This window comes from Pleurodeles waltl, chromosome 11 (genome assembly GCF_031143425.1).
Source record: "Pleurodeles waltl isolate 20211129_DDA chromosome 11, aPleWal1.hap1.20221129, whole genome shotgun sequence".
Taxonomy (NCBI): Eukaryota; Metazoa; Chordata; class Amphibia; order Caudata; family Salamandridae; genus Pleurodeles; species Pleurodeles waltl.
Genome location: NC_090450.1, coordinates 135,366,382 through 135,438,470, shown reverse-complemented (window position 1 = coordinate 135,438,470; position 72,089 = coordinate 135,366,382). Strand labels below are relative to the sequence as shown.

Genomic DNA, 72,089 nt, shown 5'->3' with positions numbered 1-72,089 from the left:
AGCATGATACTACACATAAATAAAAATACCATTGTAATACCAATGTGAATACGATAAAACATAAACTAGAAAGCAAAATAATAATCCCTAAATGTCTCCTGGCACAGCCCGTTAGGGTCTCTGCTCGCTCTTTAAAAGAAAACAGTGTTATTTCTTCTTGCTCTCCTCTGAATGTTCCTGTATCAAGGCAATGTTTGACACAGTGCTGGGGCCAGTCGAATGTATCCATGGTTTCCTGCCCTCCACTTTCACTGCAGTGGGGGTGCTGTGATTGACCAGATATGGCCCCTAGAACTTGTTGTCTTTCCATCGCCTCACAAAATTGCAAATGTACACTGTTGACCCACAGGAATTGGACTTATCTGCTGGGCTGCAGTGGTGCACTTCTAGTGTTGCATCACCTGATTAGAGAAGAACTTAGCAGACTTCAACAATTGAGACACATAACACCCCATCTCACCCCCCAAAAACCTCTGCTGTTTTATGAGCATCTGTCTTCTGCCTTGCTATTCTTAAGGGAGACAGCATAGGGAACCCTGTCACTATTTGATGCAGGGTTAAGTGATGATCACTTCCTGGCTGATTTCTTAGAGCATACAAGGCTAACGGAAGGCAGTGGAGACGATTCTTATGTAATGTAGCACACAATTTGCTTATTTTGTTTTTCAATAGGTTGTTGAGCGCTCCAATATACCATTACTTTGGGGATGATAGACAGATGACAATTTATGTTTTATCCCAAGGGAGGTGCAAATGTTCTGGAAAACAGCATTAACAAAATGAGTACCATTATCTGAACGGATCTCTTCTGTGATTCCCCATTTAGGTATTACTTCTCATATCAAAACATTAGCTGCTGCTTTGGCATCATTGTGTGCACTAGGACCTGCCTTGATCCACCTTGAGAAAGGACAGACTACAACTATCAGATATCTATAGTTGTTACATCTATCAATCATGTCAACAAAATCTAAATGTAGATGTTTAAATTGACCTGTTGGGTGGGGAATTGTTGATGTGATAACTTTTAACATGGGTCTTGGGCTATATTGTTGGCATACTGCACATTCAGCAATATACATAGTAATTATTTCAGATAGTTATGGGATAATCCAATCTGTCTGTAACGTAGCAAGAAGATATTCTTTAGTTGTGTATGCGGGGAGGTGCAATTGCTCTAGTGCTGTATATAACAAGGCTTGTGGCATCACAGGCTTCCCAGTACTTTCCTTCCCATAAATGAAATCTCTTGGTGATTGTATACATTCTCGATGTTCCCACAACTATCTCTCATGTGGTTGTGCCGGCTCCTGCAACCCAAGTAGATGTAACTGTACTGTCTCAGTGTACGGGGTGGTAATTCAGTATCATTCAGTTGCCTGTTCACCATTATTTCTAATGTGTGTTCTTCTACTTCTGTATAACTTGGAGATGTTGTAGCTGCTGCTTTAGCTGTCCAGTCTGCCAGAGCATTTCCTCTAGAGACAAGATCTTGCTTGTTTGTATGTGCCTTGGATGGTAGAGTTAGAGCATTTATCAGCTTTGCCAGTAAATCTCTATGCATTACAGGGGACCCGTCAGATTTGAGAAACCCTCTATTTTCCCATTTGCGTATGCTTGAATGTACAGTGGTTCTAAGATATGCTTAATCTGGAAAGATAGTGACTTCTAGCCCTTCAGGATATTGCAGCGCTTCAATAATAGCCACTAATTCTGCAGCTTGTGCTGAGAAATGAGAGGGTAACGGTATATTACTCACTATCTGTAAGGCATCAGACGATCCCTTCTGTTCGGCTCTTACAACTGCTGCTCCTGAATGTTTAATTCCTGTCTCCTGGTCTATGAAAGAATATCCATCCACAAAGAGCAATATTCTCCCAGGGATGGGGTCCTCTCCCACCTCCTTGCTCTCCTCTTCCGGCACATAATTGGCACAATCATGTACTTGTTCGTCGTCAGTAACTGGGTGTGCAAAGAATGTTGCTGGATTAACTGTGTGACATCTAACCACCTGCAAGGATGGTAATGAAAGTATTACTTCATAGCCAGATATTCTCTGAGTCATACGAGTGTTCTTACTTCATTGCAAAATAGCAAATAACGCATGCTCCACATACAGTATTGAAGGTAATCACATCACTACATTGGTGCTTTTCTGAACTGCAAATGTTGCTGTAGCCAGGGCTTGCTCACACTGATAGTGACCTTTTATGACAGGATTTAGCAGCACACTGTAGTAGGCAATGGGCTTATGTCCCATTGATGTATTTTGAGTCAGTACTGCGGTCATCATCATTCCATTGCAATGACAAAAGAGGTAGAATTATTTATTATAATAAGGTGTACCTAACACTGGAACATTCGTGATCACTTTCTTTAGCTCCAGCAACGCTGTCTCTCCTTCATCTGTCCAATTGTATTTTATTTGCAGTTGAGTAGGACTCCTTTGATGCAGTGAGAAGTGGTGCTGTCAACGTAGCATAATCAAATACCCACTGCCTCACATAATTACAGAGTCCTAAGAATTGCTGCATCTGTTTGGTATTATTAGGTTTAGGCATGTTTCTAATACTTTCTACTCTGTCAGGTGTCACTTTTCTCCCCTCTTTGGATATCAATTGTCCCAAATAATGGACCTCTGTTTGCACATATTGTAATTTATTTTTGTCAGCTTTGTATCCCTTGTCTGCAAGTGTGCAGAGGAGGCCAATGGTATTTTCTCTACATATGTCTTCAGTAGCGCTCCAAACCAAAAGTCGTCTGCATATTGTAAAAGCATACTCTTACATTGAATGATCGCTAGGTTCTTTTTAACTGTCCGATTAAAAATGCTTGCAGACTCGCAGAAACCTTGTGGGAGCCTCCTATAGCAGTATTGCGTATCTTTAAATACGAATGTGGTCAAATATTGGCTGTCTGAATGTAATGGAATGCTAAAGAACGCATTTTCAAATCAATTACAGAGAAGAAAAAAGCATCTTTGGGAATATTTGTCAATATAACTGATGGATCAGGTACCACTAGGCACTCTGGAATGACTATATCGTTCAGACAGCGCAAATCTTGATCATTCTCCAAGTTCCTCCCTTGGCCTTTTTTATAGGGAAAATCATCGTATTACATGGTGTTGATCTCTCATATGTCACTCCTTGCTCAAGTAACGCCTGAATTGTAGGTAAAATAGCTTCTTCCACTTCTTTAGACAAGGGGTACTGACGTATCCTGGGCAGTATGGCCCCAGGTTTCAATGTAATTTTCACAGGTTCAGCTCCTTTAATTAATCCCACGTCATGTGGCCCTTTCGTCCACAGTACTTCCGGTACTTTTGCCAAATTTCTCTCTCTCATTGAAGTGAATTGTGCATGTTTTGGCACTGTCCTGTATTGCAAATGCATTCTAATGGAAATATCCATCGCAAATGCAACTGTTTCAATCAAAGGGTGTTCACCAAACAATTCCTCATCTGAAATATCCCTTAATTTGACCTTGGGGTCAGTGAATACTATTGATGCCCACATTACCTGTCTCTTGTCAAATGCGATAAGCACTGTATATGTTGGTCTTATTTGAAGAACTGATATATCCAGTATTGTCTCTCGCTCTGACATTGTGTCCATCGGTTCGCAAGGTCTAAACAATAATTATTTCAGTAACTGTACTGTTTTCCCCTTCAGTGCTGGTGTGTGCGCTATCAGGGCATATATGCCCCACAAAAAAGCCTCTATATCAAATTGTACTGCTCTGACCTGTTGCCTTGATTCTTCCTGAGCTATGAGGGACAATATCCTGCCTGGTGTGACACCGGGTGTGTAACATACCATTGATCCATCTTCCAGGAATGAGATAGTCATATTCAATTTACTCATAAGGTCTCTCCCAAGAAGGTTGATGGGTGACTCCCGGGAATATAACAATGACCCTTCAATGTGTGCATCACCCACAGTCATGTTTACTGGATTAGTGAAAGGAACCTGTCTGACAGCCCCAGAGAACTCTTGTGTGTCCATTGAAGTGCACGAAAGTGGTAGTGTTTCTTCATTTATGCAAGATTTGGTAGCCCCAGTGTTGATTAAAAACTGATAGGGGTGACCTTCTATGGCTATCGTCACAGTGGGTTCCACTTCTGATCTGTGGGTTACTGATAGTATTGGACACATAGTTATTACCTGTGGGTTTTGTCGTTTGGGCTTTGTTAGGTGTCAGTGCCCTACTGGATACTTGGGGCAGTACGTACAAGGGGCTGCCTCCTTGCACTAATACACCTCCTACGTGTACCCACGCTTGTCCTCCTGTGGAGTTGCAACCACCTTGGGGCACATTTTGCAGCAGTGGCCCCGTGGTGCCACCCACTGAGCTGGAAAATTTGCGGGTACTCGTGTGGTCCCCATTGCATTTGCGGCGGCCTCTCTGCCTGTCTTTGCGAGGTGGGCCACCCCTGCATACGTGTGTCATTTCTCTTAGTTCTGCATTTCCTTACAAAATGACCCATCCTGCCTCAATAATAACATTGCTGACCCCTCGATTTCGTCTTTGTCTTCTCCCCTGCATTGCTCCTTGTTCTCCCAGTGGAACTCCTTGTCTTCTTCCCATATCTGCCCTCCTGGTGCCTGCCCTTGAACTGGTATTGCGACAGTTGCTGGTGGTACTGTCACAAGTGCTCCTTCCATGCTCGGTTTCTTAAGCTTCTGTTGCACCAGCTTAGCTGTAGCTCTCTCTACCTGCTCTTTTCTCTCTTTATCCTTTTCTTCTTTTCGTTTAAAATAATGTTTTATGTGAGCCTGTATTTCTGGCCATGGTTTGGCCTCAATTCCCACTACCCCGTCTAAGTTTGCTTGTATTTCGGTGGGAAAACCTCCTTTAACACATTGTAAAATAGAAGTGCATTTCCCAATTACATCCTACCTCCTGTATCCATTGTTCTTTCATTCTTGTAATGAACTCTGCAATGTCCTCAGTCAGCTTAATACTTTCTGCCATATGAGCTCCAATATCTGGGATGTCTGGATAAGTCCGCCGAAGCGCATCTCAAACATGCTGGCGGACATTGTTAAAGGAAGATCCGTCAAACTGCGTATTTGTCAATGTGACTTGATGAAGTTCTGCTCTTGCAAATATGGTATTTACCTCATCTCCTGCTGTAGAACTCAGAAAACTTTTAATGTCGCCCGCATCGAGATTCACTCCAGCAGTGTATTTTTCAAAACACCCCATCCATTTTCCTGCACCTTCAAACAGTGGGGCTAGTGATCTCTTTAAGTTCTCTTTGTCCATCTGTGGCCAGGGTACATATGTTTGTGTTTGCCCTCCCTTAAAAATTAAGGGCAGTTGAGTGATAGGTCGGGACCTGTTAACCTGCAACTTAACCTCGGGTCTGGTCTGTTACTGTGTATCACTTCAGTTGGTTCATCTTTGGCACACACCTCTCAGACTGCAAGGCACTCTTGCATGTATGGATAATCCAAACCCTTGGCACCCTGTCCCTGCCATATGCAATCCTCTGCTGTAGCTAGATCATAGGGTTAGAAGGACCTCTGTCGGGCCATGGTTTTCTCCCATCTTTTTCAGTCCATTCTGCCAATTCATCTGAAAAGGGATGGCAATAATACCTACCCTCTTCCCGTTCTATCATCTCTATGGGTGTCAGACTCAATTTGGTTGTCTTTAGAATGTACTTTCTCTTTGTCTCTCCTGAGTCTCACGCTATTATTTGCAGCCTTCGTATAGGGGGCAGTTGAAAGTTATACAGACTTCTGTTTTTTCCTGCTGCGCCCTCATTCGTATCAGACTCTTCGTCCCAATCCTCATCTGCCGCTTCAGCCCCTATTTCCCTTCCTGTCTCTTCTAGGTATTTGTCATATCGTGATGTTTCTGCTTGTTCTTCCCAATCCCTTTCATCCAGCATCCATTCCCCTGCTGCCTCTCTTAGTGTTTTCACAGACGTATCTCTCAACTTGAGAACAACCTGCCCAGTAGTCCGTTGCCCTCAAAAAGAGTTAAGGTTCTCAAATCTTTCTGCCCATTCTCTGGTGTACTGCAACCTAGGTATTGCTCCTTCTCTTCTTTTCCATTCATGCCCTGCCCGGGGGAGCTACCAGGATGAAGCCAGGTGTTTCCCCTGCCTCCTTCACATCTTTCCCACCCTCCTCAGATTCAACCCGTGCTGCATCCTGATATCCTGACGCTGACGGGATAGGGTAAAGACCATACGGTTAGGGTCCCTCGGGAGCCCCTTCTGGGGGTGTCTCTTGTGCTTGTGTCGCTGTCTTTTCTGACACTGTTGATTTTACATTTGTCTTCATAATACAGAAGACCTGCCATAATGACAGAATAGCCTCCCTCTTCTTTCTCTTTTTCTTCTGATATTTAGGTTTAATGTAATTCAATGTATGTTCAACTATGTCTTCATCAAATGTCTCTTCCTTTGGCCATGACTGAGCATGGTCTTTAGTATCTCTATGCCATTGCCAACAATATTTCTGTATTCTCTTTTTGTCTGACGGGAAAGTTTTTATCATATGTTCCATGGGAGCATCCATTTTCCCCCAGACATGCGTTTCCTAAATATCTATATACGCATTATCACTATCTACTCTTTATGCCCCCTCTCTGCTTTTCACTTCCCTGACTACTATGTATATATATATATCTCCTTACCAATGTCACTAATCTATACTTGATGAATAGGTGTTCTCATGGAGTGTTACCTGACTTGACATACATCATCGTAAGGCCGTACCGGTGAACATCAGCGATACTAATCGCTAACCTGTGTAGCACTTCTTCTATGTCAATGGCAGGTGTGGATGCATTTATAGGCTGCAAAGTAGATTGTTACCTGATGTAATATGGGTTATAACATTATCATGAATGAAAATTATTAGTAGTGGTGTCTGGGGACATGGCGTCCCTTCCATCATTTAAAACCCAGGAATTATACAAGTCTGTGGAAAATTGCATCAAGAAGGGCTTCTAATACAATGGATTCCTGCGTTATTACGTGGAACCAAGGAGTGTCCCATGGCCATGGGGCTTGGTCATGAACCCTTTTTAATTTTAGAACTATGTCAAGGGTGTCTGTTTCCTGCCACAGGGAATTATCACCTTTTATTAATTTCCACTAATCTTGATATTATCTATCTTTACTTCTGGGGTTTTATTTGCCCTAGTATCTCCCCACTTCCAGGATGTTTCAAGTTTCTCTATTGGGATATCAAAAAGATGGCAGAGATCTCGCACTCTCTCTTCCTCACTTATTTCAGATTTTATAACTGTTGGCAAGAGTTCTTGCCTTTTTTCTATAATTTGCCCATTATGGTTATGGCAAATCGCACTCTTTTTATCATTCTAAGTGCTCATAATTTACATCAAATACCTATTCATTTCTATTTGTACTTTTTCAGGTTTGCAACCAAGGGTCTGACTGTGCTCAGGGTAAAGTCAATTGACACCGACCATTCGGTCTTCCCCTTACCTAAACGTCAGACTCTCCACTGCTGCCTCAGCCTCGATTGCTCTCCTTTAAAGACGCCTTTCCGATATTCTAAATCAAGGAATCAGCAAACCAGGTATCTGACTTTTTCAGAGTGAGGCCTGCCGGCCCTGGTAAAATGACCATCTTCTGTCACGTCAGACAACGTATATAGCCTGCACATAAACAATCAATAATGGCAATTTGTTACGTCTATGTTTGCTGCAGAATGTAGCACACATAAAAGAAGCAAATTGTTATTATTTAATGATTGTTTATGTGCAGGAAGGGACAACTTCCTGCACACAAACAATCATTAATGGCTTTTGCTTTTTCTATGTGTGCTGCATAATTCAACACACATGGAAAAAGCAAAAAGGAGGAGAAATAAAAGCATTTCTGTGAATTGTGCCACTCTAATGCCAGCCCTGAGGTGGCATTAGTTTTTTTAACCCTGTCACAAAATTATGATTTCTCGTAAATCTGGAGCAGTGTCAATAGCAATTTTTGTTGCGTGGATACGCCCACAGCAACACACATTGCCGCCCCTCTGCTGCAGAAAAATAAATAATTGCTTAAAGTGATGCTTCTGTGGCGCTAGGGGCTTGTAAATAAGGCCCTATGTTCTTACTCCACTTAATTATGCATTCCTCTGTCCAGAAATATTGGCCTATACCAGCCTCACCCTGGCATTCTAAGTATATGGAAAAGGTCATGATGGAGCATCTGCGGACTTCATCATGATCACGGACTTCCCTGGTGACCAACAATCATGTTTTTGCAAATAGTGCAGAAATTAAACTGTACTGGTATGCTTAAAAAATCGTGTACTTGCTGCTGCTCTTAAGGATTGCCTGTTCTTTATCATTTCACTTAACCTGTCATTGCCAACTGACTTTTAGAGCCATACTCTCATTATCAAATGCTTTATGTCTGTGACCCTAGATTCTTATGATACTCTTACGCGGATTCCTATATTTTTATTGGGAAAGACCAATGTGCAAAGATCGAAAATGTAATCTTGTTCTTGCTTGCTGTTGGTTTGCGCATGATCTCTCTTTCTATTTTGCTGCTGCTCCTTTTCAATATCTTGATTATGTCACTATTGCCAATTATCAGAACCAAGGGTCTACCCTTTCATTCCTATGTTGATGAGACACAGACATATTGACAGTGTGACCCCTCCAGTGTAACTCCATCACATCTTCGACAGACTTACATGACATAGAGCCAAAACTATAGCCTTGTTCTTGGGTCTAAACATCTGCTCCCTTCTTTTGAATGACTTCCTTCAGCACTTAAGTGTTTGGTCTTTCCATCTCATTTGCCAATAAGAATAGTTATTTGAGCATGATGTAGGATTCCAGAGGCAGTTTTGGTTCCCAAATAATTTGGTAATGGATTGTGCCTTGTTTTGGTCATCACAAAAAGCTGTTACTCAGCGGTGCACTGATGGTCTTTCACAGGGTCAGCCTCAGAATATTCAGAACCTTTAGCCAGATGGCAACTGCACGTTAAAATGGTGTTCTATATCACTAGGGATATATCAGCTCCATTGGCTTCCAGTAGCAAAATGAGTGCTGTTCAAGGTCCACTGCATGACCTTTAAATTAATTAGCATCCCTATGCCTGCTTATGCAGGATTTTGCATCAATACACTCCTGATTATACTTTGTGATTTAGCAACCAGTGCCCTTAAGGTTTCACAAAGGTAAATTGCGCCTGGAAAGCAAAATGTAGAATTCCTTTCTAGGCTCCAAACTCTGGAATGCTCCTTCCTACTATCTGAGGCATCTTCTGGATAAGGAGTCTTTTAGGAAAACGCTTTGGGCCTTTTCTTTGAATACTTTTGTTGATTCCCTAACATTGTCAGCACTTGACTAAACTTTGTGCATATCTGTTTATTCAATATTCCCTGGTTGGGCAGCAAGTAAACTTGATTTGAAGTGCTGTGCCAGACTGATGATAATGATCATCATAATCATCATCGCCATCATAAACAACATGATCATCATCATATCTAAGAGCTATATAAATACAATTACAATAAATTTAGGAGCACAGTGACTAGGCTTTCAGAAAATGGCAAGATAATTTGTGGGCCATGGTCAGAATTCTTTACGGATTTTTTTAACTAATTAGAATAAGGTTTGATGCTGGTTTAGAGGCAGTCGTCGCTGAGTTTACAGTATTGATTAATTGGTGGCGGAGAGCACTTGCTTGCTACTGTGACAGCTATTTCATGTCCGTAAGTAGTGGTTTCACAATTATACATTTACGGTCACTATAATAAAAAATTATAACTGGAGGTTGGCACAGTAAGATCAGTGTAGGTACATTGTGCTCAACCTATCAGATCTGCAAAACTTAAGAATGAGCCGAAACATCGCTGAGGGACCAGGCTAATGCTCTCAAATCGAAGAAGCAATATACAACGGTAAACCTAAGGAAATCTTGGCTTGGCAGTGGGATCATTTCCACAGTTCTACTCCCTAACCTCAGTGTACACGTTATGAATCACTCGAGGGTTCTCATGGTAATGAGGTGGGATGCAAACGGGCTTTAAAATGCTATATATGGATGAAAAATACATATGTATTTTTCTGCCACGCTGAATTTCAACAAAAAGAGTTTTAGAAATAAAGATTTGTAAAATCTGAGTGATAGCTATACAGTCTAATGCCTAAGATTGTTTCACATTTGTAACCTGTTTTTTCACATTGTTGCCTTTAGCTTCAAAAGCTTGTTTATCACAGAATATGACTGAAAAGCTTTTTGGGAGGTATGGGATGGGGAACTCAAAAGAGTCTAAGGTTGAAATAAAACCGAAGTTGACATTTTTAGAAAAAATGATAGAGACCTGTCAAATAGATACTAGGCCTGGATGGAGTTCTACTCTGTGGAATTCCACAGAGTTGATTAAAAACTCTGTGGAATTTCGCGGAGGCAGAGTTCGTGGAGAGGGCCGTAGGCAGTGAAAGCTGCCATTTCAATCCTTGTTTATGCACCAGTGTGCACAAACAAGTGAAAAGAAAATTGAGATGACGAGGACTTACCTGGGTCCTCCAGGGGGTTCTCCTCTCCTCTTTACCTCAGCAGCGGCCTGGTGCTCTGCCTCCCTCTGCCCTCCGCTCCCGGGCCCCATAGTGCACGTTAGGCCAATAGCATCAACATTTTTTACAGCATTGTAGCGCTTTGCGGCCCTAGCGTCAAAAATGTTGACGCTAGTGCAGCAAAGTGCAAGGAGGCCCTTTGATTAAAATGGGTGTGTCACTTTAACACCTGCTTTGAGCAGGCATTAAAAATGATGACAAAAATGGTGCAGTGAAATCTTGAAGATTTCACTGCACCATTTATCCGGGCCTCCAAATGCCGGTACGCCCCCCTTGAATACATTATGTCTGACGCAGGCATAAAGTGGCGCAAAGGATCGCAAAGTGGCACAATGCATGCACTGCGCCACTATGTAAATATGGCGCTGCGAAAATTGCCTCCTTGAGCCACATTAGCGTAAAAAAATGTATGCTAGTGTGGCGCAAGGAGGTGATAGGGCCTTGTAAATGTGGCCCATTGTTTGGTTTATATTTTAAAAGAAGAGAAAAATAGTGCAAGAATCCCTTGTAATTTTTAATTAGCCTGCTCATATCTATTTGATTGCTGTTTTTGTTTTACATATTACTATATGCAGTTTTACCATCTAGTTAAAGATGGATAGGGAGTTTTTTAAACCTGGAAAATGTATTAAATAAAAACAATTGCCTTTTTTTAATTTGTCCTGGGTACTACTCTAACAGACACATTCATGTGAACAAGTAATCACCATCCAAAAAAATGAGTGACGTCAGCACAGCAGAAATGAAGCCCCAATAATACATTTTTGCCTGAAGCCTTCAAAACAAACTATTTGAATGTAGAACAGTATGAACTAGATTGAGTGTTCCAAAGCAGAAAGACAGGACATTGAAATCTAGTTCTGGGATATATTTAAGAGGTATTTATTGGGCGGTCGGTGGGTGATAAGTGAGCAAGTGATGAATGTGGCTTATCACTAGGACTGTCAGAAATCTAAATTATTGCAATGTAATTTGCGTATTTTCTGGAATTGTGTGCTATGGCTGTGAGAAATTACCAAAATTAAGGCATTACATCAACTCACGTACCTAAGTGGCATTCACAATATGGCCCATATTTATACTTTTTCAGCGCCGCTTTTGTGCTGCTTTTTTACGCAAAAACGGCGCAAACTCACAAAATACAATTGTATTTTGCAGGTTTGTGCCGCTTTTGCGTCAAGAAATGACGCAAAAGCGGCACTAAAAAAGTATAAATATGGGCCTAAAACTTTACCATGAATGAGCGACTCATAGTAAAAAATTGATAGGAATGCACGGTAATAACAGAACGCAAGGGACTGTTGTTTGCTTGGTTTTGCTTTTTATTCTTTTTTTTAAGCAAGAAATATGTCCTAATGCAAAAAACACTGCAAGGGTGCATCACACCCAAAACTATATAGCACAATTTGACAGATTTTAATTTCACGTAATAACGAAACATTTTTCAGTCTTTTGACAGAATTTTGTGTAAGTATGCAAAAGCAAAATACACAAATTTCATCCAACCCTACTTATCCCAACTTAGGCCAAGATTTACAAGAATCTAGTGCATCAGTACTGACAACACCAAGCGTGCGCTGTATTTACAATATGGCCCACCATGGGGCACGTTAGGCTAATATCAACAGTTTTAATGCTATTGTGGTGCTTTGCTGCACTAGTGCAGCAAAATGCAAAGAAGGCCCATTGATTTAAATGTGTGCATCCTTTTAACGCCTGCTTTGAGCAGGCGGTAAAAATGAGGCCAAAAATGGTGCAATGCTATCTTGTAGATTTCATTGCACCATTTTTGCAGACCTCCTAATGCCAGAACACCCCTCTTGCATACATTATGCCTGGTGTAGGCATAATGTAGTGCAAGGGGGGGCAAAGTGGCGCACTGCATGCATTGCACCACTTTGTAAATCTGGTGCGTTGGAAATTGCTTCGTTGAACCACATTAGCGTGAAAAATGATGCTGATATGGTGCAAGGTGTCGCTGTGGCCTTACAAATCTTGCCCTTTATTTCTTATCATTTCTGGGTAGTGTTACCATCAAGACCTCAACAAACAGTGAATAGCAAGGTTGTCTCTAGCCCTACTGGTAGTAAGGAAAACGGTGCCTTCTTACCCTCATTTGAGCAGCAAAGACTCTCATAGGGGGAGGGTAGGGGGCAAAGGCCCCATGAACCCCTGCACCTTTTCACTGCACCTTATACACTACTGATAGCTCTGCCGCTGGGCAGATCATATGGACTATGGAACATTTGGAGTGCTCCTTTCTGTCTGTGAAGGCACTTCTGCTCCATCACCCCTGAATAGGAGACAGCATGATGTCACCGGGCGAGGGCAGGGCAGTGGGTGGCTCTAATGGAAAGGGCTTGGATCCAATGTATTAGAGAATACATGAACTGCTGGGCAGAAAGAGCTTTTCAAACAGAATACAATAGCAACAGAGCTGTCAAGCCTGTTCTTTATCCTTTTTACCTAAAACATTTTCTTATTTACTAACTGAAATTGATTTGTATTTGTTTTAAATAACTGTGGGCTAAGGACTCAGTAGCCATAAATATTAGTGCAATTGTTGGTTTATAATGCATTACTGTTCCGATGTGTAGTGTTAGAGGATTCAAGGAGAAAAATGTACGGGCTTAGCCTGGGTGAAAATCCTTAAGGTAGAAATTTTTTGGTGTCAGAATGGACAGGAGTATTGGGAGGCACCTATCTAAATCCAAAATATCCCAGCATCCAGATACGCATCAGGAGTCAGCAGGGACGTATCTTTATATTTAAAACATGCAATGTATGCCAAAGGCCATCTCAGCCTACCATCGCCGCCTTCTCCAAGGAGACATCAACCCATACTTTGTTTATTTTCATGAAACGCGTGTTAACTGGGAAAGGAAAGGCGACATGTTCGAGCTCGTCTGTGTTTGCAGATCTGGGTGTTACACTCTGAACACAGCACCTGGGCCTCTCAAGGCCTGTGCATCTGTGTTATAGGAGAAAATAAGTGCAGTTGGTGGTTGAGTAGAAGTCTAATACTAAGCATAGCACCCAACAGTGGCTCAGTGTCTGCTGCCTGGTACTCCGTCCTCACAGGCACTGGGAGCGCTGTGTCTGCTGGGGCACAGCCCATCCTCTCATTAGCTGGTGGATTAGTGTCAATGATTTGATTGACAGTCACATTCTTGCATCCTGTGCAGTAGTGAGGCATTGTCAGTGCCTTGATCGACAGTTCCATTCTTGTATCCTACGCTGTAGAGAGATATTGTCAATGCCTTTATTGACAGTCCCATTCTTGCAGCCTGTGCAGTGGTGGGGCAGTGTCTGCTGACAACCCATCCTCTCATGTCCTCATGGATCCGTGCCTACTACTTGACTGTCCACCTCATAGGCAATGGTGGCTCGTGTTTTCTAACTGACGACGGATCCTCACATGCACTGATGGTTCAATTTTCACAAACATCAGTGGATGAGTGTCAACTTATATCCCCATCCTCAAACGCAGTGGTGGATTTAGTTCTGCTTGCACACACCAGCTCCCGCCATTCACGTGTATATAGGGGAATTTGTGTCTATTGCTTGATAACCCATCCTCAAACTTTGTAGTAAATAAATGTCTGCTGAACCACTGACTTCTAACAACCCCATCTGCTCACACTCCAGTGAAATAAGTTTACTGTCAACCCCATTCTAATGTGTACTGTTGGATCTGTGTCTGCTGTATAACATCTAGTCCTCACATTCACTGGTGGCCCAGTGTCTACTGCGAGCAATGAGTGACCTGCATCTGCTGGCCACCCCTCCATATACAAATCTATGTCTGTTGTCTGACAGCCTTCCTTGCATTAGTGGCTGAAAATCTATCCCCTGAGATCGACTCCTCATAGGCACTGGTGATCTCTGTCTGCGACTGACTACCCTCTTCACATGCACTGGTGGAAAAGTGTACCCTCACAAGAAGGTGTGCCTACCAGTGAGCCCCAGTCTAATATGCTCTAGTACAGTGGTTCCCGACCTGTTCTCCAGGAAACCAAGTGGTCCGCGACTACTTAGAAAATTAAATAATATTAACAGATTTGGTCCCCAGCTTTCAATAATGGCTCAGTGAGGGGTCCAGGGATTCCAGTAATGATAAAGTAGGGGTCCGCAGAAGTAAAAACGTAAGGGAACCACTGGTCTAGTGATCCGTCTCTGCTCTACTATCAGCCCAACCTCCGTGCATTGGTGAAATTGTGTTTTGCAAACTGCTCCTCCTCACATGAACGGCAGGATGTGTATTTTGACGGAACACCCTCACATGTACTGGTGCGTCTTTGATACCTGATAGCTCTTCCTTACATGCATTTGTAATTGTGTCACATGAAAGCCAGGCTTCACAGGTACTCCTGTCACCCCAGTATCACATACACTGGTTGCATCTGCTGCTAAAGCCATTCCGGCATGAAAAGATGGAACTGTCGCCTAATAGCCCTTCGCAACATGAAGGAATGGTTGATAGTAGGCCTGGGAAAAATTGTAATTACACAGGAGTTATGGGAGTCATTTTGGTAATTTCACATTACTCGTATGATGCAAAATTACCTAAAATTACATGATTACTCCTGTTCCTGTCATTTTGAGTAATTTGGCACAAAAACCATACCACAGGAGCACAGAAGCAACAAATGTAGGGAATGCAAGTGGCTTCTGCTGTTCGTGCTCTGTTGCATTTAGTGTCATTATCTTATTGCAAAATGCATACTTATGTCCAGTTTGAACACAATGGTGCATTTTGTGCTACGAATATAGCACTAAATGCTGGGTTAAGCTCCTCACGTGATTCAGCATAACATTGGGTAATTTTGCTGTAACTCCGAATAATTACTCTGCACCAAATGATGCTCACCCCTAGCTATAAGGCCCCAGTCAACGTTTTGTTATACCGACATAATCTTGTATAATTTCTGGTTGTTTGTTGTTCAGCCATTATGTTTTTTGTACGATTTTTGCACAAAGTGCTTACCAGTGTCCATTGTATTAAAATATAGCACTAAATATCAGATTTTCATTTACTGTAATTTTGCAAATTGTTTTCACAATGTTGAGGAATTACGTAACATATAAATTAAACACATTTTGCACTCCTTTTGTTGTGTCTTATGACAGTGTATCCTCAGGTACACTGCTCGGTCAGTGTTTCCTGCCTGACAGTCCAATATTTTAATGCACACCACCCATGGGTGATATCATCCCACACACACAGAAATGTGGAGTGTAGAGAGACCAAATAATACCAAGCAATGCTCAGTAGGGCAATTACACAGACCTTGCCTCTCTATTGATCTGTTTTTGATAAAAATCTGATATTGTGTCACTATTCATCAGAAAGGAATGTCTGAGCTCTGAAAGGTTGTTGTAACTCCTAGTTTCAAATACCAATTTCTGAATTCCAGGCTTAATGCTGTGCTCTTTACTAGCGCCTCCTTGCACCACATTTGCATAATTTTTTAACGCAAATGTGGCCCAATGAGCCCTAAAATGCACGCCATATTTACAAAGAGGCGCAATGTTTGCATTCCGTCACTTTGTAACCACTTGCACCACATTAAATGCAAGGCGGGTGTGCTGGCGCTCAGCGGGCTGTAAAAATGGTGCTAAGGAATCTATGAGATTCCTTTGTGCCATTTTTATCGGCATTTTTTAAAGAATTCTAAGTGCAGGTGTTAAACAGATGTTTCCATTGAATGCAATAGGCCTCTGGGTGCTTTGCAGGATTAATGTCATATTTGTTTACGCTTATCCTACAAAGTACCAGACTAGCATCAAAAACTATGATGCTAGTCACCCTAACTACTGCCATGATGCACCGTATTTTAAATACGGTGTACCAGGGTGGTGCTAGGGGGGTGCTAAGGGGTGTAAGAAAAGTGGCGCTGCGCTATGTGCAGCGCCGTGTCTCTCTAAACTCCACAGCAGAAGCCATGGATGACCCTGTGAAGGTCTGTAGTTTTCTATGCGACTATCTACTACACATAAGAGCCCCCCACTTACTACTTGCATTAACATGAAGCTGAAGACTTGGGTTTTTGTGTGGTCTGACTAAGCCGTGGGTGTACCTACACTTACACCAGCTTAGGGCCAGAATACCCTCCTGGGTGATTGTGTTCGCTACAGATTTGCATAACATAACACAGCTTAACCCCTTTTGTGCCGCGGATGTAATGGTTACGTCCTGCGGCACAGTGCTCATGTGCCGAGGACATAACCATTACGTCCTGGGCACTGAACTCAGAGGGAGCCCTAGCGCTCCCTCTGTGGGCTTCCCTCCCACCCCCCCAAGGCAGGGATGGAAGGGGAAGCCCTTCCCCTTCCCCTTCCACCCCCAACCCCCCCCGACTCCCCCACTGACGTCTGATGATGCGCACTGACCTCATCAGAGGCCACTTCCCCATCTTCTGATCATGTGATGGGGGCCTGAGAGGCTTCAAAGGGAAGGAAAGGAATTTCCGTCCCTTTGAAGTCTCTCAGAGCATTTCAAAAGCCAGGTTGTAAAGCAATCCGGCTTGTGTAATGCCCACTAGACACCAGGGATTTATTTATTATTTGAAATTGGCATAAGGGGTGCGACCCCTTAGGCAAGGGTCGCTCCCCAGGGGGGGCAATATTTTATTGCCCCCCCTGGGGGTAGATCGGCTTATTGTTAGGCCGATCTACCCCCAGGGGGGCAGAATCCACTAGGCGCCAGGGATCATTTTTTTTTTTTTTTTTTAGTTGGGGAGCGACCTCTTAGGCAAGAGTCGCTCCCTAGGGGGCAAAATATATTTAGGCCATTTCTTGGGGGCAGATTGGGCTATTTTTATGAGGCCAGTCTGCCCCCAAGGGGGCAGAAACCACTAGACACCAGGGAGTTTTTTTTTTAAGCCAAATTCACGAAGGGGAGCAACCCCTTAGGCAAGGGTCGCTCCCCGGGGGGGCAAATTTATTTTAGGCCATTTCAGCCCCCCTGGGGGCAGATTGGCCTATTGTTAGGCTGATCCACTAGGCGCCAGGGATCATTTTTTTGTGTGTTTTTTTTTGCTTTTTAGAGATGGGGAGCGACCCCATAGACAAGGGTCACTCCCCTGGGGGGCATATTGTATTTAGACCATTTCTGCCCCCGTGGGGGCAGATCGTCTGATTTTTGTAGGTCATTCTGCCCCCAAAGGGGACAGAAACCACTAGGCTCCAGGGATCATTTTTGTTAGTTTTCTTTTTTTTGTTTTGTTTTTTAGAGGTGGGGAGCAACCCCTTAGCCAAGGGTCGCTCCCCGGGGATGGGTGGGGGGCAGGAACAAATTTATTTTAGGCCATTTCTGCCCCCCGAGGGCAGATCGGCCTATTGTTATCAGGCCAATCTGCCTCCCCTCGCGCCAGGGATACTTTTTTTTCTTTTGTTTTCTTAGAGGTGGGGAGCGACCCCTTAGCCAAGGGTCGCTCCCCTGGGGGGCACATTGTATTTAGACCATTTCTGCCCCTCTTGGGGGCAGATCGGCTGATTTTTGTAGGTCTATCTGCCCACAAGGGGGGCAGAATCCACTAGGCGCCAGGGATCATTTTTTTTTTCTTTGGTTTTTTTTTGTTTTTTAGAGGTGGTGAGCGACCCCTTAGCCAAGGGTCACTCCTGGGGGGGGGGGGGGCAGGGGAGCAAATTTATTTTAGGCCATTTCTGCCCCCCCCCGAGGGCAGATCGGCCTATTGTTACTAGGCCAATCTGCACCCTCCCCCACCCCCTCCCCCCCCCCCCCCGGTGCCAGGGAAACATTTTTTTTATTTTTTGTTTTTTCGAGGTGGGGAGCGACCCCTTAGCCAAGGGTCGTTCCCCATGGGGGGCACATTGTATTTAGACAATTTCTGCCCCCCTTGGAGGCAGATCGGCTGATTTTTGTTCGGTCAATCGGACCACTAGGCACCGCAGATCTTTTTTTTTGTGCCAATGTCACACAAGAGGAGCGCCCCCTTAGCAAGGGTCGCACCCCGGAGGGAGTGGGGAGGTCAAGGGAAAATTTATTTTAGCCCATTTCTGCCCTCCCCCATGGGCAGATCGGCTTATTGTTACTAGGCCGATCTTCCCCTCGGGGGGGCTGAAGCCTCTAGGCCCCAGAGATTTAAAAAAATGTTTTTGGGGGGAGGGGTTTGTTTTGTTTTTTAGAGGTGGGGAGCGACCCCTTAGCCAAGGGTCGCTCCCCGGGGGAGGGTTGGGGGGCAGGGGGGCAAATTTATTTTAGGCCATGTCTGCCCCCCGGGGGCAGATCGGCCTATTGTTATTAGGCCGATCTGCCCCCAGGGGGGGCAGAAGCCTCTAGGCGCCAGGGATACATTTTCTTTTTCTTTTTTTTTTTTTTTTTTTTTAGAGGTGGGGAGTGACCCTTTAGGCAAGGGTCGCTCCTCGGGGGAGGGGGCAAATTTATTTTAGGCCTTTTCTACCCCCCCTGGGGGCATACCAGATAATTGTTATTATGCCGATCTGCCCCCAGGGTGGGCAGAAGCCTCTAGGTGCCAGGGTAAAAGAATTTGTTTTTTTTGTTTTTTTTGTTTTGTTTTTTAGAGGTAGGGAGCGACCCCTTAGGCAAGGGTCACTCCCCTGGGGGCCAAATTTTATTGAGACCGTTTCTGGCCCGCTTGGGGGCAGATCGGCCGATTTTTATTAGGCCAATCTGCCCCCATGGGGGCAGAAACCACTTAGGCACCAGGGATTGGTGTGTGTATATGCGTGTGTTTTCTTTAGGGGTACAGCCCCTTGGGTGAGGCTAGCTCCACATTACTGTCGGCCATATCTGCCCCCCTTGGGGGCAGATCGGCCTATTTGTGGAAGGCCTACCTGTCCCTAAGGGGGGCAGAAAACCCACCAGAGGCCAGGGAAGTTTTTTTTTTCAAAAATAAGAGGGTGGGGGTATGGCCATACCCCCACACCAAATAAAGGGGCCAAAGTTGTTCTGCCCACCAGTGGGCAGATGGGGCAATTACCCCGAGCCTCAACCCGTGGGGGCAGAAAATCTAATAGATGCCAGGGATTTTTTTTTTTTTTTTTAAACATATTGGGATGGTGGCTACCAACCAGTATGGGCCTGGTTACGCCCCCACCTCTACTGAGGTGGATAACAGTCTTTCAGCTCTCCCCCGCTCTCTAAAACATCTTATAGCACAGCATTCAAGAAGACATTTGATTATTTTGGGTTTTAGTTTTGCATTTGGGCCATGAGAGCTTGGCTAACTCTCAAAATTGTCCCACTTGGAATGGTGAGGGCTGCACTTTATGGACTTTGGATCGCTGCCATGTAGAAAAATCCACAAGACCTAGACACATCTGAACACAAAACATCTGGGTAATTCCAGGGTGGTGTGTTTCACATGCACCCGCACCATTTTTGTATCCACAATCGCCTGCAAACCTCCAACTTTGCTGGAAATCACACATTTTTCCCACATTTTTGTGATGGAACCTTCCGGAATCTGCAGGAATCCACAAAGTTCCTACCACCCAGCATTGTCTCATCTATACCGATAAACATTCTGCTGCACTTGTCAGCCTAAAAATGTTTTTTTGCAAACTGCCCTTTTGGACCCCCTTTGGTTCCCCCTAAATATCGACATGTTTTTGGCTCTTCCCTTTCACAAGCACTTGGCCCACCTACACAAATGAGGTATAATTTTTACCGGGAGACTGAGGGGAACATTGGGTGGTATGAAATGTGCCCCAGTGCGGTGATCCCACAAAGAAATGTGGAGAAAATTTGATTTTTTAGCTAAATTTGAGGTTTGCTGAGGATTCTCTGTAAGAAAAAATTGGGGGATTCATGCAAGTCACACCTCACTGGACTCCCTCGGTGTCTAGTTTTCAGAAATGTCTGGGTTTGGTAGGTTTCCCTAGAAGGCTGCTGAGCCCAGGACCAAAAACGCAGGTGCCCCGCAAAAACAGGTAGTTTTGTGTATGATAATTTTGATGTGTCCAGATAGTGTTTTGGGGCATTTCCTTTCGCGGGCAGTACGCCCACCCACAAAACCGAGGTACCATTTTTATCGGGAGACTTGGGGGAACGCTGGGTGGAAGGAAATTTGTGTCTGCTCTCTGATTCTAGAACTTTCTGTCACCTAAATGAGAGGAAAATGTGTTATTTTGGCCAAATTTTGAGGTTTGTAAAGGATTCTGAGTAACAGAATCTGGTCAGAGCCCAAAAAGTCACCCCATCTTGGATTCCCCTAGGTGTCTAGTTTTCAAAACTGCACAGGTTTGATAGGTTTCCCTAGGTGCCGGCTGAGCTAGAGGCCTAAATCCACAGCTAGGTGCTTTGCAAAAAACAGCTCTGTTTTCTTTGTGAAAATGTGATGTGTCCACGTTGTGTTTTGGGGCTTTTTCTGTCGCGGGCGCGAGGCCTACCCCACAAGTGAGGTACCATTTTTATCGGGAGACATGGGGGAACGCTGGGTGGAAGGAAATTTGTGGTTCCTCTCTGATTACAGAACTTTCTGTCACCAGAATGAGAGGTAAAAGTGTTTTTTGGCCACATTTTGAGGTTTGCAAAGGGTTCTGGGTAACAGAACATGGTCAGAGCCCAACAAGTCAACCCTTCTTGGATTCCCCTAGGTGTCTAGTTTTCAAAACTGCGCAGGTTTGGTATGTTTCCCTAGGTGCCGGCTGATCTAGAGGCCAAAATCCACAGCTAGGTGCTTTGCAAAAAGCAGCTCTGTTTTCATTATGAAAATGTGATGTGTCCACGTTGTGTTTTGGGGCTTTTCCTGTTGCGGGTGCTAGGCCTAACCCCACAAGTGAGGTACCATTGTTATCGAGACACATGGGGGAACGCTGGGTGGAAGGAAATTTGTGGTTACTCTCTGTCACCAAAATGAGAAGTAAAAGTGTTTTTTTAGCCACATTTTGATATTTGCAAAGGATTCTGGGTAACATAATCTGGTCAGTGCCCCACAAGTCACCCCATCATGGATTCCCCTAGGTGTCTAGTTTTCAAAACTGTTCAGGTTTGCTAGGTTTCCCTAGGTGCCGGCTGAGCTATAGGCCAAAATCTCCAGCAAGGTGTTTTGCAAAAAACAGCTCTATTTTCTTTGTGAAAATGTGATGTGTCTATGTTGTGTTTTGGGGCTTTTCCTGTCGCGGGCACTAGGCCTACCCCCACAAGTGAGGTACCATTTTTATCGGGAGACATGGGGAAGCGCTGGGTGGAAGGAAATTTGTGGCTCCTCTCTGTTTCAGAACTATCGGTCACCGAAATAAGAGATAAAAGTGTCTGGCCAAATTTTGAGGTTTGCAAAGGATTCTGGGTAACAGAATCTGGTCAGAGCCCAAAAAGTCACCCCATCTTGGATTCCCCTAGGTGTCTACTTTTCAAAACTGCGCAGGTTTGCTAGGTTTCCCTTGGTGCCGACTGAGCTAGAGGCCAAAATCCAAAGCTAGGTGCTTTGCAAAAAACAGCTCTGTTTTCTTTGTGAAAGTGTGATGTGTCCACGTTGTGTTTTGGGGCATTTCCTGTCGCTGGAGCTAGGCCTACCCCCACAAGTGAGGTACCATTTTTATTGGGAGACATGGGGGAACGCTGGGTGGAAAGAAATTTGTGGCTCCTCTCTGATTCCAGAACTTTCTGTCACCGAAATGAGAGGAAAAAGTGTTTTTTGGCCAAATTTTGAGGTTTGCAAAGGCTTCTGGGTAACAGAACATGGTCAGAGCCCAACAAGTCACCCCATCTTGGATTCCCCTAGGTGTCTAGTTTTCAAAACTGCGCAGGTTTGGTATGTTTCCCTAGGTGCCGGCTGATCTAGAGGCCAAAATCCACAGCTAGGTGCTTTGCAAAAAGCAGCTCTATTTTCTTTGTGAAAATGTGATGCGTCCACGTTGTGTTTTGGGGCTTTTCCTGTTGCGGGTGCTAGGCCTACCCCCACAAGTGAGGTACCATTGTTATCCAGACACATGGGGGAACGCTGGGTGGAAGGAAATTTGTGGTTACTCTCTGATTACAGAACTTTCCGTCACCAAAATGAGAGGTAAAAGTGTTTTTTTAGCCACATTTTGATATTTGCAAAGGATTCTGGGTAACATAATCTGGTCAGTGCCCCACAGGTCACCCCATCATGGATTCCCCTAGGTGTCTTGTTTTCAAAACTGTTCAGGTTTGCTAGGTTTCCCTAGGTGCCGGCTGAGCTATAGGCCAAAATCTCCAGCAAGGTGCTTTGCAAAAAACAGCTCTGTTTTCTTTGTGAAAATGTGATGTGTCCATGTTGTGTTTTGGGGCTTTTCCTGTCGCGGGCACTAGGCCTACCCCCCACAAGTGTGGTACCATTTTTATCGGGAGACATGGGGAAGCGCTGGGTGGAAGGAAATTTGTGGCTCCTCTCTGTTTCAGAACTATCGGTCACCGAAATAAGAGATAAAAGTGTCTGGCCAAATTTTGAGGTTTGCAAAGGATTCTGGGTAACAGAATCTGGTCAGAGCCCCACAAGTCACCCCATCGTGGATTCCCCTAGGTGTCTACTTTTCAAAACTGTGCAGGTTTGCTAGGTTTCCCTAGGTGCCGACTGAGCTAGAGGCCAAAATCCACAGCTAGGTGCTTTGCAAAAAAAAGCTCTGTTTTCTTTGTGAAAATGTGATGTGTCCACATTGTGTTTTGGGGCTTTTCCTGTCGCGGGAGCTAGGCCTACCCCCACAAGTGAGGTACCATTTTTATTGGGAGACATGGGGGAGCGCTGGGTGGAATGAAATTTGTGGCTCCTCTCTGATTCCAGAACTTTCTGTCACCGAAATGAGAGGAAAAAGTGTTTTTTTGGCCACATTTTGAGGTTTGCAAGGGTTCTGGGTAACAGAACATGGTCAGAGCCCCACAAGTCAACCCATCTTGGATTCCCCTAGGGGTCTAGTTTTCAAAACTGCGCAGGTTTGGGAGGTTTCCCTTTGTGCCAGCTGATCTAGAGGCCAAAATCCACAGCTAGCCACTTTGCAAAAAACAGCTCTGTTTTCTTTGTGAAAATGTGATGTGTCCATGTTGTGTTTTGGGGCAGTTCCTGTCGCGGGCGCTAGTCCTACCCACGCAAGTGAGGTACCATTTTTATCGGCAGACATGGGGAAACACAGAATAGCAAAACAGGTGTTATTGCCCCTTGTCTTTCTCTACATTCTTTCCTTCAAATGTAAGACAGTGTGTAAAAAAGACGTCTATTTAAGAAATGCCCTGTAATTTACGTGCTAGTATGGGCACCCCGGAATTCAGAGATGTGCAAATAACCCCTGCTTCTCAACACCTTATCTTGTGACCATTTTGGAAATACAAAGGTTTTCTTGATACCTATTTTTGATTTTTGATATTTCAACAAATTAATTGCTGTATACCCGGTATAGAATGAAAAACAATTGCAAGGTGCAGCTCATTTATTGGCTCTTGGTACCTAGGGTTCTTGATGAACCTATAAGCCCTATATATCCCCGCAACCAGAAGAGTCCAGCGGACGTAACAGTATATTGCTTTCAAAAATCTGACATCGCAGGAAAAAGTTACAGAGTAAAACGTGGTGAAACATTGCTGTTTTTTTACCTCAATTTCAATATTCTTTTATTTCATCTGTTATTTTCTGTAGGAAACAATTGTAGGATCTAAACAAATGACCCCTTGCTGAATTCAGAATTTTGTCTACTTTTTAGAAATGTTTAGCTTTCTGGGATCGAGGATTGGTTTCTCACCCATTTCTGTCACTAACTGGAAGGAGGCTGAAAGCACAAAAAATAGTAAAAATGGGGTATGGCCTAGTAAAATGTCCAAATTGTGTTGAAAAATTGGGTTTTCTAATTCAAGTCTGCCTGTTCCTGAAAGCTGGGAAGATAGTGATTTTACCACCACAAACTCTTTGTTGATACCATTTTCAGGGGGAAAACCACGAGCTGCCTTCTGCAGCCCTTTTTCCCTTTTTTTAAAAAAAAAAAAAAGAAATGTTTGCTGTATTTTGGCTAATTTCTTGGTCTCCTTCAGGGGAACCCACAAAGTCTGGGTACCTCTAGAATCCCTAGGATGTTGGAAAAAAAGGACGCAAATTTGGCTTGGGTAGCTTATGTGAACAAAACGTTATGAGGGCCTAAGCGCGAACTGCCCCAAATAGCCAAAAAAAGGCTCAGCATAGGAGGGAAAAGGGTCTGGCAGCGAAGGGGTTAAAGACAAAAATGTACTTTGTACTTTGCTTCTATCAAGAGTTGGGTAGGCTACATAGACTAGCCATATTAGAGACCATGGAAATGCTCACTACAGTTGTGATATTTACATGATGTGTGTCCCCTACACAAGGGGTAGCCAAAGTAGGCTCGAATGTGGCTCAAGTTAAAGGCCTGGCCCTAGCACAGCGCTAGGCCTCAATTAATGGAGTTGTCACAAACCAGCCAGACCACGGGCTTCTCCCTGATTACACCTCTGAAACAGAAAAACAAACAAGCGTCATCCTGAAAATTCAATGGCAGCTGCTGCAACACAGCACAAGCATGAATATCATAGAAATGGGCATGTTTAGTTTCAAACTAAGTTGCAGTATTTTTATTTTACATTTTATCTTCTGTGTGGTTTACCCTGTTGATCTATCAATGGCTTGGCTCCGAAGCCCATATTTATACTTTTTAATGACTCATTTGCGCCATTTTTGACGCAAAAGCACTGCAAACTTAAAAAATACAATTATCTTTTGTAAGTTTGCGCCACTTTTGCGTAAAAAATGACTCCAATGCGGCGTTAAAAAGGTATAAATATGGGCATTAGTGTGTCTCTTATGACCAAGCCAGACACCTGTCTCTGCTCTTCTATGATGTTGGTGACAAGCCCACGTCTCTGAGCCACGAAAGAAAAAATCTGTGCCAAAGGCAGATAGATGTACATATAGCTCCAAAGACAAAGAGACTCTTGAGGCCGACAAATATCACTTTGTTAACATAAATAAGGTGTTTTTTGAGTTATATGTGCAAAATAAACGTGGACGGTTTGATTCCCACCTTCAGAACCGCAAATTCCAATAGACTTAAAAGCCACGACCCACAAACCAGTTCACGATTAATGGATGTGCACATTGTAAACAAGCTTTAAATAAAACATCCCTAGAGCACAAAGTTATAGTTCAGTCATTCCCAATGTCTGTGTCAGTGTGGAGAGCTGAATACTCTAAATATACACATCGCTACTTACTTACTTTCCTTTAAGGCAGACTATACATTTAGCTGTGCAAGGAAACAGCTTAGCCATGCTGTTTCAAACAAGGTAACAGAAATAACCATGATCGAAGATTAGCAGGCTGGTGCACTACCTTTACATGTGAGCTATCAGCCCTATTAAAACATAAAGCCCCTGACTGTTTGCTTCATGTAAAAGCTCGACACCAGGGATCAAAGAGATTTAATAAAAAGACTTTGCAACAGAGGTGAATATTGATAGGGCCTGCCACGTAGCCAAGAAAGACACGCCATCATCCGATAATAAAACAGGAACCCTATGTGTTTTTCGAATATAACTAATGCATGAGCATAACTGTAATTTGTTCACAAATGCTGCATTCCATAATGACTTGCAGATTGTTACCTGAGGTGAGGTGAGGTGAGGTGTTCCTTCTCAAATGCAGTAAGATCAAACACAAAATTATTAACAGATAAATAATAAAAAATGCAGAGTGCCTATATTTTTAAGGAAGGTGAGCATGAACCAGTTGTTATCAGAAAATGCACACAAAAAACAGATTTAGTAGCGTTCACTAATAACCTGAAATATTATATGGTTTATGTAGTGGGAATAAAGTCGATTGTGAAATAAAAGCCATAATGTGTAACTCAATCTGTAGTTGTGTGAAACATATGCTTGAGCGGCCTACGCTGACCACTGTAGGCTGCTCATTAAATGGCAGCGTTTAATAAATGCGACTCAGTCCAGAGTGAACCAAAATATATTGTACAACAAATGCAATGCAACAACAGTATCGTTCGTGTTTTCAAATAACTTAAAATTGCAATAGAAAAAGAACGTACAGTAAACATAAATAATTTGTTTTCATGGAGAACAAATAGTTACACAGCCCGTCCACGCTTCATTCGGTGTAGAGCTTTCTGTATGCATTTTACATTGATAAGAAAGGGGATATATAAAATATCGACTTCAGGATCATCCCCGACATTAAATATCTATATTATTTAAAATAAATCACAAAGCCGGTGGACATGCCCCCTTTCTCAAATCAAACGCAAATGCTGACAATCAACCGGGGCATAAACAGTTTGCAATTTAGCCAAAATAAACTTTGTTCGGTGTATTCACATATTGTACATGTACAAAGTACCTAAAGATGGGGCTGGGCCCTCGCTATAGGGGTTGGGAGTGCACTTGGTGCTCTGAGAGGTAAAAGAGAAAGAGCAGTAATCTCGGCTGCGTCCCCTCCTGGGGCCTAGAAAATGTAAAGCAACCAAGGTACAGTGCTTAGAAACAGGTCGTTGCCGGTCACAGATATCACATCTCGTGCGTCCCCGAGCTAAACATAAAACATTTGATCGGTGACATTGTTCCCAACACAGATGAGGATGGAGTGCAAGTGATTCAAGTGACGTCACATATGAAATGTCAGTACATGCGGCCAGAAGCCTGGCCATTCGGAACACTATGTCCTCTTCTCATTTATAAATTCTCACAGGAAAATGTCTCTCTCTTCCCAGAAGCGCTGGGAGAAATACGATAATCTGAATCAAGAAAATGGAGGGCCCGCCTCCCTTACCAAGTTGTTCGTAGTAAAATGGAATTTGCAGAAAAGGGTGAGCTTCAAAACCGGTGAACTTCCCAGCTGCTTGTCTGCTTTTATTTACTTTATTAATCAGGTTATTGTGTTCCTCTTTTCGCTGTTATTTTTGTAATATCAAAACTAACTTCATTCATGTTTTTCCCGACATTTTTTTAAACACCCTTTTTTTAAGAAATATATTCTGTAGGTTTTGCCAGAATCTGTGTTTCTTGCCAACTTCCCTTAGTTTTCTCCGTCCGCCATATTTTCGCCTGGAAAGACCCCTTTAGCCAAGTGGTACCGGACAAGGACACACCTGTTGTAGTTATAATGTTGTCAAACGCCAGTAATCCAAAGGTTGCTGTGCACTGCTCGGTTGTCGGATGACGGTAGGCCCATGGCTTGCCCATGGCGTCATCCGTGAATGGAGAAAATGCGTTCCCTGGATTACCAAAGCGTGTTAATAGATGAACGCTGATGAATTGTTTCCTAGGGATTAACACTGTCCCACTAGTTGCTAGGGAAGTGCATGTAGTTCTGCAAATATTTTTCCGTGCGTTGCTGTGTGTGCCCTTATAGTTAAGCACCCTGTTCCTAGGTCATCGCAGATGCCCTTGATGAGAGACGAGCACCCACCCCCAGCGGGTTATCATGAACCTGCAAGTTTACTGTATTGGATATGTGCACAGGGGTCAAGTCTACATCTGCTGTAGGAAGAACGTTGACACATATGTACTTGTAGATCGTTTAACCAGTTGACCTGGTGGCCCTGGGTGTTTCATGGGCACTGATGTAAAGAGGGCTGATAGAGTGCTGCTGGGCAATGATGTGACAGCTGAGCACACGCTCACATGTGATTAGATGCACATTTCTCCTTAAAGTGCTTGGAGTGTGTCTGTTGTGGATAGCTAGTTGCCGATAATTTCGATGATAGGGACTGCAGAATGGTGGCCACTTACACACATTTTGGGTAGAAGACCTTGGTGATCACGTGTTCAGGGCAATGAATGCAGTATCCCCCATAGAAAGGTCCACGAGGCCCCTGTATGCAGAATAGTTTCCCTTCTAGCAGTGCGTGTGCTCTTTCCTTGGTCTCTCCAGGCAGAATTTCGTTTGCTCCCATCCGTCTTTCTTCGGGCAGCAGCCCACCTCCGGCTTACTGGTATGGGCACAGGAAGTGCGTGGCAACGGCGCGGGGCCCTTCCGGTGCCAGTCACAGCCCCAGCGCGGCCGCGTGCTTCTTGGCCTTCAGTCTCAGGTCCGCAATGCTCGAGTTCTTGCTCGTGGTCTTGGCTGCTGCGGCCGCTGCCACCACAGACGCCGCTGACGCGGTCTCGGCAGCCAGCGTGGCCAATGGGAGGCCGAAAGGAGGCCCCGGAAACATCATGTAGGGCGCGTGCGCTGCCAGGTGTGGGTGTAGATGGTGGTGCGCATGCGCCACTGCGCTGTCCAACTGTAGCTGTGCCTGAACCTGAAAGGAGAAGGGCGGCACGTTGCAATGACTATCCTAAAGGCATACCACGAGGAGACAAGACAAAAAGAAGAGCATTAACACCAGGGGATGCCAGGGAAAGGGAGCGAGAATGTGCACAATGAAGCAGGTGGTTGCAAGGGTGCAAGCGGAAGTGGCATGCAGGATAGGTATAAGGAAAAGGGGGCTAGTATATCGCAGGGGCAGTGAGGATGACGGTAACTGTATGTGTCGGAGAGGAAATTAACGCGCGTTAGCCATAAAGGAGCCTGCCAGAGGTGTAGGAAGGATATCATTGTGACCTTATTGCACGCAAGGAAAATGGGGCCACATCCCATAGTTTGGTAGTAAAAATAGCTGTCAAGTTTCATAGGTCCATGCACCAGCCCAGGTTTTATCTTTGAATTGTGGGACTTGTAGTTCTACTTTAATAATGGCATTAACCTAAACAAGAGTACAAGTTCCGTAACTGAAAGAAGAAAAAAAACTGCACTAGAGCATCTGGTCACGTTAGGAGCTGGAAAACCTGGCAGGTGTGGAAATAACAACTGTGAAAGGAGTGCGGTGCCCCCTCTCACACATGGGAGACAGTGCCCCTGGGCCACTGCACCTACTGCACTCTTGATAGCCACGTCTATGGAGCGTACATTGTAGAGGCAGCGTGGTCTCATGGGCACGAGGGATACCGTGCTCAAAAAAATATGGGAAACATATAGCTATGGAGTGCGCAGGGATGGATAGAGCTTAAGTGGGAGGGTGGTGTATAGATGTGAAAGTTTAACGCAGACGTGGGACTGAGGCCTGAGAGTAAGGACGTGTGTCAGGGACGCTCTGTGCCGGACAGGGAGAGGGTAGGCAGCGTGCGATGCAATGTGAATGGAAACGGTGGGAGTGTATAAGGAGGGAGAGCAATTGGAGTAATGGTGAGGGGGGCTGGGGACGGTCCCTGGGTGTATCAGCATACACGATGACTGTAAGTACTTGTATACTGGGAAGAAGAGCACAATCCAAGTATGATAGGAAGGCCAAGAGGTACCGAAATATCAAACGTGCATACATAAGTGCTGCAGGGAGCACGAGGGAGGGTAGCGAGTGCACTGGTGACATATGCTCAGGAGAAGGAGAGAAGCCGCGCTACCAGGGTCTGAACAGTCCCAGAAAAGAGTGCAGGAGTAGAGAGAGTGTATAATTAGAACGGATGTGTATGACAGTGTCTCTTGAATGGAGGCGTGAAGATAACTGCAAAAAAGTGTACGTTAGGGTGTTTGAAAAGGAGAAAGTTTGTCATGGGATATGTTCACATGAGAGTTCCTGTGAATAGCTCCATTTTACACATGTGCTGTAAAAGCATAGGCTTCTTTGAGCATAGTACACATGTAAGGATGTGCGGTGTAGAGAGTCGGCACATTTAATGGGGAGGATAAGTTTGCTCACGTAAACATTAATATCTTAGAAAGAGACACGAGAGTGCACAACTGCGTGGACAGGTGTGTGTGTGTGTCTGATGGGTGTTTCACGTGACTAAAAATGAACGTATCACGAGGGTGCTCGCGAGCAGTAAACAATACAGGAAAAAACGCTCAGGAGTGGAGGGAAACCGTGCATTAAAAGGGCGAGTGTGCGGAGTGTGGAAATAATGAGAGTGTCGGGGGGCGGGGCGTGGGGGAGCTAAGACATCGCAATACAGGTGGAAACTGCGGGTGCATGCATGTGCTTTGAAATTGGCACCAGTGCGTTGTGTGTGGGTGCAGTTACCCTAAGAATGTAAAATAAAAAGGGCGTGTGCTACAAGAGAGGTGAAATGGTGGACTCTATGAGCGTATCCACTAGAAAGGCCCTAGGGGTGAAGAACTTGCAAAAAACTGGGAAATAGTCTTTCACCCCAGTGTGCGTCCATGCATGTGTTTGTGGGTTGGCGTGTATGTGTGGGGGTGCAGTTACCTCAACAAGGTAAGATGAAACAGGGCGTCGACGTGGTGTGCGAAAGGGGGTGGAGTAGCGGGTGTATGAATCTGTAGTGAGACTGACTGATGTACACGGGAGTCTGCATTTCACAGAGTTGGCACACGAGACGACGGAGGGCTAAATAAAATAAAGCGAGTGCCTTAACCTTTCGAAGATCAAACAGTTGGGATGCGCTATGAAAGTTACACGAGGGGGGGTATAAATGCGGGGGTCCGTGTTACGTAAAAGAACGTTTGAGATCGATTGGTGGATTAGCACTCAAAGCTTTGGACGACAGGGTTGTCAAAGGAAAGGGTAAGCTATACACATTGATGTTATAATTAGATGCCACGGAATGATCTGATTCTGAAATACAAAATGAGTTGATCCCACTCCTAATGAAAGAGCACAGACCACAACGTGAAAGCGGGCAGCTGCCTTGAGTTAAGACAAACGATGATACAATAGTGATATTGGGGGCGGCGGCTGGTTTTGGAAGGGAGGTGGTGTGTTATTGTCCTGGAGTTGATGAGATGAAGGAATATGGTGCCCATAGCTGCAAGCGAGGCAAGTTGGGACTAAACAATAGTATAATCTGGCAGAGTCAGAAGGTCTGTGTCTCACAGGGCAGCGTTGGGCTTTTTTTCTCCTGTTTGTGGGCCTGTTTTGTGGTCTGGTAGGACGGTTCTTACTGTTGATTTCCTTGATATTACCACATGCATTGCCCGTAGCAAGAACAAATGCATGCAGTGCCCCACCAAGTTTAGAACTGCACCGATTTGCAAACGTATGTCACTTTTTTAGGTATCTGATTCACTAATGGGGTCACTTTGGTTTTAGTCCCCAAGCCTATGTTCTGTTCCATTCGAACCACAAATCAACAGACTGCAGGATGGGTGGTAAGTAGAAGGCGATGTGTGAAGTGAGTGTGGATGGAGTAAATCCTGAGTTTGGACACGTGAGAGAACGCAGGGGCAGTGTGTGCACAGGGTGATGTGTGCACGGGAGTATGGTGTGAATATGCATAATTTATACTGATGGCCATGGATTAAAAGAGAGAGTATGTACCCTGCAGCGGATTCTACTCTACGTATGATTGTGTGAGTGAATACTTCCTTGGGGGGGAATGTGCGTTCCAGGGAAAGAGTAAAAGCATGGGCGAGTATTTGAGCATAAGATTGAGTACATAGAGAAGGAATGAGTGTGCGCGCGTGAGTGTCTTCTATTGACAAACATCTGGTTCGTACAATAGTAACGAGAACGCAACACTCGACTTCAGCTATACGAAGGTAGAATCGGCCCTTCTGCGGTGCCCTCGCACCACTGTCCTGCACTCAAGCCCAGACTCCTAAGGATTTCTGAAAAGCAATACTCCATGTGTTCTCAAACGTGAAGTCGCCCTTTTTGCAGAATAGATGCATAATTATGTGGCCCTGCTTCCAGGTCACGTCGTAGGCAAAATTATGTTTAGCTTGAAAATGTACAGGCCACTGTTTCACAGCAATAAAATTACTGTTCTTATCCTCATTTTACACTGTCTATCCTTTCACTCTTTCTTGTTAGGTAATGGTATGCGTTGACGTGTCATTTAAACTAAATACTAGTCGAAAACGTAAGTGGGTCGAATGTCTGGCGTTGTAATACAAAATCAGGGGAGTGCTCCCTGACCCCTGCAGCCGACATCCACCAGTCCCCTTAGCGTCATTTGAACCACTGTGCTCTATAGTATGTTATTCAATACGGCTGTGAAACCAAAAAGCCATCAATATGCGGCAGCTTGGTTTATTTACGGGGGCTGTGACTAACTTTCCCTAAAAAATATATATATATATATATATTCAGAAATGTGCACCCAGAATGCACATTTAAATCCTGTTGCAAGTTCACAACTAAAAAAAACTTGCACTTTGGAGTCATTTATTCTGCAGGTGTTATTTTAGGCGGTATTAATGTATCCGTATTTCTAAGTTGCTGCAAGTATTTTTTAAAGTAAGCGATTATCTTGTTTTTTAATTAGACACAGTAGATGTAATGCCCAATTTATCAGTCGCCGTCCAATATGCACATTCATTATTTTCCAATCACGGTGCAAACGTCACCTAAGAACGTTTAAATGGTTTCGACTGGACCCAGTTGCAGCATAATGTTTTTGGACCTTGTGCTACAGGGGTGCAAACGACGGCAAATGTACTAATTGAATTTTAAAATATATTAAACAAACAGATAGACGCCAAAGAAAATCGGTTGATGCTGAGAATCGGTTCGATATAAAGGAACTAATCTGCTGTTTTCCTCGGGGGAATGCTGGACTGTACCCCCTGCCACAGATCTGTATTTGCGGGGAGGGCGCGTGCAGATCACAGGCGAGCGCCACGTGTGTGCGCCTGACGCCACGCGACGCGCTCCTGTAATTGCTCGCCTGGCGCTGCTAATGGGAAGGGTCCGCGGACCTGTGAGTGATCTGAGCGCGGCCCCGCGGGTCCGCGGGGTGGGTTATTGTCTGCTGGCGTTGCATCTGCAGGGGAGGTCAGGGGGTTAAGAGGGAGGGGATGCATGCAACCCAGGCCGGGGCCCGCCCCCAAGCACGAGCGGCGACACCTGCTCGCTTGAAGAAGGTTTGTCACTCGCCTGCTGGAACGGCATCCGCAGAGCGCCCACGTTGACATATGGCGCTACCCGGCAAGCTTCGAACTGGCTGGCGGCTCCTATGAGGACCCCTGAAAGAAGCAGACACAAGGCTCAGACCTGCTGTCTAGCAGAAAAAACACCCGCACCCAACACCGTGCTTTAATGGAAGTCTGTGAAATGCAGCGCTTTTGTGTAAAATACAAACAGCATGCAGGTTTTTAGCAAAATATTTAAAATATAAAGCGAAGAAGGACATTGGGCACAATATCATGTTTAAAAGCAAAGCACGTGAAATACAGCGCGTTCAAACAAAAAGTACAGTGTCGTTTTTTAAATAAAGCATATTGTACATAGTATACCTGTGTTATGCAAAGTATTTAAAAAATAGCACTTTTGAAAAGTGTATACAACTCATTGCTTTTAGGTAAACTGCATGAAACTTACCACAGTTTGAAAATTGTTAACAATATAGTGCTTAATGCAGAATATGTAAAATGTTAATTTCATACGTATAAAAGAGTGTTTTGTAAACATTTTATAAATATTTCTATAAAGGTTTTAAGCATTGCGCCAATGCAGTCCTATTTGGAGGTCATATAAAGTGCAATGCTTTTAAGCAAACGTATATGCAACATAGTGCCTTATGTAAAATATACAACGTAATGCTCTATGCGAAGTGTATAAAACATAGAGTATGCATGCAAGCTGCATAATAAAGTACTTCCGTGCAGCATACATCAACACCATGTATTTATAGAACTTTTGGCAATTATAGTTATTATAAACTATCTCAGGTTCGAAGCCTTTTGTAAGAAGTTTACAAATGTAGTGCTTTTACACACATTGTGCACAATGTATTGCTTTATTTCAAAGTATATAAAACAGTGCAGTTATGCCAGGTATAGAAAATATAGGATTTATGAAAAATATACTGAAATACCTCATTTGAATTACTTATGTCAAATGTAATGCTTTATATAAAGTATTTACTATGTCGATGTTAAGCATTGGTAGTACAATACAGTGCTTTAATAAAAAACATATCACATGTTCATCTATGCAAATTAGATATACTGCAAAATCTGTGTGCAGATTAGATAAAAATAGTGATTTCATGACATCTTAAGAAAAATAATTTCGTAGTTAATATATAAAATATTATCATCCAACGTACACAGTATATCGTTTTTGTGCAAAGCACATAACAGTACGTGCTTTTTTGAAAACAAGTATATCGAATAAACCGTTTTTATGAAACACATATTCAACGTATATGAAACTGAAGTGCTTTAAGGTACATCTAGTGTTTTTAAGCAAGCTATATACATATACGGACATTGTTGTGGTAACAGGTAAAGCTTGAATGCCCAGTTCATGGAAAGTGTGTAAAATAATTGCATGAGAAATGCGCAGTTATCGAGCATTTCTGAAAAGACTTAATGAACCATGTTAGCAAACATTACAACAGAATACTTGTATCAGAGATCAAAGGCTAAAATCATTATGACAAAGGCTCATTTCCTAACATTGCGTCACTTCAGCTACCTTTTTATTCGGTTGAAGTGAGTTCTGGTCCGTAATATTTTTAGGAATTGCAGTATTCCACCCCCACCCCCTGCATTTCCCCCACTTGGACGTACCCTTATGCAGCTGGTTTTCCTGCTTTCTGCATTTTGCTCTTCTGTTCTGAAACCAAACCTGCAGCAGAACGGAGAAAGAAACGGGCTTTAAAACGCGTGCAGGCAGAGGAATAAATAGCTCCCCGAATCTAGCGCCTGGGCGCAGGTTTCTGCAGAGCGGATGCGCAGACGGATGATAACACACTGTGCCGCTTGCCCCGGTTCTGTACAAATGGCCCCGCCAGATCCTCGTCTCCTCTTTCCACATTACCGGCTCCCCGGGGGCCCCCTCCACTCCCTGACATCCTATACTGGCTCGTGATAATGGCTTCAGGGGCTCGCGCACAGGGCCTCGGCCCCGCGTGCTCATTAATAGCCTATAATATTAATTAGCCTCAGAGCCACCGACAACAAAACCAGGACACACCGGAGCGTCGGCCGCGCGGTGTTTGGTGGCAAAGGCTGCCAGAAAGAGGCCTCCCTGCGTCCCTCCGGGCGACTGACAGCGAAATAATTGTGCCATTAGTGTGTTCATCTCGCTGAGCCACTCGCTGAAAGCACGGCCTAGTGTGCTGGGAAAATACTGAGTTTGAAGTGATACAAGCCACAGTCGGATAGCGCACAAACGTTCCTTAAATGGTCATTGTGTGCTTAGGGTTGTGCTGCCCTGATGCATTTACTGTAGTATTTTTCTAAAGGTTTGAATGTCCACGTTGTTTAAATGTGCATTTTTAAATCACCCTCGGACAGATAACAAGGGGAATGAACAAGAACACCGGTTATTGACACCCCCAGAAGCGGCACCCCTGAGACATTAGGGGCTACGTGAGCCCAGGTTATGATTAGAAATAAAGCCGCTGGTTGTTAATATCGATTGTTTGATGTGCATTAATTATGCATTTGACATTGTTGCACAGACTGCAAAGTGCAGCGTTTGGCTGCAGTGCTGGTTCTGCTACACCTGAATGTGGTGGACGGACAGTGCCGCCTTTAAAACCAGTGGAAAGGAAGGGACCTGGTGTTGTCCATACATTTGCACACGATAACACCATTATGGTTTTGCAATTGCATTTATGTAGCGCTTACGGCCCTTGACGGGGCGTTGGAGCGCTTTATGGAGGATTGCGCGCCACTCTGGTACCAACGTTAGTGGTTATGCCAGTGGCTAGTTATGACAAAGCTCTTTAGCGCTGCTGGAGGGGAGAACATTTTAACCAACCACCGTACGATGATAATGGACCTAGATTAGAGATCGCCCTCGTAATACCGCTGCCAGGGTAGCGCTTAAAAGGAGAAGCGTTCCTGAGAGCGCTAATGCTCAACTGTAAACCGCCATTAAAGGCCCTGCTTTTAGAGAGAGGCTGCGGCTCAGATAGGAGCAGGGAGGGCTCTGGTGAGCCCCATCCCTCCTTCTCGCCGGCCCCGGCCCTGGTGGTGCCCCGATCGTGTTACCAGGCTCAGACTCCCCCCTGGGAACCCCAGCCCGCGTGGTGCAGATGGCCATCTTTTCAGGCACTGGAAGTGTGTGTCTCCCCCCGCACGCCGGGCCAGCTGCAGATGTGCGGGGCCCGCGGCTTCTTCCACGCGGTCTCCGGCAGCTGGAGGCCCCGGGAGCATAGCGCTTGTAAAACACGCGCTTTCATTAATAAATCAGGCGCTGCACCAGGGAATTCCGCCTGATTCCACACGCTCTGGCCTGCAGGTAACCCCGAAAAACACTGCAATTTACAGACCGTGTGCACTGGCTGAGTAAATAGTTTAATGAACATTTCTTCCACCATTATAGACCTATAGAAAGGTACGGGCTACTGAAATACAATAAAAGGCTTATAACATTGCAATTATTCAAAGCCATGGTCTATATATACACAGAAGCTATTTAAAAGCATAATATGTTTATGCAAAAGATAGAAACATTGAAAATGATGGAAGTCTAGGCGAACACTGATAGCATTATTTAAAGGGGTAGTCTATTTTAACACAGGACATGAGTTACGTAAAAGTACAGTCGATCTAGACTTACTAAGAGAATTGTTCACGTTTACAGACTATTTGTAACATCTAACGGAGCTATTAACAGGAACAATCAGCCTGTTTACACTTACATAATTATTTCAAGGAGTGGTATCCCTATATCTTGAGGCAGAGTTATTTAAACGTATTGTCCGCCTCTACACTGTAATAAGATTATTATTTAATGGGTAGTTTTACTTAATAACACTGTTGTTAACATTACAGACTGTCTGCACCAACTACAAGTTATTTATAATTATACCCGTTCCACACACACTCACACACACAGATACATATGTTAAACTTAAAATCAATTCAACCAATCAATTCAATTCAATTAATTTTAAACTTAAAATCGTCTCTGCACATTGGTTGTCTTATTTAAAGGTGTAGTCTGTCTGCACACACTAATCTGCACGAAATAATATACCTATTTAAAAATAAAGACTGCCTTTAGACAATGACAGAAACGTTACCTAGTAAGAGAGTTATTTGAAGGTTTAAACTCCCTATGCACCTTACTAAAGTCATGTAAACGTAGAGTTTACTGACACCCAATTGACACGTTGTTTGAAACTATAATCTCTCAATACAAAGTAATCCAGTCACTCAAACCACAGCCGACTGTACTCAGTAACATGGTTATTTAAAAGTAATGCCTGTCTAAGCACATGGACCGAGTTATGCAAATTGTACTCTGACTACGCACACTAGTACAGTTATTTGAAAGAGTACACTAGCTAAGCACGCTAACTTGTATTTAAAGTATTGTTTATCGCTACACACTAATAGTTAATTAAAACTACAGTCTCTACACACCCACAGTAACAGGGTTACATAAAAAGATATTTCGCCCTTCATACAAATGGTAGGTGGTCATTTAAAACTTCAATTACTCTGTACATTATAATTGTCTGATTTAAAAGCGTACTCTTCCGATAATTAGTAATCAGTCTATACACATTCATTCAATTATTTAACAACAATAAACTTTGAACACATACACTAAGACAAATATTTAAAATGTCGGTTTGTTAATGCCTAGTAAAAATATGAAGAATTTAAAAATATAGGTTTTTAAACGTTGTTAAATGTATAATCTTACTATACGCATCACCAGAGTGACACAAAGCATTGTCCATTCCCACACAACGAGAGAGTTATTTAAAAGTAGTGTGTGTGTCCACTGACACAGGCCGTCGCGCCACCTTTAAAGCTAATTTGAATTTATTCTGCGTGGGCTAGCGTTTTGCCTGAATAAGCAAGCTTTGAAGTATACTGGTTTTATGTACAGTATTTGTAAAAACAATAACCAATGTCCCTAACTATATCATTAAAGTGTTATATCTAAGGGTCTCCGGGTATGGGATGATAAGTCTACATTTCAACCTGAGACACAAAACAGATGTAGCTGAAAACTTTTAAAAAGTAGGAGGGACAGTGCGCATTACGTCACAAAATGAATAGTTTACCGAAGACTTTGATTATTCGACTAAATGATCCTAAACCGACATCCCCCAAATCGACACGTTTAAGAACGCTGCCAGTGTTGTCCTTTGAAAAACATAGCGTTTTACTTAAACCACAGAACACGTCATTTTCTCATCGGGGCCGTTGTGATCACTTTGGCATGTTGGCACCCTAGGGTCGGTTAATAGATGATGGGAGACGGGTGGGTGGGCCTATAAGGGACCAGGGACAGACAGTTGTAAAAAAAAAGAGCTAGCCTGCGAGGTCGAGACATAAACTGCAGGAGTTGGATACCTGGACAACACGCGCCATACAACACGTGACTGTGACTGAGCCGGCAGGTGGATTGGCGGGAAAGCTGCTGAGATAGGGTTTTGAATGAAGTTCTAACAATGTGTGATCGTAAGGACTAGTGAGACAGGGAGATGGTTTGGGTCGTGAAACAGAAAGTTAAGGGGTTTGCTAGATGTGTTTGTTGTGATCGTGAGATCCCGTGTTTGTTCGTGGGATGAGGTGGATTGCGATGCTTCTAAAATCTATTGTGTGACGGAGTGTGTGTTTTTTGTCGGATTGCTTGTTGGCATGAGGCTGTGAGGCGGGTTGTTTTGTATTAGTGGTATGCATTGTAGTATGGGATCATGGGATGGGTGTTTGTATGAGACTGATGTTTGTAAACAGAAGCAATAATAGTTGTAAGCAGCGAAGTTTGGAGATGCATTGCTGGTGTTATTGTTATGTGTTTGTGGCTTGGATTGTTAGCATCAGATCCCAGGTGGATTATTTGTGTGAGATGACTTGTCTGTCTGTGTAGTGGGTTGAATCGTTGTGGCATATTGTATGGGCTGCTGATATCCTTTCGTGGGATGGCGTGTTAACATACTTATTTCGTGATTGTGAATTTTATTGTTCTAAGGTGTCTGCGGCATGGGATACTAGTGTAACATTGTGAGATGGGACGATGCATTGTGACTTTTGCTATACAGTCGTGGGATACCGTGATTGGCCTAAGTATATGTGACAGTAATGTTGAGTTTGTGTTTGTGGGGTGAGGTTGTGAGATGAAATGTTGTGAGGTGATTGTGAGATGAAATGTTGAGAGGTGACTCTGAGATGGCATGTTTCTAGGTGATTGTGAGTTGAAGTGTTGGTGGGTGAATGTGAAATAGGATGCTGGTAGGCGATTGCGAAAATGAATATCGGTAGGTTATTGTGAGTTGGGATGTTTGTGGGTAATTGTGAGATGGGATGTTGGTGGGTAATTGTGAGACTGGATGTTGGGGTGGTGATTGTGAGGTGGAATATTGATTGGTAAGTGTTTGTGATATTGAATGTTGGTAGGTGATTGTGAGTCGGATGTCGGTAGGCGTTTGTACGATTGAGTATTGATAGGTGATTGTGAGATGGGTTGCTGGTAGATTTTTTTGTTAGATCGCATGTTGGTAGGTTTTTGTGAGATTGAATATGGGTAGGTGATTCTGGGATTGACTGTTCGTAGGTGATTGTGAGAGTGAATGGTGGTATGTGATTGTGAGAGGGAGTGTTGGTGGGTGATTGTGAGATGAGATGTTTGCAGCTGTTTATTCGAAAGAATGTCGGTTGATGATTGTGCGTCAGGATGGTGGTAGGTGTTAGTAGGAGTTTGAGAGATTTGATGTTGGCTAGTTATTGGTCAATGGGATGCTGGTAAGTACTTGTGATACTGAATGTTGGTAGGTGACGGGGACATTAGTAGGTGTTTGTGAGACTGTATGTTTAATGGTGATTATGAAATTTAATGTTGGGTGAAGATTGTGAGATTCAATGTTGGTAGGCGCTAGCGAGATGGGATGTTGGTGGGTGATTGGGAGATGCGATGTTGGCCTCTGTAGTGAGGAGGGCTGATGGCTGTTATGTATTTTTCGGATGGAGTGTTGTTAGCTGAATGACTCAGCCGAAAGGATGGATGCGAGGTAGATACCGGGTACTAGTGAGAGCTGAGGATGTCACGTGTGAGTGGACCTAGACAGGATTTCGGGGCCTGAGAAGTGGAGAAGAAGTGTGAAATTGACTGCTGGGGTGTGGGCCACAGACAGATGGAGAATGTGAGGGCAGATCCTTAGATCCCCACGGTGTCTGGTGGGACTCCCCTCCCCCCGGCGGCCAGTACCTGCACCCGGGCCTCGGACAGCCCCAGCCGCTGGCTCAACTCCTCCCGCATGAAGGCGTCCGGGTAGTGCGTCTCGTCGAAGAGCCGCTCCAGCTCGTTCAACTGCTCCAGGGTGAAGTTGGTGCGGCTTCTCCTCTGCTTGATCTTCGTCTGCCCCTCGTCCTCCAGCGCCTTGAGGTCATCCTTGCGCTCCTTAATGTCTGGAGAGACTGTAAGGATCACACAGTGAGACACACCGCCACGCCGAGGTCATAGCACCACACAGCAGAATGCATCATCACAGGGGAACATGGGCCTGGACCACAGCCTAATCTGCCCACTTGATCGGCCACCCGCAGAGCGTAAACGAACAACGATCTGCTATTTGTATAGCGCTTACTACCAACACCCTTTACATAGGTGATTTTATGTACAAAATCTAGTGGAATAGTCGTACACACTTTATCGTCACGGGAGGATGAAGGCCACAGTCAGTCGTGCAGTGATTCGAATTTACAGCTCACACTCAGATTTTAGGAGCGCGCACCCAACTCGCTAAGCTGTTTTTCAGGCGCCAAAAAGGGGTCTGGTTAAGATTTCTACGGTACATCCTATAGCAAGTGCATATTCTAGGCTTGGACAATGCGTGGAAAGTACAGTGCAGGGTACAGTGCATCCTATTTGTAAATGTCTATTTATAGTTTTTATGACGAGCGTACATCCAATCTCTGAACATTCCTGATCAAATGCGAGCGAATAATATCCAAATATATGGTTTCTTTCTAATTCTGCTTTGCAGATCAGGCTGCTGTCAGTGAGCGAGTCCTCCTCCATTTACTAAATATTTAATATCTACAAAACACATGGGTAGCTTGGGCTGAAACGTGAAGCGAGGCAGGCAGCCCTGTTTGACAGTCCTCTCGGCTCTGTCCCGGGCTAATGATTCCCTCTGGGAGGGGGCTCATGTGCGCACAGCATCTCAGCGGGGTCCGGGCCTCCCGGGCTGCCACAGCCTCGGCGGTCAGAGGGAAGGCAGCGCACGGGACCCGCAGCAAAAATGTCTTCATCTACCGACCAGGGGGAGAGATGTGAGCCACGAACCACCTGCTAGTACCCCCGAGAGCCGCCGCCCCAATGCAGTAGACTCATGGCACTCAGACACCCCAGCTCTCATCTTCGTTTCCTTGTGTTTGACTTTCACAGCATGCACACGAATTGCACAGTGTGAGTTCCTTGCACAGGAACAGATTAAAAGGATAGAGATCGCTCTTGGGATGGCGCGTGACCTTCAGGCCGCTTGATGGAATGAGGCAGGGCAGCTCTACCTTTCATCTTTCCGATGACCATAAAACAAGTGCAGTGAGTTTGATTACAGGAAAGCCCCATAATTATAATTTTACGAAATGCCAGCATGGCGATGATAAGCTCTTTATATATAATAATAGACAGTTCGCTAAACTACTGTGAAAATCACTGCACTTGCTCACTGTTCAGATTTTATTATTTTAATTTTTAGTTCAACCTATGTCAGCAACAGGCACTTTTAAGTTTTTGTTGCCGCAACGTAGACTCGCGGTTTAAACCTACCATGACCCCAGCTGGTCCGATTTGTTTCCGAAACAATTTGTTTCACTCTTGCAAATGAGATTCGACCGGAGAGATATTGTTTGAACATCGACCTAAAATAAACAGGCTGGAAAGAGCTGACTTCCGCGCTGTACAGGGAGCCCAGGACATTCAAATGTCAGGCTGGGCCCTGTTTGAAGAGACAAACGATTCGCATTCTATTCTGTCATATAGTGCCATAACTACCCGGAGGGCATCAGAGCGCTGTAAACACAACCGCAAAGTTGTAAACTAAACATTTAAACGTAGCTTGTGGTGCGGCGGTCTGTCAGGGCACACGGTCTGGTGCTCGCGATCCCTGGTGGAAGCTCCTTTTGACAAATAGCAAATGGTTTCTGCTTAATTAAGTTTGTTGGCATTTGGGGTTTCCATGCCCCACTGAACTTCTATGGCAGACAAAATCAAGTTGATTCCAGTTGCACGTGGGAAAATAGTTATTGTGTTGCATTGTGGTTATTTAGCTCAGTTGATAGTTCGGGGGCGTGTAAATACTGAATACCCTCTGTTCTTTGGCGACACCTGCAGTAGGCATATTTAATTGAATATATGGCAACTGAAGTCCTAAAGGGACCAGAAGAGACCATTTGTAACTATTCAAGTGGCATGTTCGTCAGAGCTGTCAATAGCACTGTATGTGTGCACGTGCCATTCCGTCAGCCGGTGTTTACAAAAGAACATTACAGAGACCTTCATGGGGCCCACGTGCGCACTCAAGAGACCCGTCCACCTGAGGCGGGTTGGGGCCGTGCGCTGCGTCTCAGTCCAACCTCGAGGAGTTTATTATTGCTCTAAATATTCAGAATACAATTCCGTCTTTAGGGGAGATGCAGTAGTCTGTCACCGTTCCCACGTGAACCGAACGGAGTTTGGACCTCGCACCCATCTGAATGTGTGAATGAATGTTTAGGTTATGTGAGGACCCTTGGAAACATTGAGCTGGCAGGGTTCGCGCTTTATGGGGTATGTAGCCACAGCCGGCATCTGACACTGGAGTGTGGTGGGACGGGCCGCCCCGGTCCAGAATTGGCTGTACCGCATCTTGAGTCTATTGAATGATGTCACGTCATGTCGGTACTCCCTGGACACACCGGACTGACATAAGAATGACAGGAAGGACTCCCGTCTGGTGCGTGTGCGTGCACAGTAGCACGGGACACTGTGTGGCCCAAGTGTGCTGTGAGTCGGCTGCACAGTCCGGCCTTCGCAGCACTACACATTCAGTTCTATTGTGTGAATGCTAGTACGCAATGTGGGGAACCCCATGTAAACATTAGGCTGACATAAGAGTGATAGACACAATATGCATCAGGCCACGCGCCCCTGCTGTAATTTGTAAGAAGGCGTCGTTGCAATCCTAAAAAATAAAATCGGCACCGATAAACAACATCACCGATCAATGTGCCCACGCAGGGTGAGCACGGGGGCGCGCCTCATCCATTATCAGGTCATCGCCACAATGAAGTGAGAAAACTTTGGAAAAGAGGCTAAAAAGCTGCAGTTTGCAGGTGGAACGAAAGAAGGGTACTGCGGCCCAAAGTTCAATATTTTCCTCTTTAATGGGGATTACCATGAAACTGGATAATGTTATACTAACACGTGCTATATTAGCAGTGCTTAGAAACTAGAAATCTATGACACTAAGCGCCATATAAAACACATTCTTATTCATTTGATTGATTTTTGCAATACTAATGTGATTATTACTATTATTATAATAAATAATATATGTATTATTAGTCGTCTTAATGTGATTATTGATATGGTTATAATATTGTGTTCACTGAGTGTGTTTAGCACTGACAGTAATCATAACATGAGGACACGCATGGGCAATTTAGTACCGGAATTAATATGTAAAATATTAACACATTACTATAATTAAAAAAAAGGTATTACAAAAATAGATCAATAAATATTAGAACTATATTAATACAAACAAAGCACATAATATTCCTCGAATACAATAAATGCCTTCTATTAAGTGAAGATAAAGAGATGAACTACTAATAAGTCACAAAATAAAAGTTATGCCTACTGACAGAGGGTGAGTACATATTCACATCAATATCTGTCAATAGTCCGTCAGTAGCGGCTCGTGCAGCTGTCCTTCAGAGAGGTCAGCCCCACTCTCTTACCATCCCAGCCCTTGGCAGTCATCCCTGTACTTATCTACACTTGTGAGGGCTACAGGGGGTGTGCTGGTGCCCGGTGCCTGCCGTTGGGCTGCGGTGCCCCGTGGGGCATTTGAAGGGCTGTGTGCCTGGTGGGACGGTGCAGGCTGTCAGCTGGTGGTGCACGGTAACACTGCGATGCATGCGGACCGGTGCTGCCCCGTGGCACCAGCTGGCCCGTCGGTGTCTGCTTGCCGGTGGTACCCGGCAGTGCCCCCCTGTGGGCCGGTCCAAGGCTGGCTGAGGAAGCGCTATAAAGTGATGGGTCGGTAGTTACCGTCGGTAAGTTTCGGGGAGTCCCGGCTCCTTTCGATGGTGAGGTCGAGTTCCAGTGAAGGGGAGCGGGTCCCACCTCCTCCCCCTCCGCCAGGACCCCGGGGTCCGTCCTCCCCCCGGGCCGGGCCACTCTCCAGCACCTCCCGGTAGGTGATCACCTCTTTCTTCTCTTTCATCTTCTGGTCGAAAGACTTTGACACAAAGGCAGTGAGTTCCTCCATAGCCCGGGCCGCTGCCGCGCAGATGATGCTGAGGGGGTTACGGCTGCTGATGCGCCCGCCTGCCTCCCTCCTCGGGTCCCTCCAGGAAGCCCACCACAGGGCGAGGCTCAGGGCTCCCGGTCACGGTCTTGCGACAGGGCGTCAGCTCTGGACACTCATCCCAGCGTGGAGGCGCTCTCTGCCACGGCTGCCCTGCTGCACCGGCGGGCGCTATTTATACTTTGCAGCGCCTGCCCCTTGCTCTCAGCACATTGCCTCCCTTTGGAAGTGTGGCGAAGCCCCTCTCCCGCGGAGCATCCCCGCCGCCGCCACACCCTCCCTAGCCCCGCAGCCTCCCTGGGAGCCCTGGTCCTGCTGCCATTGGCCGCACTCTCTCGATTGACAAGGCGGAGTGATTCATCTAATTAGGGGTGGGAGTGCGCCCTGTTCGGGCTGGAGGTGCACCAGTGAGCGGGGCTGGGTCTGCAGGGGGAGGGACCGGGCGCGATCTGACGAGAGGAGACAACGAATAGCTGCGAGAGACCTCACCTCCACCTCTGCCACAGCAGTGACCAGCGCGGACGAGGAGAGCCAGAGAAGGGGCACCGACATCTGCAACAACTTCCAAACAGGAAGGAACTGCAGAATCAACTTAACTCCTACTTCTGGCATCAATGTATGGGCGGTCCGGGAGCGGCAGCAGCCTCCTCACCCATGGCTATAACAGAGAGAGGAGGGAATCCAGAGATCACATTTCACTACTAACCATAATATTCACCGAGAAGAGGGAATGCAGAGACCCCCTCACCGTACCAGTAGTTACAATATCCAGAGAGGAAAGGGAATGCAGAGACCACCTCACCTTTCTAATAAACATAGTTACCAGAGAGGAAAGGGAGATGCACAGCTCTCCTCACCTCACTATTAACCATTACATCCAGAGAGGGAAGGCCATGCATAGCACTCCTCACCTCACTATTAACCATAATATCCAAAGAAGGAAGGGCCATGCATAACACTCCCTACCTCACTATTAACCATAATATCCAGAGAGGGAAGGGCCATGCATAGCACTCTTCACCTCACTATTACCCATAATATCCAGAGAAGGAAGGGCCATGCATAGCACTCCCCACCTCACTATTAACCATAATATCCAGAGAGGGAAGGGCCATGTATAGCACTCCTCGCCTCACTATTAATCATAATGTCCAGAGAGAGAAGGGAGATGCAGATAATTCCACATCTCACTGTTAACCATAATACCCAGAGAGGGAAGAGAGATGCATAGCACTCCTCCGCTCACTATTAACCATAATATCCAGAGAAGGAAGGGAGATGCATAGCACGCCTCACCTCACCTCACTGTTAACCTTAATAACCAGAGAAGGAAAGGAGATGCATAGCAATCCACACCTCACTATTAACCATAATATGGAGAGGAAGGGAAATGTAGAGACAACTCACCTTACTACTAACCTTAATATCTAGAGAGGGAAGGGAGATGCATAGAACCCCTCACCTCACTATTAACCATAATAAGCAGAGATGGAAGGGAGATGCATAGCACTCCTCACCTCACTATTAACCATAATATCCAGAGACGGAAGGAAGATGCATAGCACTCCTCACCTCTCTATTAACCACAATATGCAGAGGGAAGGGAAATGTAGAGACAACTCACCTCACTATTAACCAAAATATCCCCTCTGAGGAAAGGGAATCCAGAGATCTCCTCATCACAATGCTAATAATAACATCTAGTGAGGGACATGAGATGCATGGAGCTCCTAACCTCACTGCTACCATAGTATCCAGAAAGGGGGACGGAATGCAGAGATCTTCTTACTCCTTACTCCAATACTAACCATAATATCCACTGAGGAACTGGAATGGAGAGATCACCTCACCCCACTACTAAATGTACCATTGAGGGAGGGACGGCAGATGCATATAATTCCTCACCTCACGGCTAATCATAATATCCAGAGAGGGAGGGAGGTGCAGAGACCCCGTCGCCACCTTATTAACCTTAATATCCACAGAGGAAAGGAAATGCAGAAATCTCCTCACCTCAATACTAACCATAATATTCAAAGAAGAAAGGGGTGTAGAGATCTCCTCACCTCACTACTAAACAAAATAACCCTTGAGAAAAAGGAATACAGAGACCACCTCCCGCTACTCTAAATACAAAATCTGCAGAGGTAAAAGCCAATCAGAGACCCCTCACCAAACTACTAACTATAATACCCACTGAGGATAGGAATGAAAAGACCTCCTCATCTCACTAATACCGTTAATACCCACTGAGGAAATAGAATGCAAAGAACACCTCCTCCCAATATCAACCATAATATCCAGTAAGGGAAGGGAGATGCAGAGACCTCGTCATCTCAACACTAACCATAATATCCACTGAGGAATGGGAATGCAGGGATGTCCTTACCCCACTACTAACCATAATATCCAAAGATGGAATGGGATACACAATCCTCCTCACCTCACAACTAACCATAATATCCAAAGAGGGAAGGTGATACAGAGATCTCCTCGCCTCACTACTAGCCATTATCTTCAATGAAGAAAAGGAATGCAGAGACCGTCTCGTCCCACTACTAATCTTAATATCCAGAGGGAAGGTGAAGGCAGTTAACTCGTCACCTTTGTACTGACCATAATATCCAGAGTGGGAAGGATGTGGCAGAGACCCCCTCCCTTCATTACTAACTATCATATTTCCTGGGGAAAGGTTATGCAGGGTCTGTTTCACCTCGCTACTAACTGTTATATCCACTGTGGAAAGGGAGTGCATAAACCTTCTCCCCTCCCAACTAACTGTAACATCCAGAGAGAAGGTAGATGAAGAGACCTCCTCAACCCCCTACCAACCAACCATAACATTCAGAGAAGGAAGTGCAATGTAGAGAACTCCAGATGCCACAACTAATCATTATATTTGTAATATCCAGAAAAGAAAGGGAGTACAGGGACCTCATCACTCCTCTACCATCCAGGGAGAAACAGGAGGTACAGCCACATACAACAGAATATAAAGAGGAAAGAGATGTGCAGAGACTTGCTCACCCCACTATTAACCATAATATTCAGAGAGGGAAAGGATAGGCAGAGGCATCCTTCCATCTTTACTAACTGTAATATCTATTGAGGAACTGTAATGCAGAGACTGTCTCATCTTACTCCTAACCAAAATACCCACTAAGGAAAGGGAATGCAGAGACAACCTCACCCCGCTACTGACCCTGACATGCACTGAGAAAAAAAAAATCAGAGACCTCCTCATCTATACTAACCATAACAAAAAGAGAGGTAAGGGAGAAGAAGAGCCCTCTCCACCTCATTAAAACTATAATAGTCATTGAGAAAAGGGAGTACAGAGACATCTTCAACTCACTGCTAACCTTAAAGGATGTCTAGAGACCTACTGACTCGATTACTAAACATAATATCCAAAAAAAGGGAAGGGAGATGTAGAGACATCTTCAATCCAATACTAAACATAATATCCAGAGAGAAAAGTAAAATGCAGAGACATATTCAATCCAGTAACCACAATTTCCAGAGAGAGAAAGGACATACAGAGGCCTCCTGACCATACCACTGAGTGTCGTAATCATGATATCCAGAAAGGAAAGGCAGGTGCAGAGACCTCCACTCCCCACAAATAACCAACCATAATATTCGGAGGAGGAACGGAAAAGAAGAAAAATCTTGTCTCTTAAAAATCATAGGGCCTGATTTAGATATTGCAGACAAGTTACTCCATCACAACGGTGACAGATATCCTGTCCATTGAAATTTAAATCCCATTATATCCTATTGTATTTAGATTTTAGCGGATGAGTTATCTGTTGCATTGTGATGGAGTAACTCGTCCACCAATATCTAAATCAGGCCCATAAAATTCAAAGAAGAAATGGAGTACAGAGACTTCATCACTCTTCACTACTGACTTACCATCCAGAGAGGAACAGGAGATGCAGATACATGCTCTCCCACTACTGCTCACCCACTATTAATCAAAGAATCGACAGAGGGAAGGGAAGTGTGCAAACGGCCTGAAAGTGCAGAGTCATCCTCATCCCACTACTAGCTGATACCTAGAGAGGAAAGGGAGCTGGAGTGAACCCACTGTCCCACTACTAAATGTAATAACCAGAGAGGAGAGGGGCGCTCAGAGATCACTTCTCCCACCACTAGCTGTAATATCACAAATAAAGGGAGATGCATAGGCATCCTTAGCCCACTTCTAACCAAAAGATTCAAAAAGGAAAGAGAAGGTGCAGAGACCTCCTAACCCCATTATTAAAAGTAACATTTAGGGAGGAAAAGGAGGAGGTGAGACCGCCTGACCCTATTATTAACAGTAATAGCCAAAGAGTAACCAGAGGTGCAGACACCTCCTGGCCCCACTACTAAACGTAATACTCAGAGAGGAAAGGGAAGTGCAAAGGCCTCTTTACCCCACTACCAACCATAATATTCAGGTGGGAAATTGAACTCCAGGGACCTACTCACCCACTACTAACCATAGAATCCAGAGGGGAAATGGAAGTGCAGTGAACACCCCACCCCACTAGGGTGCCATAAAATCCAGATGGGAAATGGTGGTGCAGAGACCTCCCCACACGCTACTAACCATAAAATCCAGAATGGAAATGGAAGTGCAGTGACTCCCTCACCCCACTACAAACCATAAAATCCAGACGGTAGATGGAGGCACAGAGACCTCTTCACCTACTACAAACCATAAAATCCAGAGGGGAAATGGAAGTGTAGAGATTCCCTCACCCCACTACAAACCATAACATCCAAGTAGGGAATGGAGGTGTAGAGACCTCATTACCTACTACTAACCACAATATCTAGATGGGAAATGGAAGTGTAGAGATTCCCTCACCCCACTACAAACCATAACATCCAAGTAGGGAATGGAGGTGAAGAGACCTCATTACCTACTACTAACCATAATATCTAGATGGGAAATGGAGGTGCGGAGACCCCCTCAGCCACTACTAACCATATAATCCAAAGGGGAATAGGAAGTGCAGGGACCTCCTCACTCCATTACTAACCATAATATCCAGACAGGAAATGGAGGTGCAGAGACCTCCTGACCCACTACTAACCATAAAATGCATAGAGGAAATGAAGTGCAGCGACTGCCTAACACTACTATCAACTTAAGTATCTATAGAGCAGGGGTCTTCAAACTAGGGGTGGCCCCCCTAGGGTTGCCTCAAGTGATCCCCTGGGGGGAGGGGGGCACCAGGCTCTGGCCAAAAGAAGCATTACACAGAGTACAGTGTTTTGTTTTAAGCAGAAACATGTTAATGCATTTTTAAAAAGGCAACAGTAATCAACTACACTGTTTAAATAGGTCTACACATATTTAAACATTGACATCTTTAAAAATAATTGTGAAAAATTCTGAGGGGGCCCAAGGATTTTTATTTTTCAACTGAGGGGGCAGCATAAAAAGTTTGGAGACCACTGCTATAGAGGACAGTTGTGTGCACAAACCTCTTAACCACAGAAACTAAATGGAAGTGCAAGGGCAGCTTTCCACCACCACTCACCATAATATCCAAAGAGGCAAGGGAGATGAAGAGCCCTCTTGACCCCGTAATGAAAAATAATACTCAGAGAAGAAAGAGAGCTGCAGAGACCTTCTGTCTCCCCTTCTTTATTTCATATCCAGAGAGTCAAGGAAAGTGCAAACACCTCTTCACCCCTCTACTAACCATTATATCCTGAGAGGAAATAAAAGTGCACAGTCCCAGTCCACCTACTAGTAACCATAACATCCTCACCCCATTTATAAATTCACCCAGGTCTAGTAAGAATGCAATTCCTTCCAAAAATAGAGGAAAAAAAACAAGTGCATAAACAACAGCTACTCACATTCTGACAGTTTGTGTTGTTCACGTGGCTTCAACAATAGTATGTTTACCTGAATGGACTTGAAATTACGCAATGTGGCACAATGGCGTGATTTCATTTAACAAGCAAAATGCAAAATGCCAGAAGTAACAACAAATGTGCTGTGGGCTAGTAACACTGCTGATTACCTTTATTCAGACTTCGGTAAAATGTCAGCCTGAAACCTGTGTTGAAAGCTATCAGTCACTGACCTGGTGATCTGTAATGGACAACAGCAAACCAAATGAAATATCAATTATAAAAATGGTAACAGACTTCCTTATACTGCCTGCAATCCTACATATGAAGTGGACTCCACACTGGGCAGTGTTCCTTGCTTGCTGCACCGCTGGATTCAAGCGAGCCTGGCTATTGAGGGGTGATACCCTGAAACTGGTCCCAGGATGCTTGTTTCAGGTCCAGGGAAACCAAATGCAAATCAAACTGGGCCCTTTTCCAATGAGAAGAGTCCAGCCTGAACTCCCAAGCCAGGTCCTCCATGGACCAGAAACAAGCATCTTGGGACCGGTTTCAGGGTCTCATCCCTCATCAGCCAAGCTAACTTGAATCCACTGGAGCTGCGAGCAAAGGACCCATGTCTGGCACACAATAGCCACTTAGGGTGCACATAGCAACATCACAAAATACAATTATGGAGGGAGTGTTGAAACTTTACAAAAACACATCCCTAATCACAGATCTGGGTTATTTTGCTCACCATGCCACCTGAGGTTGGACCCATCCATATGCAAATCAATCTTGATCACGCTCCCCATGAGAAGAGTCCAGCCAGAACTGCCAAGCCAGGCCCTCCCTGGACCAGAAACAAGCATCCTAGGACTGTTTCGGGGTATCACCCTGCATCAGCCAGGCTAGCTAGAATCCATTAGTGCAGTGAGCATGGAACCTACATCTGGGCATACCTTTCCCACTTAGGGTGGCAAAGCAAAAAGAACAGATGGTGGACGGAACAATGAACAATGCAAACATGCACCCCCAGTAACAAAGATCTGGGATTTTTTTTTTGGTTTGCCCAACATGACACCGCAGTTTGTACCCAGCCATATGCAAATCAATCTTAACCATGTTCCCCAGGAGAACAGTCTAGCCTGAACTACCTAGCTAGGTCCTGCCCGGACTGGAAACAAGCATCCTGGGACCTGCTCTGGGGTATCACCCCTCATTAGCCAGGCTAGCTTGAATCAAGTGGCCGAGTGAGCATGGGACCCATGTCTGGGCATACCATTCCCATTTAGGGGGACAAAAGCAAAAAGAACAGATGATGGCAGTTTGGCTGGACTGCTGCCATGGGGAGCAGTGTCAAGACTGATTTGCAATATGGTTGGGTCCAAACTGGGGGGGTGGTGAGCAAAAAAGCGATGGATTAAACTCAGATCTGTGACTGGGGGTGAATGTTTGCATTGTTCATCATTCTGTCCATCATCTGTTCTTTTTCATAATCCTACATCACTAGATCTTTTTGATAAACCTATGACACCAGATCGTCCTTTCCCCACTCTATTATTCTTGTTATCCAGTGATGCTCATCCCCTCATACCGCTCTCTATCCTGCGCAGCCAACAAGCATCCCTCACTTCCACCTCGGACAATGACCCCATCTGCCAGTCTTGCGTAACCAGGGACCTTCCTTTTCTTTCACTTCTAATGCTCCTTTTATTCAGTGGTATTTTACCACTCACACTTCTGCTAATCCTGTCTAGCCTGTGAATTTCCTTCCCTTCCACCTCTGCTGATTCTGCTTAGATCCTCACCTTCCGTCCCTACCACCTCTGTGAATCTCAGTAAGCCAGTCACTTTCCTTCCCTGCCACATCTGCTAATTCTGTTTAGCCAGTCACCTTCCGTCCCTACCACTTATGCCACTCTTGCTTAGCCACTTTTCTTACCTACCACCTCTGCTAATTCTGCTTAATCAGTCACATTCCGCCCCTGCCACTTCTGCCACTCTTGCTTAGCCAGTCACTTCCCTTCCCTGCCACCTCTGCTAATTCTGCTTAATCAGTCACATTCCGCCCCTTCCACTTCTGCCACTCTTGCTTAGCCAGTCACTTCCCTTCCCTGACACATCTGCTGATTCTGCTTAGCCAGTCCCTTTCTTTCCCTACCACCACTGCTAATTCTGCTTAGCAGATAGCTTTCAGTCCTCACCACTTGTGCCACTCTTGCTTAGCCACTTTTCTTCCCTACCACCTCTGCTAATTCTGCTTAATCAGTCACATTCCGCCCCTGCCACTTCTGCCACTCTTGCTTAGCCGGTCACTTCCCTTCCCTGCCACCTCTGCTAGTTCTGCTTAGCCAGTCCCTTTCTTTCCCTACCACCACTGCTAATTCTGCTTAGCAGATAGCTTTCAGTCCTCACCACTTGTGCCACTCTTGCTTGGCTAGTCGCTTTCCTTCCCTACCACCTCTGCTAATTCTGCTTAGCCAGTCACCTTCAGTCCCTTCCACTTCTGCCTATCTTGCTTAGCCAGTCACTTTCCTTCCCCACCACCTCTGCTAAATCTGCTTAGAGCGACATCTTCCTTGCCATTCACTCTAACACTCCGCTTGCCAGTCATGTTTCTCTCACCCCGGTCATCCCTGCTTAGCCAATGACCTTTCTCCTCCCGCCACTGCCCATCATCGTTAGGCGGCGTGTTTGTCCCGCCTCCTCTCCCTGGCTTCTTTACCCACACAGCGGCCCCTTACTGCAATGTAGACTGAACAGTCCTCTTTAGGGAGAGAAGGGAGTGAAAAGAAGACATCCAAAACTTACACGCCTTCCCCCCTTACTCTGTGTGCATATAGGGTGCAGAAGGTGGAGGAGGACAAAAACCCTCTCGCCCTCAGCCTCCTCTCTATGGTATTTTTCCGGTGTCCCGCCATCCCTGATGACAGAATTGAGCGGAGCGTACAGTCGGGTCCTGTCTCACTCGTGTTTTTTGTAAACAAGTACTAATTTAAAAAGGTCAGGACATTAAAAAAGCAGCCTTTTAAACCTCTCTGAAATACTCAGACTTGCACTGTGGCCTCCCAGAATACACAACAAAAAAAATCTCACTTATGAACCCACGCTACAGAATAGTGTATACCCATCTACTTGAGGCAAACACGCGCAGACGAGGCTCATCTTATTACTTTCAAATGTCCTTCCATATTCGTACAAGGTATAAAGCTCCTCGTGCACCCGATAGGCGCTAGTGTCGTAACGCAGATCTGGAGAAAAGCTGCGTGTATTTGGTTTGGTGTCTTAGGAGAAATATACAATAACAGATTCACCCTTAAAATGTACAGCAAACTCACAAGTTGTGTTGAGGCAGTTCCAAGAGAGATGTGCAAGATCACAACGCGCGTCCGATATGAAATGCGGGGCCGTGAATGTAAGCCAGCCCCGTGATGTAAAACTACAACACACTCCCTTAAATCCCCTAAATAAAAAAATATTGCTAATCAATGGGTGCAAGTTGTCGGATGAACACTTTCTCGGATGGCACAGGAGCATCCCAGGAGCTTGTGGATTCGATCACATTGGCCCCCACCCTGCACCCGCTCCCTGACTCTTTTACACAATATCATCCCAGCGATCAGATATTTATTGACGGGCTATTAAGATTTCAGCTAGTTTACACCTTTAGTTGAATGCTCATGAATTATTAAAATGGTTTAACTCTTGCCCTGCGTATTGATTCGCTCACAGTGACCTCTGATAAAATAATTACCAGACGACGTATTTATTATGAGGGGCGTCGGAGGGGAAGGGAGATATGTTGTGCTGGCTTCTGGTGCCAATTCGTTGCTCTTTCTGGGGCATGCATTTTGCTATAGTCTTTTATTTAATGAAAAACTGCACTCGCTGAAGGGCTGTACAAGACGCGCGAATATTTAAACATGAGCTGTAACAGAAAGGTGATGGCTGGACTGAGATAAATATTTTACAGCTCAAGCAACGTATCATATATTTTATAAATAAAAAACTAGGTGGTGTATGGTTGGTTACACACCTGTTTGAGCAGGACACATGCTTGAAAACCACAATATTTTCTACAACATAAAATACAAGTTAACTGTTAATTGTTGCACGTGTAGTTAAAATAGTGGTCGTTATGGAATACAATGCAGTCCACCTCTTCCATCTGCGAAGATAAGTTATACATTCCAAAAGTGTGTACAGCGATCTTGCACGAATGCGTGCAGACCTGTCACATTTCCAGATGCCTTTGCATTGCGATAGTTTGACGCACTGGCTATCAAGATCTTTAGAGATAGCCCAATAGCCGTCTTAATTTTAATTTGAACAATTCAAACTACAGAAATGATGACATTTATGCAACAAGAAGTCGAAGATATTTCAAAATGGGTTCGGCTTTTAAAAGCAAACGTAAACTGAGTAAGAGCACATAGTTGTGGACTTCACATCTTACATAATGTAATCTCCACAATAATGCAAATTCCACTTAATATACTAAATGGTGTTAAAATGCGTCTGATGAAAGCGCAGGGGAAATGACGTTAAATAGAGTGGATGCAAAAGAGATGAGTTTTCCCATGCAGGGATTTGCTCGTACACAAAGCGTATGCTTATTTGGACCCCCAAGATGTTTCGGAAATTACGATCCTATTAATGGGGCAACCTGGATACCTCGTTATTAAAAGTGGGACTCGGCGCAGTTTGCATATACCTTTGCCGGCCACGGAACGGAAGGGTATATTGCCAGCGATTATGCTCCTGATTTTATCTTGCGGCGCACACCTGCACACACTCCCTTACACTGTTAGGGGCAAGTCTCATAGCTCCGTGGAGCGCCTACAGTCCCCTACGCGAGATTTGCACTTTTTGGCAGGTGCATCAGTAAAAACGCACCAGCGAGTGTTTTGTTACACTACAAAGATCGCGTTAAAGAAAATTCTGAACATACGGGGCAAGAAACAAACTATTCGTGACGTCATTAACAATAAAGACAATTATGTTCCCTAATTCGGGTCAGGGAGAACAAGTATGAGCTCGACTTGTACTTATGATTGCACAAGTGACTGTTTAATACTAGACGGCTGACAGCAGTACTTTTTGCAAATGCCACATGTTTCATACAATAGAATACGATATCTGGGGGGATTATCCATTACAACTCTGCAGTCCGAAATACACCGACAAACGTACAGTTGCTACATTTAGCAAGCCCTATGTGCGAACTTCTAGCGGTTCCAACCAACAGTGTAAGTAAGTTGGTAAAAGTATTTTGCAAACACCTTCTTCTCCAGTGCAGTTCCAACGAGGACACGGAAGAAGCTAACAATGGTACCACGGGAGGTAAGAGTGAGTCCAGAAAGACTACATATCTCACTTTGCAGTATTTCTTCAAAAGCCTTTCTTGATTCGACCTGTCTTGTCTCTAGTGCTTTAAATGGAAATATAAAAGTGCAGGTACTCACTAGTAAGAGTACCCGTTTGTTCCCGGGAAGTGCCGGTGCTCTATTCATTAAATGTGTTGCGTCAGTGCCGAGAACTGCAGGAACTCTCCCTTTCAAATTAAAGAAGTGCAGGTACTCAGTAGTGGACACCACCTGCCCATTTAAAGCACTGCTCGTCCCACCCTCTACCCTCTCGTAGTCCTCCGTTCTCGCTCCAACCATTTTCAGTGAACTGGGACAACCTTGGGGTGCTAGTAAAATTGCCGATAAAACACAGCATTATATTTTGGAACACTGTTAGGCGTTTGACCTTTATCGTTGGTTTGGGGTCAGTTTTTATAAATAGAAACTTTTGAAAATCACGTTTTTGTTGAAAAACTCATTAGATCAAAACATTCCGCTATCACTGATAGTAGTGACAACCCAGATGTCTTCGTCGGATCATGTAATCTCATGAAAAATCTCTTCAAGGCGCTAAGTGAGGCCGGGTCATGTAACCTACCAGAGACGGCAGACTAGACCAGCCTTCCTTGTCTCTAGTAGTCAAAGAAACTCCACGCCCTCAACCCCTCTTTCCTCCCACCTCCCCGTTCTACGAGGCTACGATGAGCATCGATCCTCTCGGCGCTCCATTTACTGCGACTTAACATCCATTGTTCTGTTGTCTTATCTTGTCCGGGGCTCTTCTACTCTTCACAAATCGAGTTCGGCTGTTGTAGCGAAAGAAAGAAGACAGACGGACCACTGCGCCTTATTTGTTTCAGAAATCAGAGCGTCCATGTTGGAATGGAAGAGGTTACTATGTATGAGACCGGATCCAATAGCCAGCTCCGAATGCCCTGAGTAGAAAATAAATGTTATGTTTGACCAGTCTCCACCAAGAAAAAGAGTACAACTACAATACAGAAAAGAATCACATGCCCATAGTAAACGTTTTGACAAACCTGAAAAGGATGTTTCATTATAACGGAAAAAGGCTATCTCTTTCATTTCGACCTTTTTTAGCTACTATTGAACAACTAAACGGACCTATTAACTCCCCTCCCCGTTGCGTTTCAGGGCTTGAAGTTCAGGAATGTTGTCCTTTCTCTACCCTGACGAATACAACACTACAATTCTAGAGATTTTTCTCACGCCACGGGGAAGATGTCACCGACCTTCGTAGTCAGCCCTCGCTGTGATGCTCCGGGCAATGATTGACGGCTCACTAGTCCGTCGAGCAGAGGCATCTGTATATACAGACTATATACATGCCAATAGACCCGATTCAGGCGGGAGACTCCCCATTTTTTAAGCCAAAAATTGCTTTATTTTGGCTGTCCTCCCCCTGAAATTATCTCTGTCACAATAGAAGTCAACGGGAGAAATCCATTCTCCCGCCTATGTTTTTTTTAAAATCTCCCATTTTCCCCTTTGAAAATGTTGAACTGTATGAGAGTACAGCGTGAAAACTACTATTACGGAGAGACCTTGCTTGGAAGATTCCATTCCCAGAGGCTGCACCAGGTAGATGTAACCAGTGCTTGAAACGGAAATGCAGTAGTGCAGGCTGCCCTTGTCCCAGAGGACTATTTGCTACTGAGAAATGCGTGTATTCTCCCATTAAAGGCAACGGAGCAGTTGTGAGAAGTGCGGCAGTATCCCTTCAAAAGTAAAAAGTGCAGGCACTGAGTAGCTAATAGCACCTACCGATTTAAGGCGCTGAGTAAAACCAATGACGACCTAACTACCTAATGCCCCATACCTCAGTGACTTCCTTCTACCCAGAAGGGGAACCCTAGTGTTCCCAGACTTGTCAACTTTTGAAGACTAACATGAGATTGACGCCTTTGTGGTTCGGTAAATAACACCAATGTGTTGTGGAGAATTGTGGGAGTGGGACAGAGAGGGATGGGCATCTCTCCAAGGAGTTTTTGAAATTTGTGGAAAGTGAGCTGAGTGTAATAACCCAAACGAGTAAAAGGAGGTAGTGTGACAAGCAAATTGAGATTTTATTACAATGCCAGCACTCATATTATGCTTGTTCAAAGCAGTAACATAACCGATTCAGCCGAATAAGTAATTGGTTTACAATAAAAAGTTCTAAATGTATCAATGTTTGACCAATCTGCAGACCTGAAAATATATGTAAACCCTCACCCGCTCAAAAATCACTAGAGGCCATTGCCCCTCTGGCTGAATGAGCACCTAAAGAACTGTGCTGATACCAGCCAAGGATATGATCCATCTAATCCAATGTCCCTAAGTGGGAGCCAAAACCGGCTTGTGGGGTTTCTGGAAGGAAATAAAGAGTTGGGACAAGGAGGAAGTTCTGCGGTCTGCAGTTCATGAAACATAGTTTTTTAAACAAGTACCAACACATATCTTGGGTTGAGAAGGGAAAGAAGGATAATGCACTAGTGTCAAGTTAGTTTTAGTGCTTCCAAAAACCTGAAAGGAAACTCCTGGAGGAGAGTAGTGAAAAGAAGACACATGTAATGCTTTAACATCTGAAACACATTTGAGCAAAACCGAACACAATAACACAATCAATTTTGCAGATAAATGCTTGAGAGATAGATCAGCATTGTCAGGCCATGAAATAAACGTAAAACCAAATTAACACCCCACATTGTATTGCACTTGGGAAGATGGGGGTTAGAAAAACATACTTCCTTTTAAAGTTGACAGACCAGAGGATGTTCACACACTGGTCTTCCATCTACTCTGATATGTTCTGCAGGCATTGCAGAGCTATAGGTATTAATGGTCCCCTTGAGAAGCCAAAGGGGCCAAAAAGTTAACCACTAAAGTCATTGTTGGTGAAAGGAGATCTGAATCCCTGTCCAGACACCAGCTGTACCATACCGACCAGGCTGACCGGTAGAATTTAGCTGTGCCAGGGGACCAGTATTGCTGAATGAACTGGATAGCTTCTTCTGGAATTTCTGGTGTTCTCAAGACACCTCAAAATCCTCCATGCAGTGAGGGACAGGGTGCCCTCTAGAACAAGGCTGTAACATAGTCCTTGAGGGTTGAGAAGCGAGTCGGGAAAGGAAGGAATCCACTCTAGAAGATCCATAGGAGGCTCGAATACAGTTGAATACCATGGTTGAGTCTGCCAATGATGGTAATCAGAATGATGGATGATTGTTGCCTATATGCTGTGTAAGGACCCTGACAATGCAAAGGAACAGGGGAAGGCACAGTCAAAAGGAGACTGAGGACAAGACGAGACAAGCATCTGTAGAACAAACTAAAGATCTGGCATCCAACTGAAGAAAGAAGTGAGTTGGTGCAGACTGAATACTGAAGGATTAAGTTTCCAGGCACTTGAGTTGTGAAGATGTCTGGAAAACCAATCTACCACCACATTTAGTTTGCCTGGAAGATACTCCAATTTGATCGAGATGTTCCTTTAGAGACAAAATTCCCCCAGGACGCTTGGCTAGCAGAGTAAGAGGTTTGGACTAGGCCTGGGTGGAGGGCGCGGAACCACGTTATGCGGAACTCCGTGAAGAGGGAAAAAATCTCAGTCACACTACGCAGAGTTTCTCTAGCAAGTAGAGATTTCCATTGTGCCCTTTCACGTTGCGTTTGATGTAAAATGCAACACAAAGTACATACTCCCGTTCAAAATTGTGCGCAAACGGCACCTCGCTATTCGCATGGGCACATCCATATTGTTTTTCACTCTGTATATGGTGATGGGCCTGGTTTTTTCATCTCACTTCAGTCTTTACCATCCTCCACCCTTATACTTAATCTGCCCCTATTTTTTATTTATTGTATTAGTGTGTCTTTTTATGTCCGATTACTTTTATGTTTTTTCATTTTTGTGTGTGTTTTTTGTGTGTTTTTTGCTTTTTTGTTTATTTTTCCTTTATTTCTTCCTGCTTTCTCCTCCTGTTTCTTTTCTTCTCTTCTTCCCTCAACCCCACCCAGCACCATGGCAGTGCAGGGGAGCAGTGGCTGCCTACATTGTGGGCAGCGGCGCTGTCAAGGGGTTCAGCCTCTGCCGATCTTTAGTAAGGAGGAGGTGGCAACACATTCTTTTTGGGTGGAGCACCACCTCCCCTCATTTCTGGCAACAGGCGACAGGCCTGGGAGTAGTAACCCCGCGTTGGCTGTGGTGGGCTAGGGTGCAACGTTGTGTCAGGGTCACCACCCAGGCCCAGCGCACCACCCAGCAGTTGCCGCACCGCTGGGCAGATATAATCGACAGCAAGCAGGACATGCTTTACCTGCTAGGCACTGAGATTCTGGGGCTTGGTGAGTATTATATTTTTATTGTGTTTGTGTTGTACAATGCTAACCTTTTTTTCTGAATAGAATGCAGCTTCCACTCAGAGGTAAGTTACGTTTAGTTTACATTAAGAATATTATTTATTATGTGATCCAGTTAGAGCTCTGCCGGTGATCAGTGCTCAATCATTGTACTAGTAGGCCCTTGCTTTGGTTGATTGCTTAAGAAGCCGTTGCAAAGCAGACTGTCCTCCTGTCCCCATGGTGGATTAGTGATATCAGTGAGTTTGCATTCTCTGTGAGTTTGTGTAGCTCATATAGCCCCAAGCAATTTCACAGTGATGCATCGCAAAAAAGGGAGACTGAGTTGCTTCATCCAGGGGGTTGAGATATGAGAATAGAATGAAAGATCATTTATTACAATGCATTAGTTCCAAATGTAGTTTGGATAGTTGATCACACTAGTAGCATAGACGATCTGAATTAAGTACAATGTTATTGCATTTGCCTGTAATATAATAATTTTGTGAAGATTAACGTAACCACTAATGTATTTTTTTATCATCTTTATTTCTTACATCAGCACCCAAAGGCAAGAAGAGGGGCACTGCACGGTGGGTCCGGCAGAAACACGGGAGACGAGGACCACCAGCGCTGATGGCTCTGCTCATCCCTGTAAGTCCTATTATTTAATATTATTATTATTTCCCTAACTTTTACCTTTTCCCACTTTTATAATACTTTTAAATTTGCCTTGTTTACTTTTTTTATACTGTTTTTCTTTTTTTCCAACTCCCCTATCCAAGTTTTGTTTAATTCCTGTCATCCCTTCATTATCTTTTTGCTGTCTTTCATTGACCATTCTGTATTCCACCCCTTCATTGCTCTTCAATGATTCTGAGTCTTCATATCATATGTTATAGCTCTGCCCCTCTATTATGCAAAGCTTTTGGTTGGCTTGACTACCTGGCTTTTCTAACATCCAACAAAATGTCAAGAGTGATATTTTTGATAGAAAATACTGCAGTGCTAATCGAACTGTAACAATGTATTGTGGTTGAATTTTTTTGATAAAAAAAATGAAGAAGGAGGAGGTGTACCTGGCCTCTAAAAACTGTATGCTGTTTTTACATTCGCCACACCTACCAGTGTGACCAGTGGAGCTGGCTAAAGTTCCAGCGCTGAAGGAGGGATAGAGCAAGGGGAGACACGGTGGCAGGGATGGGCAATGGTAAGTCACATTGCTTGCTTATTGGCACTTACTATTACTCACTAGCTACAAGGGCATTGTGATCGGATTTGTGTACCCCTGCAATACAGCTACAGCAGTGGTTGTGTTACCTATGGCCTCTTCTATCTGTAACTCAGCAAAAGCAGACATAATTTACTCTAATAATGATGGCTTGATGGAAACGTGAAAGAACAGAAGGTTAAAAGAAAGGATGGGTGAAAGGAGTGAAAGAAAAGGATGTATGGGTGGATGAAAAATGATGCATGGGTGAGTATTGGGTACATGGATTGATGGGTGAAAGGATGATTGAAAGAAAGGGTGGATAATGGGTACTAAATGGATGGATAAAGGATAGTGAATTTGGTTGAAAGACTGGATGAGAGAAAGTAAAGCTTTAATCATGGTGGCTGTGGGTGAATATAGTAGGAAGGATGAAAGGATGATTGAATAATTGTTTGGATGAATAAAAAAGGGAACTCTTCTGTAGGGGGCATGCTGAATCCTCACATGTTTTGCTTACTTTTTGTATTTTTATCATTTATGGTTATCAAAGCTATGGTTAAAAGTGGGGGTATTTTAATTTGTGTTCTAATCCCTTGAATTACTGTATTTGTTAAAGAGGTAGATATATATCCCACCATCATTCATCAACCCCCTCCCTGCCCATGGCATTTTGCCAACCATGACTGAGGTATTTTATGCCACTTCAGATTTTTCCCTTTAGACTCTTGCAGTGGAGTGACTGAATAAGCCAAATCTTAGTCACATGAGGAATCGATGGTCAGTGACGCCGCTCTATTCTTCTATAGCAAAAGCTCTAACTACCTTCCTAATCCCTCTGCCTTACTCTGTGGCAGAGTAAGTCAAGTTGTATTCCTTTCCTTACTGCCCAGTGAATTAATTTGTTGGAAAGAATTTGTGAAGGTGGGTGAGGCCAGTGAGTAAAGTGAGGCTAGTAAGTGCCCGATTTTAATTCAAGTTTGCCGTAGGGAACACTCTGTGACGAACATGCCAAATACAATCTATATAGCCTGTTCCTTTCCCTGTTGTGCATTGCATTGTTTTCCCCACCATCTACTTACTGCAGACAGGATATATATATCCACATTTTATACATGATATGTATGACATACCTTATTTATTCATCTTCCTCTTTGGAGTCAGGGTAGAAACTAAGTGAAAGACATTTGGGGGAGAGCAGAGCAATTGAAATTACAGATAGATAATTGTCAGCTACAGCTGCCCGAGCTGCAGACAGTAGCAAAGTATTGAAAGCGCTGGCTAGCATGCCTTTAATTATTTGGGACAACAGCTTGTACTCCATAGTGCATAATGCCTTACTCATCATAAATGAGAGGTAATTCATTTTTATATTTCCACCAAATGTATCTATTTAGTTACTAGAAAAGCCTAAAAAAAAATTGAAATCACAGTTTTTTAAAATCTGGTCTTATTCTGCCTTAATTCTTTTCTACCAGTCAGTGATTTTTATGCAAGGCATATGTAGGTAAACAAATAAAATTGGCTCTGTGACTCTCCTAATCATAATCACATCAAATCCCAACATCCCTAAGGGACCAGCAATGTAGTGCTACTGTGCTACTCACTACCTATCATTTTAAAAAGAGCTTTTTCAGAGCATTGTTTACCATTTTTCTTTTTTATTCTTCTTTTTTTCAATATAGCCACTCCTATTTTATGACCACCATCAACCAGTCAGGAGATATCGGCAGCATGGGGCAGCAGAGGCTGGGGAACACCCAGGACAAATATCAGTGGCTGGTGATCCTGAAGGAGGAAGAGGCCAAACCATCTGCCTCGGACCCAGGACCTAGCAGAGCAACACACCAGACCCCAACCTCTTGGCCAGTACATTACTGGTGCCTCAACCAGCAGTCAGAGTCCCTGACTGCACATGCTGCTGCACCCTCCTGATCCAAAAAGGCATTGTTGCACTGTCTCCTGTAGCAGAAGGACCGCATGGAGAGCCGCTAACTAGCATTGAGCAGAGCCTGGTCCAGCTCTGGACCAATATTGACAGTGCACTCTTTTAAGCCCTTTTTTTGTTTTGTTTTTGTTTTGGTGGGAGGGACTTGTTGTGGGTGGAGAGGGTGGTGAGGAATGAATTTGGAATGGACTTTTTGTTGGACTTCTTGAAGACGGGGTTATTTGTTCAGGAAGAGCGAGCGGTGGGACTGTTGTGGGTGGATAGGGAGGGTTTTCTATTTGTAAATAATTAAAGGGGATGTTCTTTACTTTATTTGTGCCTCAAATCTTTATTTTGGTGTTTTAGGCTTTTAGTTTGCACTGCTGTCTGTTAGTGTAGCCTGTTATTTTAATCTGCTCAAAAAGTGTATGTCATTTATTTATACCCTTGCTCTACTGCCCTTTGCAGCTATATATTGACCACTAGGGGATGATTGCCATTGCCTACAAAAACCTGCTACACACAGACAACGTCTTCTTCAGTGGGAGTTAATTACTTACTGAACAAGTTCACTTCAATCTATAGTTCTTCTCTGACCTGAATAAATAAAGCAAGGGATTCTTCTTACTGCAAGGTTTTTCCTAATGTGACATCTTAAGGGGTTGATAAGGATATTAGTAGTAGCATGCTCGCATGCTAACAGGGAAGACAGAAGGTGCCAATCACACCTATGTGAACTCTATCTGCAGGATTAATTAAAGGGTTATCCATCACTGTCAACTAGATTGAAAGAAAACAGCATGTTAGTGGGTCATATATCCTAAATTTGGGAAGACTGAGACCAGACTACCATAATGACTGCATTACACACACAACAAAGAAGACCATATGAAAATAGAATCTAGCAATATCAATATCAATTTCAATTTCTACTGAGCAATAGTGGGGAGCTATAAAACTAAACTTAGGAAATTAAATCATGGAGCCAGGAAAAGTGGGCTCAAACTCAATAGTGATTGGACTATGTTAAACTTTTATGGAACACACACAAGGCATGAATGATGATGCTGATGGAGCTGGTGTGCAGATAATAGAAAGTTAGAAGGTCATGCAGTGAGTTGATGTTGCTTTCGCCCCATCCACCCCGCAAGTGTGTGATCCATTTATGGCATAAAATTAGGTTACACCTCAATAAATCACACAGCCTTGAGGAAGAGGGTTAGGGGCTCGAGGAATGGATGAGAAAGGGGTTTTGGGGAAAAGTGTGACAAAGACAAACACTACAAAAAATAAACCACAAAAATATTCATTGGGGCACTGCATAACACACTATCATCAATCTGTTGTAGAAGAAAATGAAGAGATAAGTATGACACAGTTCCGTTAAATGCATTGCATACAGTTCTTCTACCTCGGAGAGACCCCAGATAGTATAATCTAAGTGCTATGTCTTCTAGTTTTTAAGTAGGGAATATTGAATTTATCCCACACAGTTCTAAAAATTATGGTTGTTAAAAGGAAAATGATACTGTATTGTCAAATTGGGCAATGCATCTCCATTCTTCTTGGAATGTCCGTCACTCTTAGGTGCCTGTCTGAACCTGTCCAGTAGGTAAGCTGGAGTCTTGAGCTTTCCCCAAGTTTTGTTCATCCAGGAGAGGACTAGGAGAAGACCTATGTATTAAAAAAATAGTAGCTGTTATAGAGTAAAAGAGAAGGACAAAAGGAAGCAAGGTAAGCTTAATGAGGAGTCAAGAGTGAACCAAGTAGACTCAGAGCGAGAACATAAGAGGAGTATCATGTGTGAGCCAGCAAAGCAGCACACACATACTCAGCAGCATTTACAAATCACCTTTCCAGTTCACATCACTGAGTGAGTACTAGGCCTCAGAGTCTTCACCATCATCATGGGTTCTATTGGAAGTTCACAACTTTCTCCTTCTAGCTGTTGAGGTAGTCCTACCCTGAGTCCTTCCATCCTCCTCCTCCAGACACCGTCCCAGACCCAAACAGAGCAAGGTAGATCTGTGAAGTGCACTGCTGTTGAAGAACAAATAGAGAAACAGAGCTGGAGTATTTTGCTTAGTTTTGTGTTTGGTAGCTAATGTGGCTTGTCTATTCAGAAAAAAGGAGTGGACCTGTAGGAAGTTGGCTCTGTATGTGCTATTTCAAAGTAAGGAATAGCATGCACAGAGTCCAAGGGTTCCCCTTAGAGGTAAAATAGTGGTAAAAATAGATAATACTAATGCTCTATTTTGTGGTAGTGTGGTCGAGCAGTAGGCTTATCCAAGGAGTAGTGTTAAGCATTTGTTGTACATACACATAGACAATAAATGAGGTACACACACTCAGAGACAAATCCAGCCAATAGGTTTTGTTATAGAAAAATATCTTTTCTTAGTTTATTTTAAGAACCACAGGTTCAAATTTTACATGTAATATCTTGTTTGAAAGGTATTGCAGGTAAGTACATTAGGAACTTTGAATCATTTCAATTGCATGTATACTTTTCAAGTTATTGACAAATAGCTATTTCAAAAGTGGACACAGTGCAATTTTCACAGTTCCTGGGGGAGGTAAGTTTTTGTTAGTTTTACCAGGTAAGTAAGACACTTACAGGGTTCAGTTCTTGGTCCAAGGTAGCCCACCGTTGGGGGTTCAGAGCAACCCCAAAGTCACCACACCAGCAGCTCAGGGCCGGTCAGGTGCAGAGTTCAAAGTGGTGCCCAAAACGCATAGGCTAGAATGGAGAGAAGGGGGTGCCCCGGTTCCGGTCTGCTTGCAGGTAAGTACCCGCGTCTTCGGAGGGCAGACCAGGGGGGTTTTGTAGGGCACCGGGGGGGACACAAGCCCACACAGAAATTTCACCCTCAGCAGCGCGGGGGCGGCCGGGTGCAGTGTAGAAACAAGCGTCGGGTTTGCAATGTTAGTCTATGAGAGATCAACGGATCTCTTCAGCGCTGCAGGCAGGCAAGGGGGGGCTTCCTCGGGGAAACCTCCACTTGGGCAAGGGAGAGGGACTCCTAGGGGTCACTTCTCCAGTGAAAGTCCGGTCCTTCAGGTCCTGGGGGCTGCGGGTGCAGGGTCTCTTCCAGGCGTCGGGACTTAGGTTTCAGAAAGTCGCGGTCAGGGGAAGCCTCGGGATTCCCTCTGCAGGCGGCGCTGTGGGGGCTCAGGGGGGACAGGTTTTGGTACTCACAGTCGTAGAGTAGTCCGGGGGTCCTCCCTGAGGTGTTGGTTCTCCACCAGCCGAGTCGGGGTCGCCGGGTGCAGTGTTGCAAGTCTCACGCTTCTTGCGGGGAGATTGCAGGGTCTTTAAAGCTGCTCCTTGAAACAGAGTTGCAGTCTTTTTGGAGCAGGTCCGCTGTCCTCGGGAGTTTCTTGTCCTTTTCGAAGCAGGGCAGTCCTCAGAGGATTCAGAGGTCGCTGGTCCCTTGGAAGGCGTCGCTGGAGCAGAGTTCTTTGGAAGGCAGGAGACAGGCCGGTGAGTTTCTGGAGCCAAGGCAGTTGTCGTCTTCTGGTCTTCCTCTGCAGGGGTTTTCAGCTAGTCAGTCCTTCTTCTTGTAGTTTGCAGGAATCTCCTTTTCTAGGGTTCAGGGTAGCCCTTAAATACTAAATTTAAGGGCGTGTTTAGGTCTGGGGGGTTAGTAGCCAATGGCTACTAGCCCTTAGGGTGGGTACACCCTCTTTGTGCCTCCTCCCAAGGGGAGGGGGTCACAATCCTAACCCTATTGGGGGAATCCTCCATCTGCAAGATGGAGGATTTCTAAAAGTTAGAGTCACCTCAGCTCAGGACACCTTAGGGGCTGTCCTGACTGGCCAGTGACTCCTCCTTGTTATTCTCATTATTTTCTCCGGCCTTGCCGCCAAAAGTGGGGGCCGGGGCCGGAGGGGGTGGGCAACTCCACTAGCTGGAGTGTCCTGCGGTGCTGTGACAAAGGGGTGAGCCTTTGAGGCTCACCGCCAGGTGTTACAGCTCCTGCCTGGGGGAGGTGTTAGCATCTCCACCCAGTGCAGGCTTTGTTACTGGCCTCAGAGTGACAAAGGCACTCTCCCCATGGGGCCAGCAACATGTCTCTAGTGTGGCAGGCTGCTGGAACTAGTCAGCCTACACAGATAGTCGGTTAAGTTTCAGGGGGCACCCCTAAGGTGCCCTCTGGGGTGTATTTTGCAATAAAATGTACACTGGCATCAGTGTGCATTTATTGTGCTGAGAAGTTTGATACCAAACTTCCCAGTTTTCAGTGTAGCCATTATGGCGCTGTGGAGTTTGTGTTTGACAGACTCCCAGACCATATACTCTTATGTGGCTACCCTGCACTTACAATGTCTAAGGTTTTGTTAGACACTGTAGGGGTGCCATGCTCATGCACTGGTACCCTCACCTATGGTATAGTGCACCCTGCCTTAGGGCTGTAAGGCCTGCTAGAGGGGTGTCTTACCTATACTGCATAGGCAGTGAGAGGCTGGCATGGCACCCTGAGGGGAGTGCCATGTCGACTTACTCGTTTTGTCCTCACTAGCACACACAAGCTGGCAAGCAGTGTGTCTGTGCTGAGTGAGAGGTTTCCAGGGTGGCATAAGACATGCTGCAGCCCTTAGAGACCTTCCTTGGCATCAGGGCCCTTGGTACTAGAAGTACCAGTTACAAGGGACTTATCTGGATGCCAGGGTCTGCCAATTGTGGATACAAAAGTACAGGTTAGGGAAAGAACACTGGTGCTGGGGCCTGGTTAGCAGGCCTCAGCACACTTTCAATTGTAAACATAGCATCAGCAAAGGCAAAAAGTCAGGGGGCAACCATGCCAAGGAGGCATTTCCTTACAGGACCCTTCAAGTAAATTTCATTAAGGTTGAAAGGCCAATCACCTTCAGGACAAAATGATCACCCATCAGCCCCCAAACATTGCAAATCATTGGAAACAAGTTTACAAGTTTGTTGAACTCCCTCCCTCACTGTCAACCACCACATAAATCAGTCATCACTGACAAATTCACAATCACTCAATATATCACCATTCATTGTTGCAATAGTTACTTAGTAGTACCTCTTCCAATACAAGCACAGTGATTGAACAAAATATCTCCTCTTTGATGGTATCAACACACTGGAACTGGCACTGGCAATATTTTAATTAATTATCTTCTAGGGCAGACCTGCTAGGTGATGTAAAACCATAGGATAGGCAATGGCATCTGAGGGGGGCAGGCATCGTCTCTGATGTCCTTAAGGGTATGTGGGGGCTTTTTCACTGCACATAGATGCAACTCCATTCCAGGCTTATATATGACTACAAAGTGGCAGGACAACACTAATCTAACACAAACAAAATGTTCCACTAGCATTTCTTTTTTGCAAAGAGGGAAAGAATGAAAGAAGTTCAACGAGAAATAATTACAAAGTTATATAGTGGCACTCTGTTAGACCTGACAGCTTTAGGGTGGTCACCCCTAACGTTTTTGCCTGCCTCCCTCTACTTTTTAGATACTGTTTTTGATGGGTTTTAGACTCTGTGCACTTTACCACTGCTATTCAGTGCTAAAGGGCATATGCTCTCTCCCTTTAAACATGGTAACATTGGATCATACCCAGTTGGACTATTTAATTTACTTAAAGGTCCCTAGTAAAGTGCACTATATGTGGCCATGGCCTGTAGATTAAATGCTACTAGTGGGCCTGCAGCACTGATTGTGCCACCCACTTAAGTAGCCCCTTAATCTTGTCTCATGCCTGCTATTGCAAGGTGTGTGTGTGCAGTTTCACTGCCAATTCGACTTGGCATTTAAAAATACTTGCCAAGCCTAAAACTCCCCTTTTTCTACATATAAGACACCCCTAAGATATGCCCTAGGTAACCCATAGGGCAGTGTGCTGTGTAGGCAAAAGGCAGTACATGTACCTGTGTAGTTTGTGTGTCCTGGTAATGTACAACTCCTAAATTTGTTATTACACTCCTGTGAGGCTTGCTTCCTTCATAGGCTAACACTGGGGCTGCCCTCATACATTGTTTGAGTGGTAGCTGCTTATCTGAAAGGAGTAGGAAGGTCATATATAGTATGGCCAGAATGGTGATACAAAATCCTGCTGACTGGTAAAGTTGGATTGAATATTACTATTTTAGAAATGCCACTTTTAGAAAGTGAGATTTTCTCTGCACTTAAATCTTTCTGTGCCTTACAATCCATGTCTGGTGGGTTTGGTTGACAGCTCCCTGGTGTATTTACTCAGACACACCCCGAACACAGGATACTCAGCCTCACTTGCATACATCTGCATTTTGAATGGGTCTTCCTGGGCGATCAGAAATCTGACGCACAGCCCACTGGATCGAAGCACAGCTGGGCTGGAACGACACAGCCCCTGCCATGCGGTAGAAAATTCGATGCAACGCCCACTGAATCAACGCAGCTTCTGTGATTTCATCCTGCCAGTGCAGGAAATCCACTCATCATCCCTGGGGTGTCCGAAAACCCCGCAACCCAAAGAGGATTGCCGACCGAGTACCGGAAATCGACGCACAGCTGCCCCTGAGTGAAAACTAAATCACGCATCACCGCGTGCAGCCGAGAAATTGACACCCCCCCTTGTTTCCACGCATCTCCTCCTCTGCGGTTCTTTGTGGAGATTTTGCACGCGCACCAGGTACTTTGTGCTTCAAAGAGACTTAGGCCCTCATTCTGACCCTGGCGGTCTTTGACCGCCAGGGCGGAGGACCGCGGGAGCACCGCCGACAAGCCGGCGGTGCTCCAATGGGGATTCCGACCGCGGCGGTAAAGCCGCGGTCGGACCGGCACCACTGGCGGGGTCCCGCCAGTGTACCGCGGCCCCATTGAATCCTCCGCGGCGGCGCAGCTTGCTGCACCGCCGCGGGGATTCCGACCCCCCCTACCGCCATCCAGATCCCGGCGGTCGGACCGCCGAGATCCGGATGGCGGTAGGGGGGGTCGCGGGGCCCCTGGGGGCCCCTGCAGTGCCCATGCCACTGGCATGGGCATTGCAGGGGCCCCCGTAAGAGGGCCCCTACATGTATTTCACTGTCTGCTGCGCAGACAGTGAAATACGCGACGGGTGCAACTGCACCCGTCGCACAGCTTCCACTCCGCCGGCTCGATTCCGAGCCGGCTTCATCGTGGAAGCCTCTTTCCCGCTGGGCTGGCTGGCGGTCTGAAGGAGACCGCCCGCCAGCCCAGCGGGAAAGTCAGAATTACCGCCGCGGTCTTTCGACCGCGGAACGGTAACCTGACGGCGGGACTTTGGCGGGCGGCCTCCGCCGCCCGCCAAGGTCAGAATGAGGGCCTTAGTTTGCTTTTAAAAGACTTAAGACACGTTTTATCACTTTTACAGTGATATCTCAACATTTACTTATTGCATTTTAATCATTTGACCTGAATCTTATCAGATAAATATTATGTATATTTCTAAACAATGTGTGGTGTATTTTTGTGGTGCTATATGGTGTTATTGTATCATTTATTGCACAAATACTTTACACCTTGCCTTCTAAGTTAAGCCTGACTGCTCAGTGCCAAGCTACCAGAGGGTGGGCACAGGATAATTTGGATTGTGCATGACTTACCCTGACTAGAGTGAGGGTCCTTGCTTGGACAGGGGGTAATCTGACTACCAACCAAAGACCCCATTTCGAACACACTGGCATACTGAGTCCAGGAAGTAGAGTTCGTCCTCAAACTCTGGTGGTTCTCCCAGAAGTTAGTCAGCTAACATGCTTGTTTCTGACCAGTCATCCTCTTCCTCCTCCTGTGGTGTTTTGGGAACGGTGTAATCAGGAGGTATAAAATGCTGGTTCATTTTGATCATGGTCAGTCTCTTACCATTTTGAGTGAGAGACTCGTCCTTTACACTATAGCAACGGCATCAGCTGCATTGAACACACATTCTGCAGACACACTGACTACAGGACAAGCCAGAAACTTTATTGCCAGCCTGCTGAGCTCTGGCTGTTGGTGCATCTTCCCATACCAATACACCAAAGTGTTTTGATCCACTCTGGACCTACGACCTGCCTCTTGAAACCAAGTCAATGCAGAGGTTGGGTCTGATTCTTCTGTTGTTGTTTTCACAGGTTTTCTTGTTGGTGGGGTTGACGGATGTGAGACAAGAATGCCCCCTCTGGAAGTTGAAGGCAGCACCCCAGAACTGAGGAGTGGGACTCTAAGTTCCAGCTGTTCTTCTTTTAGTTCTCCTGCTTGCTCCACAATCCACCTCTTGTATTGTAAACATCCCCTTCAGAAACAGAAATGAAAGTGGAAAGAATTTTTTTGGTAGCGTGGTTTAAGTAGGGTGGCACAGATGTACTCTTTGGAGGGATAGTTTCATTTTGCAGCTTTGCATTACATGTCAAGCGATGGCTAAGACTCTCGACCGCGGCATGCACTGCTGGGTTTTCTTTTGCACTCCTGATTGCAAACCATTCAGACACCTTCTTTAGCTGCTCCTTCAGCAGATGCAATAGTGGGATAGCTAGGTCCATTAAACTGTCCTCC

The 72,089-nt window shown here is 44.8% G+C and overlaps 1 protein-coding gene across 1 annotated transcript; it reads right to left on the bottom strand.

The window, feature by feature from the left end:
- Positions 1-26,468: 26,468 nt before the first annotated feature.
- SHOX2 (SHOX homeobox 2) lies at positions 26,469-45,265 on the bottom strand. The gene is made up of 5 exons (XM_069213275.1): positions 44,653-45,265; positions 40,600-40,808; positions 34,992-35,049; positions 33,352-33,440; positions 26,469-28,815 (listed from the first exon to the last, which is right to left on the bottom strand). The coding sequence occupies exons 1-5, from the start codon at positions 44,870-44,872 to the stop codon at positions 28,522-28,524; spliced, it is 870 nt and encodes a 289-aa protein (XP_069069376.1). The 5' UTR covers positions 44,873-45,265; the 3' UTR covers positions 26,469-28,521.
- Positions 45,266-72,089: the final 26,824 nt, after the last annotated feature.

Bases quoted from the DNA above. Each gene is read 5' to 3' on its own strand.
- SHOX2 (XM_069213275.1), bottom strand. From the start codon at position 44,872: ATGGAGGAACTCACTGCCTTTGTGTCAAAGTCTTTCGACCAGAAGATG. The intron at 35,050-40,599 runs GTACTGGCCGCC...GTTCTGCTGCAG, and splicing joins TGTCCGAGGCCCGGGTGCAG to GTTTGGTTTCAGAACAGAAG. The intron at 28,816-33,351 runs GCGAGTGACAAA...GTATGCCTTTAG, and splicing joins TGCGGATGCCGTTCCAGCAG to GATAGTCATTGCAACGTGCC.